The sequence below is a fragment of the Oryctolagus cuniculus genome, chromosome 8 (assembly GCF_964237555.1).
Source record: "Oryctolagus cuniculus chromosome 8, mOryCun1.1, whole genome shotgun sequence".
Taxonomy (NCBI): domain Eukaryota; kingdom Metazoa; phylum Chordata; class Mammalia; order Lagomorpha; family Leporidae; genus Oryctolagus; species Oryctolagus cuniculus.
Window position 1 is genome coordinate 139,999,977 of NC_091439.1, and position 72,089 is coordinate 140,072,065.

A 72,089-nucleotide genomic window follows, 5' to 3' on the forward strand; every position below is an offset into this window, starting at 1 on the left:
CAGCTGGGACCTGAACAGGTGGCCAAATGGAATGCCAGCATCACATGCAGTGGCATAAACTGCTGTGCTCTAAAGCTGATCTCTTTCTTCACTTGAGTGGCTATACTTGCTATCAGACTTTTCATTTTGTTGCCTGTAATTCATTGCTGTTTTATACAAATTCTACTGTGTTTCATGTTTATCTTGTACCCTAAGACCTCATTGGATTTATTGGCTTCAGGATTTTATTTTTGTAGATTCTTGAATTTGTTGTTTTATAGAGACAATCTTGTCTTTTGCAAATATAGGCAGTCAAATTTATAATTATTGCCTTAAACCTTGTCAGATAATTCCATCATCTCTGCTTTCTCATTGTTGGTATCTACTGATTGGGTTTATTCAAGTTGAGATTTGCTTCATTCTTGGTATGACAGGTGATTTTCTGAGTCTGAGTAATTATGATGAGAACCTACATCCTATTTAGCCAAACCTATTGCACCTGGTTTGGGCTGTGCTCTTCCAACAGAAGAGGTCCTGCTTTGTTCTCAAATGGGAAATAAGTCCAGGTTCCCTGCTGGCTTATAGTTGACCCCCAACAAGGAGGGACAATCCTTTTCCTTTTGGACAGGTGTGGAGATGCAGCTCTCTGCTGGTTTCTATGGATGGCTCTGGTTTTCAGCTTGTCTAGATTTGCAGTTTATACTCTGCTTTCAGAATTTGCTGGCCTGGGTAGAGGTCGGCAGTTATTGTTTAAACAGATCTATCTTGGCCAATGCTGTGGCTCACTAGACTAATCCTCCACATGTGGCGCTGGCGCCCCAGGTTCTAGTCCCGGTCGGGGTGCCAGATTCTGTCCCGGTTGCCCCTCTTCCAGGCCAGCTCTCTGCTGTGGCCAGGGAGTGCAGTGGAGGATGGCCCAAGTGCTTTGGCCCTGCACCCCATGGGAGACCAGGATAGGTACCTGGCTCCTGCCATTGGATCAGCGTGGTGCGCCAGCCGTGGTGGCCATTGGAGGGTGAAGCAACAGCAAAGGAAGACCTTTCTCTCTGTCTCTCTCTCTCTCACTTTCCACTCTGCCTGTCCAAAAATAAAATAAAGTAAAATAAAATAAAATAAAATAAAATAAACAGATCTGTCTTGTGAGGCTTCCCCTTTCCTTATCATTTGGCTTAAGAAATAAAGCTTTTGTTGGGACTTTTTTGTCTTCTTCCTGGCATTTCTGAGTTACCGGTTGTTGGGTTCCAAGTCTGACATATATTAGGCCAAAAGACAAGCTAGAGAACTTTCCACCATCTTATTTCTTGGGTCCTAGTCTCTAGCTGTTTGTTCTACTTCTCTCTACCTTTCAGTCTTTTTTCTTTTTAAGGATTTATTTGTTAATTTGAAAAACAGAGTTACAGAGAGAGGGAGTGAGAGATCTCCCATCCATTGGGTCATTCTCCAAATGGCCACAACAGCCAGGGATGGGCCAAACTGAAGCCAGGAGTCAGGAGCTTCTTCCAGGTATCCCTTGTGTGTGACAGCAACCTATGCATTTCAGCCATCCTCTGCTGTTCTCCCAGGCATATTGGAAGGAAACTGGATCAGAAGTGGAGCAGATGGGATCAGCAGGAACACAAACTAGTGCCCAGATGGGATGCCAGCATTGCAGGCAGCAGCTTAATGCACTACACCACAATGCTGACCCCTACACTTCAGACTTTTTATGTTTGTTTTCTCTATAATGTACAAACATTTTAGTTGTATTCAGTGGAAAGAAATAGGGAAAATAGTGTTTTCTATTTTTCAGGAAGTGAACATCTTCTCTACCATTTTTTGCTTTTAATATTTTGATTACCATATTTATAAAAATTGGTTTCTTTTTATGCATTTATGCATCCTCTGAGAATCATCAGATAGTCATAGAAATTATAAGCTTCCCAGAGAGATTGAACTTCCCAATGGGCTGACTGCATTCCTAACCAAACTGTGTGAGTGTGAGTGTGTGTGTGTGAGTGTGTGTGTCAAACTGGAGGGGGGTGGCAAGGTGATCAACTGCCTTCTACAATAGCTAAAGATGCAAACTTGTATTGACAATTATACTGGTGCCTAAAAAAAAAAAAGAAAAGAAAAAAAAGATAGAGAAGTCAAGTAAATCTCCAAGGGTGAGAGTCAGTGACCAGTGCTCCTTTTCCTCCATAAAATTTGGGGAAATTCTGGGTCACATAATAATCTCTTTACTGTATAACAATTACCTTCATCTTTACCAAATTGTTATATTTTCCAATTTGAATTTTTCCTTCTGATTGTGTTCAATTTGTAGTGGATAATTTGTTTTAAAAATTGTTATTTATTTGAAGGCAGAGTTACAGCAAGAGGGGGAGTGAGAGAGGAAGAGATCTTTCATCCTTTGGTTCATTCTTCAAATGTCCACAGCATTGCAGAGTGGGCCAGGCCAAAGCCATTAGGCTGAACAGTGGATACTCTCTTTAATCATTAATTTAAAATAGAAAGGTTTATTGACATATGCTATGATCAAATTCAGTAAAAGAGGAGCAATAAATATTGCTATCTATACTTTTAGTTATTCTATAAGTATTATATAACTACAATACTCAATATATACTATTGTCCAATATTACAATATATAATACTAGGAATATACTATCAGAAATTACACTAGCAATATGCAATTATTATAAATAAAAATTTTAGTAACTATATTTATTCTGAACAATAATTCAGTGATTCTATTTTTAAATTTAAAAAAATTTCCATGTACTCAAATGATTCTTTGTAACTCCAAATAGAACCACAAGCCCTGGCAGTCCTATGTTGTTTAGCACTTCATCTTCAATGCCAACTTGATTGTTACACTGTTAACAGTGCAGTAGAATTGAAGAAGACCTGACAGTCACAAAATGTTCCATAGTCATGTGAACCTTACCTTAAGGTAGGAATGTGTAGAGTAAATCATTTAAATAGAAAGACATCATTGTCAATGGCGGAATAGAGAGGGAGGGAGCACAGCGAAGGTCCACTAAGGGAAGGTTCAAAGAGGGGTGAGAATTTGTAGTTTTTAAGGATCGAGAAGCCCTTCGTGAAACTGGGGAGATAGGGTGGACATGCAAGGAGGATGCGGACACCTGAGACTCAGGACACCAGCAGGAGTGTGTACGCACCAGCGCTGGAAGCCAAGGTGAGACAGGGCACTCGCCCAGCACCATGGCACAGCTGCCACTGCCCCTCCCCCAACACACCCTGGGACGGACAATGAGACATGCACAACTGAGTGGGGGAGGAAATAGAAAATGGAACAGAGTGAGTGGTGCCTGCAGAGAGAGTGCATGATTCAGGGGTACTAATTGAGAGACTGAGTAAGCCAGTATCTCTTGGCACCTCCCCCAAGCTCCAGCGGGCGGGAAGCAGCCATTTTGTCTGTTTACATTTGGGCTTAAAGGAGAACTGTCTTTGCCTCCACGCTAACCTTCGGAGGTGGAGCCCAAAGGTGGAGTGGAGCAACAGGACACTTCTTGCTCCAGGGAGGGCAGCTCAAAGTCCTGACACCCCTCTACTCAAGTTACAAGAAAAAAAACTGAATAGCGCCTGCTGGTGGGGAAAAAGTGCAGGATGCAGAGCTGCAGTGGGCAGAGAGCAGCCATCCTGTCTGTTTACCTGCGCGCTGTGTAGAGCAGCCTGATTACACTGGATATTGGTAGAGACTCACAGCAGCCTATAGTAGAGGGAAATCAACCTGAAAAATCACCCAGATGGAATGCCAAAAAACAAAACAAAAACCCAAAAAATATAGAAGAACATATAAACTTGCCAATGGAGCAGGCTAAACCAACCATAACAGAGGCAGAAGAAGAAGAAGTTGAAAACATGCCAGAAAAAGAATTCAGAAAATTAATAATCAGAATACTTAGAAATAATGAGAAACAGTGTCAAGAGCTGAATGAAAAATAAGCCCAGGGATTAGAGATCCTAAAGAGAAGCCAGAATGAGATACTAGAACTGAAAAACTCAATTGACCATATAAAAAACACCGTGGAATCCCTCAGAAATCGAACAGATGAAATAGAAGACCGAATATCAGAATTCGAAGACAAACTTCCAGAAATAATACAGTCAGTTGAGTCGCAGGAAGAAGAAATTAAAAAATTAAAAAATACGGTTGGAGACCTACAGGATTCAATCAAGCGGTGTAATGTTCGGATAATAGGATTCCCTGAGGGGGTGGAAAGAGAGAATGGATTAGAAGGCGTCTTCAATGAAAAAATATCAGAAAACTTTAAACAAAGGCAGCTGGATAACAACACACAAATACAACACATAGCCAGGACTCTGAACAGAGTAGACCAGAAGATAAATTCACCATGACACATTGTGGCAACACTCAGTTCAGTGACACACAAAGAACAAATCCTAAAATGTGCCAGAGAAAAGTGACAAATCACATTCAGTGGTAAGTCAATCAGACTCACCCCAGACTTCTCATCGCAAACACTACAGGCAAGGAGACAATGGCATGATATATTTCAAGTTTTAAAAGACAAACAGTGCCAACCTAGAATACTATATCCTGCAAAGCTATCATTTATGAATGAAGGGGAAATAAAGATCTTCCACGACAAACAGAAACTGAAAGAATTTGTATCCACGCGTCCAACCCTACAACACTTGCTCAAAGATGTGCTGCACACAGAAATACAAAAACAAGAACTTCACTGGAAAAAAAAATTGATGTAGAGTAACCCACAAAGTTCAAAATACATAAACAGCTCATTTCAGGAATCATGAAGGGGAAAAGACAGTACTTAACAGTAATCACATTGAATGTGAATGGTCTTAATTCCACGACAAAGAGACATAGAGTAGCTGATTGGATAAAGAAAGAGAATCCATCTATATGCTGCCTTCAGGAGACACACCTCATCAGCAAAGATGCATGCAGACTGAAAGTGAAAGGATGGAAAAAGATACTCCAAGCTAATGGAAATCAAAAAAGAGCTGGTGTGGCCATTCTAATATCAGACAAAACAGACTTTAACATAAAAACTGTTTGTGATTCCAGCTTTATGACCTCTGATGATTCCTGGGTGCTCATTGCATTGTAACTGCAACTCCTTAGTGTGCCCAGAGAAGCTGTTGATATTTGTTTTGTTTAGCTTATTATTGTTGTAATGAGGAGAGTAATGACTTTCAAGTCTTTTCATTTTGGAAATGATACTTGAAAGAACTTCCACTTTGACTATGACATTGTCTAAATAAGATCAGCGTTGGAGCCTCAGGTGATTACTGACGCCATAAACAAGAGTGTCAATTGTTAAATCAACAACAGGAGTCACTGTGCATCTACTCCCCATGTAGGATCTCTGTCCTTAATGTGTTGTACTATGTGAATTAGTGGTATAACTAATACTCAAACAGTACTTTACACTTTGTGTTTCTGTGTGGGTGCAAACTGTTGAAAACCTTACTAAGTATAAACTAAATTGATCTTCTTTATATAAAGATAATTAAAAATGAATTTTGATGTGAATGGGATGGGAGAGGGAACGGAGATGGGATGGTTGCGGGTGGGAGGGAGGTTATGGGGAGAAAAAGCTGCTATAATCCAAAAGCTGTACTTTTGAAATAATATATTTATTAAATAAAAGTTAAAAAAAAGAGACAGAGAAGGGCACTATATAATGATTAAAGGATCTATCCAACAGGAAAATATTACTATTATAAATGTATACACACCTAATTACAGGGTGCCTGGCTACCTGAAAGAATTACTAAAGGATTTAAAGGGAGCCCAGGACCGGATGGCTTCACTGCCGAATTTTACCAGACATTTAGAGAACAACTAACCCCAGTTCTTCTCAAATTATTCCAAAAGATTGAAAGAGAGGGAATCCTTCCAAATTCCTTCTACGAAGCCAATATCACCTTAATTCCTAAGCCCAGAAAAGACACAACAGAGAAAGAAAACTACAGACCTATCTCCCTGATGAACATAGATGCAAAAATACTCAATAAAATCCTGGCAAACCGAATCCAACTACAAATCAGAAAGATCATTCACCCACACCAAGTGGGATTAATCCCTGGTATGCAGGGATGGTTCAATATTCGAAAGTCAATCAATGTAATACATTACATTAATAAATTGAGAAACAAAAATCATATGGTTATCTCAATAGATGCAGAGAAAGCATTTGACAAAATACAACACCCTTTCATGATGAAAACCCTAAGCAAATTGGGGTTAGAAGGAACATTCCTCAACACAATTAAGGCAGTCTATGATAAACCAAAGGCCAGAATCATATTGAATGGGGAAAAGTTGGAGGTATTTCCATTGAAAACTGGCACCAGACAGGGATGCCCACTCTCACCATTGCTATTCAATATAGTCCTAGAAGTCTTAGCCAGAGCCATCAGGCAAGAAAAAGAAATTAAAGGGATACAAATGGGAAAGGAGGAAGTTAAACTATCCCTTTTTGCAGATGACATGATACTATATATAGGGGACCCAATAAACTCCTATAAGAGACTACTGGAACTCATAGAAGAGTTTGGTAAAGTAGCAGGATACAAAGTCAACACTCAGAAATCAACAGCCTTTGTATGCACAGACAATGCCAGGGCTGAGGAAGAACTACTAAGATCAATCCCATTCATGATAGCCACAAAAACAATAAAGTACCTTGGAATAAATTTAACCAAGGAGGTCAAAGACCTCTATGATGAAAATTACAAAACACTAAAGAAAGAAATAGAAGATGACACAAAAAAATGGAAAAACCTGCCATGCTCATGGATTGGAAGAATCAATATCATCAAAATGTCCATTCTCCCAAAAGCAATTTACAAGTTCAATGCAATACCAATCAAAATACCAAAGTCATTCTTCAAAGACCTAGAAAAACGATGCTGAAATTCATATGGAGAAACAGGAGACCCAGAATAGCTAAAGCAATCCTTAACAATAAAAACAAGGCCGGAGGCATCACAATTCCAGACTTCAAGGCATACTACAGGGCAGTTATAATCAAAACAGCCTGGTACTGGTACAAAAACAGATGGATAGACCAATGGAACAGAATAGAAACACCAGAGATCAATCCAAACATCTATAACCAACTCATATTCAACAAAGGACATAAAACCAATTCCTGGAACAAGGACAGCCTCTTCAACAAATGGTGCTGGGAAAACTGGATGTCCACATGTCGCAGTATGAAGGAAGACCCCTACCTTACACCTTATACAAAAATCCACTCAACATGGATCAAAGAACTAGAGATGCACCACGACACCATGAAACTAATTGAGAGCATAGGGGAAACCCTTCAAGATATCAGAATAGGTGAAGAATTCCTGGAGAAGACCCCACAGGCACGGGTAATCAAAGATAAAATAAACAAATGGGATTACCTCAAATTGAAGAGTTTACTAACAGCAAAGCAAACAGTCAGGAAAGCGAAGAGGCAACCAACAGAATGGGAGATGTTATTCGCAAACCACACAACAGATAAAGGATTAACAACTAGAATCTACACAATGATCAAAAAACACCACAGAATCAAAACAAACAACCCAATTAAAAAATGGGCCAACGACCTTAACAGACATTTTTCAAAAGAGGAAATTCAAATGGCCAACAGGCACATGAAAAAATGCTCAGGATCCCTAGCCATCAGGGAATTGCAGATCAAAACCACAATGAAATACCACCTCACTCTGGTTAGATTGGCTTACATACAGAAATCAACCAACAACAGATGCTGGTGAGGATGTGGAGAAAAGGGGACACTAATCCACTGTTGGTGGGAATGCAAACTGGTAAAGCCACTATGGAAGACAGTCTGGAGAGTCCTCAGAAACCTGAATATAGCACTACCACAGGACCCAGCCATCCCACTCCTTGGAAGATACCCAAATGGAATTAAAGGGATGAAAAAAGCCATTTGCACCTCAATATTTGTTGCAGCTCAATTCACAATAGCTAAGACATGGAATCAACCTAAATGCCCATCAACAGATGACTGGATAAAGAAACTATGGGATATCTACTCTATGGAACACTATACAGCAGTAAAAAACAATGAAATCCGGGCATTTACAACAAAATGGAGGAAGCTGGAAAACATAATGCTGAGTGAAATAAGCCAGTCCAAAAGGGATAGATATCACATGTTCTCCCTGATCGATGGCAACTAAATGAGCACCTAAAATGATACCCATTGAAGTGAAACGGACACTATGAGAGACAATGACATGAGTAGCCCTTGTCTAGACTGTTGAGGAACAACTTACTATTTTGTTCCTTTAGTATTTTTGTTGTTGTTGTTGCTCAGTTTGCTCTACACAAGACCACTGGTTGAACTCTGCAATCAATGCACAACCATGCTTAAGCGTTTAAAAATTAACAGAAAATTGATCTCTGTGGAACATGGGAGTGGGAATAAGAGAGGGAGGAGATATATAGGATGGCACATACTCACTCAGACCTACCTCCAATGGTGGAACTGGAAATGTGCCAGGGGATTTCAACTCAACCTTACCAAGGAGGCAAGTACCAATGCCAGCACACTTGGTAAAGTGACAAATATAAATACACAACTGATCAAAAAGATAGGGTAAGTGTCAAAGAGATTACACAAATAAGACCAGTGTAAGCAAATAATGAAAGATAGAATCAAAAGGGAGAGAATGATCCTGCGGGGGAAGCAGAACACACAGCAGACTCATAGAATGGCAAATGCCCAAAACAGCACTCCTGCCTCAGAATCAACCCTTGGGACATTCAGATCTGACTAAAAGGTCCATGAGAGTCTCACAGGCATGGAAAGCCATGACACGGTGGCAAAAAACAATCTAAATGAAGGATCCTGGTGAACAACACCCCAGCAGAAGGATCAGGCCATCAAGGAGAGAGGCGCCTTTCTCTGAAGGGAGGAAGGAACCTCCACTGTGATATGGCCTTGACTAAACAAATTCAGAGTTGGTGAATTCAAGGGGCTTCCATAGCCTAGACAGCTCATAGCAAGAGTCTCAGGTGATTGCTGACATCATAAATAAGAGTGCCAACTGTTAAATCAACAACGGGAGTTACTGGGTTCATGCTCCCCACGCAGGATCTCTGTCCTTAATATGTTTAACTATGAAACTCAAAAACAACAGTACTAGTCGAACAATACCCTATACCTGGTTCGGTTGTGTGAGTGCAACCTGTTGAAATCCCTGCTTAGTATATACTAACTTGATCTTCAAGATATGAAGGTAATTGAAAATAAAACATGATGAAGGGCGGGATGGGAGAGGGAGTGGGTAAGGGGAGGGCCACGGGAGGGAGGGAGGCCGGGGGGGGAAGCCACAACAATACAAAAGATGCATTTTATATTCTACTTAAAAATATTGGTTGAACTCTGTAATTAATACACAATTACTCTTAGGTGTTTAATTAATGCTATAACTAGTACTCAAATAGTATTTTACACTTTGTGTTTCTGTGTGGGAGCAAAATGTGGAAATCTACTGAACATATGCTAAAATGATCTTCTGTATATAAAGATAATTGAAAATTAATCATGATGTGAAGGGGAAGGGGAGAAGGAGTGGGAGAGGGGAGCGTTGTGGGTGGGAGGGAAGGTACGGGGGGGGGGGGGAGGAGGCTATTGTGGTCCATAAGCTGTACTTTGGAAATATATGCTCATTAAATTAAAAAAAAGAAAGAAAAAAAGAAATAAATAGACAGTCTTCTTATGTTACAAAGGAGAAAGAACTAGAGAGGTAAAATGACTGGCCAGTGTCTCTTAGCTGTTCTAGGGCAGAAGCAAGATGAGTTGTCAGGTACCTCTCCTATATTACCTGCCTCAACCAGATGAGCCCATAATTTTAAGGACATCAAACTTAGGCACAATGCATTCACATGGACTTTTTAAGGTTACATGACAAAAATGTATCAAAGCCAAATGTAAAAATTATTGCCCACATCTTCTCTCTTCTCTATCCATTATGTAAGTTTGATTTATAATTATACATTATTCACATATCATTTACATCCAAGAATTATTTTTGCTGAATTTAACAATGAAAATACTTTTAGCCATTAAGCCATTTTATTGGAAGACACAGACACTGTTTTTTTGTTTTGTTTTGTGTTTTAATTTGAGAGGCAAAAAAAAAAAAAAAAAAACAGAGAAGAAAGATTCACCCTCTGGTTCACTGCTCAAATGTACACAATGTTCAGGGATGGCCTTGGAGCAGGGAACTCAATCATTTGAACCATCACACTGCTGCCTTCTAGGATCTGCATTGGCAGGAAGCTGCAGTCAGGGGTCAGAACTTGGAATCAAACACAGAAACTCCAGTATGTGACAATGGCATCTTAACCACAAGGCTAAATGCTGTCTTCCTGACATGCTTTCTCATCAGTCATTTGAAAATAAAAGCTAAGTCAGACCTGCAATCTAAGATTTTGGAGTCCTCGGGTATGTGTATGCAAGTTAATGCATGAAAGTTATTTAGGTGCTCAAGAGTCTAGTTTAGAGAACAGAAGAGGCCAACATCTGTGACAGGATGTCAACATTTGGGAGATGTGTTGTGCTCTATTCAGAGATTGAGAAGGACAAGTCAACAGATTGCTGTAGCACCAAGGGAGAATGCTATTCTAGAAGCTAGAGAAAAAAATTGAAAAAAAATTCACTTTTTAAAAGATTTACTTACTTATTTGAAAGGCAGAGACAGAGATACAGAGAGAGAGAGAAAAAGAGAGAGAGAGAGAAATCCAGCTCCCATCTGCTGGTTCACTCCCCAAATGGCCACTTTGACTGGGGCTGGATCAGGCCAAATCCAGTAGCTGGAACTCCATCCAGGTTTCCCGTATTTAAGGCAGGAACTCAAGAACTTGGATCATCTTCTGCTGCTTTCCAGATGCATTAGCAAGGAGCTGGATAGGAAATGTAGCACCCGAGATGCAAGATGGTGCTCATATGGGATGCCAGCATCACTGGCAACAGATTAACCTGCTGGATCACAATACTAGCTCTGAAAAATAAAGTTAGGTAAAACAATTCAAAATATCCAAGAAATGTCAAATAAAATGCTAGAGATGGCATTATGGTGCAGTGGGTTAAGGTACCACTTGGGATGCCTAAAACACATATCAGAATGCCTGGGATTGAATCCTGCCTCTGCTTCTAACCCAGCTTCCTATTAATGTGCATGGGTGGCACCAGATGATGGCCCAAGTACCTAGGGCTCTAATACCCATGTGTGAGATCTGAATGGAATTCCTGGCTCCTTGCTTCAGCCTGACCCAACTCCAGCTGTGTGGGCATTTGGCAAGTGAATCAGCAGGTGAAACACCCCTCCCAGCGCTGTGGTTTTCTGTCTCTCTCTCTCTGCCCCACTCACACCCTCTCCTTGTTCTTCCCTCCCTCCATCCCTTTATTTCCCTCCCTGTCACTCTGCCTTTCAAATAAATAAGCCTATTTTTAAAGTTAACAGGCCATTGGATTTATGATATCCATAATCATTTGACTAAAGATTTTGTATTTGATTCTTAATGAAATATGGATGCCTTTAGTTCTCTTAGTCACTTTTGTACAAGAGAGTAACAAGATAAAAACTGTTCTCCAACAAGTTTGATCTGATCACTTCACATAGGATAGACTGAGATGAGAAGAAATTGCAAGACAGAATAAAATTTTGCAGATAAGAAATGAAAATAAAACTAGGGTGATATCAGTAAGGCCAAAATGAGGAAGGAAATACAATCCATGCTTTGCAAGACATGCAAATATATGTATTATTTATAGGAAAATATAAATAAAAGCAAATATGAGAGGTTTTCAGAAAATTTGTGGAAAATTATTATTAAAAGATGTTTATTTTATGCAACAAATTTTGAAATCCTCCTTAAAAACTTTAAGCAAAATGCATATTATGCAAAATGATACATGGATTTCAAACTTCTAAAAAAATTCTTATTTATTTGAATGGCAATTATATTGGGGGTTGGGAAGGAGAAGATACAGATATTTCTTTTACTGTTTCACTCCCAAAATGTCCACAATAGCCAGGTCTGGGCCAGGGTGAAGCTGGGAACCATAATTCTATCTGAGTCTCCCTCATAAGTGGTAGTGGCTCTAGCAGTTGAACCATCTTCCTCTGCCTTCTCAGATGTACTAGCAGGAAGCTGGATTAGAAGCAGAACACCTGGGACTCTAACTGCACTCTGATATGAGATGCCAACATCACATGCTTAACCTACTGCATCACAAAAATGGCCATTCAAAATAAATTCTTGAACATTTAACAGACCTATTGCAATCCAAGTGCATAGTTACTTGCTAAGCATAAATGCTAATGCAGGTGCCAGAAGTGTTGGTATCAGGGATGTCTTGGTAAAGAAGTAGGGAACTAGGCAGGTCACTCAGAAGCCAGGCAGCAGTGTTTTAGAGTTGAAGAGAAGGTATTAGTTGGTAAATTATGTATTAACTTCCAACTGGGAGATCAGTAATTGAGCCAAGGTGGAATTAGTCATTTAAATAGGCATGTAGTCAAACCTGTAATGACAACCTATATTTCTAAACACAGAAATTATTTTAAATGAGACATACTTATCTAAATACTGTAGGTGAGACTCCAGTTGTCAAAAGTTTTTATGACCAAAGGCCAGCACTCCCTGAGGCAGCATGGAGACTGCAGGAGAAGAATGCAAAACACCTGAACCAGTCAGCCACAGACAAAAGTGTCTGCAGCTGATGCAGGACTCACAGTCTTTAGATGACAGACACATGTTTTACAACCAGAAAGAGAAAAAAACTACCTGAGAAGAAGCAGAGAGCTAGGGACAGACATAGAACCATGGGATTCTAGGGTATAACGCCTTTGGTCCTCCATGGTTACCTCCACTTAGCACACAGGCAGAGCCTAGAGCTTTGTACTACCCACACCCTCTCCTCCCATAAAGAAAAAGAGGGCTTGAACTGTGTGGTGTAGTAGTCCAAGTCTCCACCTGCAATGCCAGCATTCCATGTGGGTGCTGGTTCAAGTCCCAACTGCTCCTCTTCCTATCCAGTTCTCTGCTATAGCCTGGACAAACAGTGGAAGATGGCCCAAGTGCTTGGGCCCCTGCACCCACATGAGAGGCCCAGATGAAGCTTCTAGATCCAGGCTTCAGATTGTCCCAAATCTGCCCATTGCGGCCATTTGGGGAGTGAACCAGTGGATGGAAGATCTCTCTCCCTCTCTGCCTCTCCTTCTGTCTGTGGCTCTACCTCTTGAATAAATGAATGAAATCTTTAAAAACATAAAAAGTTGGAGGAGCCCATGGAGAAGTGGTACATCCTGGATGAGTCCCTGGAGAAGAGGGCAGAGTGAGTGCAGAGCTCACCCAGATGTGTCTGGGGACAGTTTCTCCACTACTATATTTTTTTTTTTTGACAGGCAGAGTGGACAGTGAGAGAGAGAGACAGAGAGAAAGGTCTTCCTTTGCCGTTGGTTCACCCTCCAATGGCCGCTGCGGCCGGTGCGCTACGGCCGGCGCACCGTGCTGATCCGATGGCAGGAGCCAGGAGCCAGGAGCCAGGTGCTTTTCCTGGTCTCCCATGGGGTGCAGGGCCCAAGCACCTGGGCCATCCTCCACTGCACTCCCTGGCCACAGCAGAGAGCTGGCCTGGAAGAGGGGCAACCGGGACAGAATCCGGCGCCCCGACTGGGACTAGAACCCGGTGTGCCGGCGCCGCTAGGCGGAGGATTAGCCTAGTGAGTCGCGGCACCGGCCTTCCACTACTACATTTTAATGGGGACAGCAAACACCTTAACACTCCCACAACACCCTGCAGAGGCTTAATTGCTGAATCCTTTAAGACACTAAGGATTGGGTTAGGAGCTAAACACAACAGCTTGCTGTAGAGCTGCAGCTAGGGGAACAGGCCCCACTCACAGATGGAGGGGATGGGGACAGGCCACACCCCACCAAACACAGATCAGGTCAGAAGCCTCTGACCAGCTGGGAGCTTTCTGGCCTCATCTCCTGGATCTCTTTTTTCTGACAAACTCTTCTTCCCAACCTCATTTCTGGGAGGGATGCACTGAGGAGATGACTTAGTGGCAAACCTAGGAATTCGAGTTGAGATAGTGGATAGTGCACTGTGATCCCCAAGTCTAACGTAGTCGTGGGCAATGTTAATAGAGATGGTGCAGGCAAAGGGAAATGACAGGCATGCTCTGCTGCAGAACTGTGACACAGGGGCAGGCACTACAGGCCAGGATCCCCTGAGGTTCCCCTGAGGTTCCCAGCCTTTACTTTCTCCTCAGTGACCACTCCTCAGGCCACCTCTTCTCTGTGGCCACAGACAGTTTTGAAAGCAGTATCCTGGGACGGGGCATTTAGTCATTACTGAAGGCTACTACAAGTGCAGGAAAGGAAGGATGCAGAGCATATCTATGAGTATTTAGTCCAGAGGGAGCATTTTAAAACATTATAGTCCTGTTTGCCACAAGCAGCCCTGCCATATACCCACTTCCTTGGCTTTGGCCTTGATGGTCATTTGTCTGTTAATGTCTTACTTCAGAATATACTCCCAACCATTGCTATTGGACAGCAGATGGTTGGTGAGAAAACTCTTTATAGATTTTTTAAGATCTATTTGAAAGGTAGAGTGACAGAGAGTGAGAAGGAGTGATCTTCCATCCACTGGTTCATTCTCCAGATGTCTGTGAAGTCATGGATGGGCCAGGTTGAAGGTAGGAACTCCATCCTAGTCTCCCACATGGATGGGAACTCACATACTTAGACCATTGCCTGTTGTCTAAGTGCATTAAGAGGAAGCTCAATTGGAATCAGAGGTGGGACTTAATTGCAGGTCCACTAATATGGGCTGTGGTCATCCCAAGTGACAGCTTAACCCGCTGCACCACAACACCTTCTACCTTGATTTTATTAATTTATGTATGTACTTAAATATTTATTTATTTTAAAGATAGAGATCTTCCATCCACTGCAATGATTGTGGCTGAGCTAGGCTGAGGTTGGGAGTAGAGAACTCAATCTGGTTTCCCACATGGGTGGCAGGGACCCAACTACATAAGCCATCACCTGCTGCCCCCAGGACACATTGTCAGGAAGTTGGAATTGAAAGTGTGGAGAGGACTTGAACCCAGGCACTTTAGTTTGGGTTGCAAGTGTTCTGAAGCATCTTAAGCACTGTTCCATACACCCACCCCCACCTCAGTTTTTAAAGAAAGAGAAGAAAATCCATTTCTCTTTCCTTTTGCTGTAAATAAAAGAATGGATAATATTAATTGCTTGTTCCAAGCATCATTCCTGTTGCCACAAAAGAACCAACTTTTGGATAATGCTAGTGCTGTGTGTCACAGAGCAGAGGTTAAAAGAACCCATACTCTCAGTAATATCACTCAGCCACCAAATTCATCAACCCCAGGACCACTCTGTCTGAATCTCATTCAAGCCAGTTTAAGTTGGGCTTTTAGTGATTTGAAGTCAAAATCATCTTCAGAAAAACATCATGTATTCTCTGCAAGGTGTTTGTGGGAAGGACTTTGAACTAAACTACCCATGGACAGCTAATGGACAACCAAAGAGTTGGCTTTGCAATTTTGTGTTACTACAAGCTGTCCTAACTAAAGACACAAGACTGTTGGGATTTCTTCTATTTGATCACTCTTACATTTGGTGCCTAAAAGGGGCAGAGGTAACTCAGCTTTACCATTTGGCTGTGTGGTCTCAGGGCCTCATTTTCTTCACCTACCCATGGAGATCATCACAGTTCTTGCCTTAGAGGGTTATGATCAGAATCAAAAGAAATGATATGACTTATGTATATTAGCTAGAATTTATTTAAGCTATGAGTAGCAAGCAAAAATAAATATTTAAAAGTGTGACTTAGGGGCTGATGTTGTAGTGTAGTGGGTTAAGTCACATTCTGTGACTCCAGCTTCCTATATTGGTGCCAGTTCCAGTACTAGCTTCTCTACTTCTAACCCAGCTCCCTGCTAATACAGCTGGGAAAGCATTGGAGGATGGCCAAGTGCTTGGTCTCCTGCATCCATATGGGAACCCGGATAAAGCTCCTAGCTCATGGCTTCAGCCTGGCCCAGCCCTGGCAGTTGTAGCTATTTGAGCAATGAACCAACAGATGGAAGATCCTTCTTCTCTCTCTCTCTCTTTCTCTCTTTGTAATTCTGCCTTTCAAAAAAAAAAAACCCACTTGTAGGTTAACACTTCCTTCACTCTTACATTTAAGGATCCAAACATATTTATTATAGGACAAGCATGGTTCTTCATAGTAGCAGATCCAGGCCCTTTCTTCCTTGTCACCTCATCCCTAAGGTTCCCTCATGATATAAAATGTTTCCTGCAGCTCCAGGAAACACCCACTCTCCATCCCATCCAGGAGGACAACAGAAAATAAGAAGTTCATGTTCCTACTCTTTAAGAACATTTCCTTAAGTTCAGCCTTTGGCCTAGCAGTTAAGATGTCTTGTCCCATATCAGAGTGCCCAGCTTTCATTCCTGGCTTCCATTTCCAATTCCAGCTTCCATCTAATATTCACTCAGGGAAGCAGCAGTGGTGACCCAAGTAATTGGGTCCCTGCCACCCTTTTGGGAGACCTGGATTGGGTTCCTGGCCCCTGACTTGGGCCCAGCCCAGTACTGGCTGTTGCAGATATTTGAAGAGTGAATCAGCAGATGGGAGATTTCTCCATGTCTACCTGTCTCCTTCTCTCTGCCTCTTAAATAAATAAATAAGTAAGTAAATATTTTAAAAGAACATTTCTTAGAAGTCACACACTATGACAACAGGTGTGCTCAACTGAGGAATCAAGGAATCTGTTATTGAAAAGGGGAAGGAAGGATCCAGCTTTTGCTACCCCTGCAGATGATGAGCCCTACGATGTGCAACAGAGGCAGAATCTACACAGGGCAGATGTTCTCATTAAAATTTCCACAGGGCAAGTCTTCTCCTCACCATGCACACAACAACCCTAATCTTACTTCTGTCAAAATCTCATGTTTTAGTCTCATCTAGGGTACATTTATGCTAATGGTTTTTGAGCTACTACACTGCATAGACACATAGGATCTGGGTAATTTCAGTGTGAAGTAAGGGACATGGTTGCCAAGTCACTGCACACTGGCTCATAGGATGTACTCAGTGAATCTTTGCAATTACCATCCTTGTGTTTAAACAACTAGATTATCAAGGCCATGAAAAATGCATCTTAAATTCCTCCTCTACCACTTACCAGCTGTATGATCTTGGGCAAGTCCTTAAACCTCTCTGTGTAGTAGCCCCATTTCCATGTGTTTCAGAGCTGCATTTAGCTCTTGCTTCATGCATTCCTTTATAAACTCAACATTCCTTTCTAATCTTGATTTTCCTGTCACAAGCCTTTAAGATCACAGCACTCATAAGTTATTGTCTGAATGAGACCTCTAAATGTAACTACATGAGAAAATGTTTCTCATTCTTGCTCTTTTATCTAGTGATACAAAGAACATGTTTTGATAAGTAGATGAGATTCTAATACACCAGGAGGATACTTAGACAAAAGAACAAACATCCAAGAAAATATGTGAGACAACTTAGTCTAAATGTACTCATTCTCCTTGGAGAGAGAAGGAAGCTAATGTTTTGATCATATGGCTTGGAAATCTACAAATAGCTTTTTCACAAAAGGCCAGATTCATGAAACATGAAATAGAAAAGATGGTAGACAGATAATTTAAGTTTGGTGTTGATTCCATAGTTACATGTTAATCCAAGGTAAGTATGAATAAAAATTTGATTGGATGAGTTTGCAGTCAATTCATTGATTTTTCATCATGAAAAGTTTAAAAATAGATAGATGTTTCCAATAAGAAAATTGTCTCTAGAATGAGAAAGGAAAAAAGAGAGAGATGAAGGAGAAAAATGGTATCTGTATTTGTAGGAAGCTTGGGAATCATAGCTGCTTCAGCAAAGGAGTGAGAGGCCTGTGCTTGGTGTTGCAGAGGAGGTGTGTTTCTCTTTCCCATCTCCTCAGTCAAACCAGGGACAGGAATATGAGTGCAATCAGAAAATATCTGATTGTTTTCTAAAGAGCATTTAGTCTGATATTATCAGAATTATTCATAATTCCTTTCCATGACAAATGGCTCTCTCAGGTGAAGATTGTAATCAACAATGTGGTGACATCTCCTCCTTTGGGAGATGTGACTTTCCCTACAACATATCTTGCAGGAAGTTATTCAATCATTAATCGAAGTCTAAGACTCTAAAAACATTAACAAAGTACTCACAAAAAAGAGCATCCAATAAACCAAATCTTGTGAAGCTACTCAGACTTCCAAGTACACAGCTCTGCAGGAGGGCACCCCTGTTCAAAAGAGCACATCTGATTCCCTTGTCTTAGCTCTTACATTCTGTTCCTCATCTGTTACTGTGGCCCTGGTAAATGGGGTCTCACTGTAACATGTAAGCAAGAGCAATATGAGGAAATAGAAATTTCACAAAGAACAGCCCAGAGATAGCAGAACTTATAAATCCAGAGTCTATAAAACACAAGGTTATTCAGGACCCAAGATGTTTGCAAGAAAGAAAAGGTCTGGGGAAACTACTAAGAAAGCATTACTGTTGGTGATGATGCTTTTGTGAAGAAATAACAGCAAACCTGATTCAAGTGGTTCAAATGTTAACAAAATATATTAAGTGAACTTCAAAAACTTTTCACATCTCATTGAACAGAAGCAAAAACCAAGTAAGTACATTCACAATTAAGATCACACACTGCACACACTGAAATATTTAACCATTGCACACAAGATGATGAATGATACTTGTATCTTTATCTTCATGGGGAATCAAGAGGGCAGGACTGTCTATATTTCTCAACCATCTACACTCACATAGGAGCAGGTTCTGAAGCTATGTATTAAAATTGGAAATAGGTAATCAATTATGACATACTTCTGACACCTGCACTTTCCACAGGGAAAATAACACACTCAAGCTTCCTTATGAGCACAGACGCCATCATTTACCTTCCCTCAAAATACTTATTTCCAACATATAAAACAACTGTTACTATTTGTTGCCTATTCCTCTTTTATCAAAAGTAGAAGCACTGGATTTCAAGTTTTTTTTTTCTTTTATATATTTCTATATCTATGGCTAGTGCTTGGATTCTTTGTGTTCCTACAACTTCAGTTTACAATTCTGGAATATGAGGGAATGTTAACAAATTAGCATCAAGAACCTATTTCCTAAACCACAAAGACCTGATTGGAATAATGATCACATTTGATTTTTGCTGGATTACATTCTGGAAATTTTCTCCAATGTTTTGGCTTCATGTGAATTATAAAGGTGATTTTTTAATAAAATGTGACATAATTTTCCTTTTTAAAGAATTTATTTATTTATTTGAAAGTCAGCATTACTCAGAGATAGAAGCAGAGGCAGAGAGGACTTCTATCCACTAGTTCACTCCCCAACTGGTCGCAATGTCTGGAGCTGCACCCATCTGAAGCCAACAACCAGGAGGTTCTTCTGGGTCTCTCCCATGTGTGCAGGGGCCCAAGTACCTGGGCCATCTTCCACTGCTTTCCCAGGGCATAGCAGAAAGCTGGATTGGAAGTGGAGCAGCTAGGTTTTGAACTGGCACCCATATGGGATGCTGGTGCTGCAGGTGGCAACTTTATCTGCTGTGCCACAGTGCTGCCTCCAACATAATTTTCTAAAGAGCATGAGTATTTATTTTAACTGGAGTACTTCATGGAAAACAGAATACAAAACAGAACAGGAAATCTTTCTGTGTTTAGCTAACTATTAAGAAAGGCAAAACAAGACCTGAAGACTGGAGCTGGCCTCACCTCAATAAAAGGCCTAGACTTACGCTGTTGAAGAGATGTATGAATATGTCATGTGTGAGTATGTCACACACTCTTGACACCAGACAACACTTCTCAGTGACTATGTTAAATCAAGACAAAAAAGTCATTGTGTAAATACATCTCTCTGTGTTTGTGACTCTGCTTTGATCCAGTTCCCTGTTAATAACATGGGAAAAGTAGTGGAAGATGTCTCAAGTGCTTGGTTACTGCCACCCATGTGAGAGACCTGGGAGAACCTCCTGGCTCCTGTTTCTTGGCTTTAGTTTGGCACAACACTGGCCACTGCGGCCATTGGGGAGTAAAACATTGAATAGCAGTTCTCTGTGTGTGTGTGTGTGCCTTTCTCCCTCTCTCTTCCTCTCTCTTCCTTTCTCTGTCTGTAATTGATTTTCAAGTAAATAAATGTAAAGGAACACACGAAAATGCCCATTATGTCCCTCTTGTTACTACCATAACTAACTGGTCCTCCATAAGAATTAGCTTTAGCTCTACTGCATTCTCTCTGCATCCCAAATAAGAACTATTAGGATTACCGAGGGCCGAATAAACTTCCTCAAGATAGCCAATACAGAGAAGCATCTTTCTTCCTTGAACAATAATCAGTATATGTGAAATGGGCCCAAATCCATTCAGAAACTCTCTTGAGTAGCCTCTGTGTGACATACTACACAATCATTTCTGGTCTGCAATCATATTTATTACTCAAAATATTTACTCTTTAGACAACAGCTGTCATACTGATGGTCTTTGGGAAAAGTGGCCTCATAAAAGTATTTTTTAAAATTTTTGTCATCACAGCACAATAAAAAATAATGATCATGACAAACATTGTGACTATGTGAGGGTGAAAAGTAAAATTCACAGGTGAGAACAAAATTGAAGATACATAGCAATACTGTCAATGTCAAAATTCTTAAAATTATAAAGTGGAGTGTAAAGTTCATTGGATTCATGCATGCCGAGAGATATTTTAATTTATCTTCTCATTAAAATAAAGTCACAAAACACGTATTAAAATGCAACACTTAAGATCTATGAACCAGAAAATGTGGGCAAATATCAAACATATATTTTTATCATTCAACAGATGCAAATTCTCAAATCTCTAAGCTTTTTCTCCACAGGCAGAGTCTTGCCTTCCCAGGCAATCTCACTTGCGGTCTAACTACACCAACTCCCTGGAAGAAAAAACAAACTGCTGTGTGTCCACCAAAGTGCATTTGCTTTTCAGATCTGGCACTGCTTAGCTAGGGTGGGTTTGCCCTGACTTCTGTGACAACCTTTCTCCCTTTAGAAGTATCAGAGTATCATTTCTGTCTTGTCCCCAGATACCAGCATCTATGTAGTTGACTATTAATATGTCTCCCAGAATAGAAACTGCAGTGAGAGGAAAACCTTAATGTCCCAAAGGCTTAGCCATACAGATGGCAGGTGTACCCAGAATTTTCACCCAGTCCTAAGAGAAGCTTCAGGGGCAGGATGAGACCCAGGGAATGACATCCACTAGACACTCCTGGAGCCTTGGCCACGGGGGACTTCTTGGAACATCACCCTCAGTCAGTTTTAAAAATTAGGAGAGGAAAAGGGAGGAGGGTGAGTGGAGGTGACATCACCCTGCAGTTTGCAAAGGTAAAGTCAAGCCAATGGCTGCATTTAAGGAATGCAAAATGAAGACAGGCCCAAGGATATTTTGCACTGGAGTGTCAGGGAGACGTTCTCTGATTTCCTCTTTTGTGAAACTTCACCAAATAAACATTCAAGCGCCCTGGTGATGCCTGCAGCTGCCTCAGAACTCTGCCAACAAGTTCATCATCAGGTGCCCTTCCCAATCTTTGGACCGAAAAGCTGAGTCAAAGCTGTTTCTTCTCTGATTTACAGAGTTTGTGGTACTGTATGCCGATGGGGAGAAAGGAGGGACCGGGCACCCCCAACAGACCACAGCTCCTCCATGCATGAACCCTGTACTCCGAGTCCAGATTCTCCCTGATCATCCTCCTGTCCTCACTGCACAACCTGAGGAGAGGTGGCACTACAGCCACTCGGAAGAGACGGCTCTGGTGCTAAGCTGGGGTCACTGTGCAGGGACAGGGTATGTCACCCATATTCTGGAGCCAGCCCAGCCTTCACCTGGTGGAGTCTGCAGATGCAAGGGCTCACCGTGGGGAAGTCCAAGTCCCTCCACACTCAGTTCAAGCAGGATCTAACTTTTCCACCTCCCCCTTCTCAGACACCTGGCCCTAAGCATACTGCATTTCCTGCTTCTCAAGTCTCTGGTTTCCTCTTTGCAGAGGGGAGAAAGCTGAGCCACCACACGGACATTTCTCCCAGTGCAGCTTGGAAGAGACTGTGACGTGACGATCTCACGAGATTACGTGGTTGCCCCTCCCGCGAGGGGTGCCTGGTTGGACAGCTTGCAAAGCGGGTGGGCATGGATGATGTCATAAAGCGGTAGCCAATCAGCATGCTCGCTGGCATAGTGGGTACGGGGGGAATGTTGCCAGGTGAGGGGAGTGAGGACCTGGGGCTACTGCCGATTCCCCCGCGGCCGGCACCATCACCTCCGTGTTCCTGTGCAGTCTGGTGATCTATACCGCATTCAGGTGGGATAGAACTTACTGGCTTACTGGCATTTCATTGACTTCTGGGTCTTTGCTTTCTCCATGCTCTGGAGTCATTTCTCTGTTGTGTCCTTTGTGTGCGTTCGTGTGTACTTAAAATGCGTTTGAATAATGTTTAAAGATATTACATAATTTAAATTTCTCTCGTAGATGCGTGTTTGCTAGTTAGCCTTTTGTCCTTTAATGTTTTCTGTTTGTTTCTTGCTGTGACTCATAATGATTGTCTACCTGGTAATCTTGCTAAATCCGGTTGTATTTGGCTTGGAGTTAGATTGGATTCTCTCCCTATAATGGTGTCATCCACATATATTGAGTTTTATTGCTTAAAAGTTGATATTTAAATTTATGCTTCTTTTTTGTTGTTTGATTTCCCTGACCATTCCTCCCATTTAGTGTTGAAGAGGGAGGGGAGAGAAGGCAGTCATGTCCGGGTCTGTTCCTAGGGAGAAGGCTTTCACGGATCCTGTATTAAGTAGTGTGCTGTGGTCCATTTTAGACTATCTTGATCACAAGAAGGAAGTCACTGTGTTCTCCTATTCTGCTAAAAGTTGATTTTCTTATGGTTGGATATTGAATTTTATTAAATGCTTTTTAATATTTAATCTAAATGGCCATGTAATTTCCTTATATTTTTCACCTACATGGATGATTTACAGAGTTTGAGAATGCTAAAAATTTTTCACTTTTTAATGTACCTTGCTTGATATTGATCTGTTATGCTTTCATATGTGATTAAATTCATATAATCATATTTTGCTCAGAATATATGTACCTCAGTTTATGAAAGACATTTTTGTATTTCATTTTCATTGCATACCCTGGACTCACTTGCATCATATGTGTAACACTGGCTTCCCAAAAGAGATTCAAAATATTCTGAGTATGTCCACTTGGAACAAGTTAGGGAAATTCAGTGTTTTTTCTCATAGAAGTGTATAATGTTCCGTAAGTCTGGATCCAGATTTTTGCTTGTGGGACATTTTTCTTGATTGGTTGGTTTGGAGTTTCAAAAATTGGTTCAACTTATTAAATTATATAGGAATTTTCCTATTTCATCTTATAGTTGTGTTTTTGGAAATTGGATATCAAAATGTAGCAGATTTTGAACTCTGAAGTCAATTTTTAGATAATTTTTAGTTATATAAGTGAATAAATTTCATGCATTTCATATATACTGACTTAGGAGCATAGTGGTACTTCCCACCCTACCACCTCTCCTGCTCATGCTGCCATCCTCCCTCCTGCTTAATATTGTAGTCTTTCTTTTTACAATGACACATTTTCAGTTCATTTTATATTCATGAAATTATCCTGCCACTAAGTACAAAATTCAACAAATAGTAAGAAAAAAAGCCTATTCCTCAACAGCAGATATAAGGGTTGTAGACAATAATCAGATATCAAAACATCAATTTCATTCATATGTATTACTTTTTTGTATTCTATTAATTATCACAGATCAGGGAAAACATAACATTTGTCTTTGAGGACTGGCCTTTCTCACTAAGTATAATGACTTCCAGTTGTATCCATTTTAATACAAAGGACATAATTCCATTATTTTTATGGCTGAGTAGTAGTCCATAGTGTGTATATTTAACACATTTTCAGTTGATGTACATCTAGGCTGATTCCATCTCTTAGCTATTGTGAATTGAGCTGCAATAAACATGGAGGTACAGATAACTTTCATATGCTGATTTTACTTCATTTGGGTAAATCTCAGGAGTGGGATGGCTGGGTCATATAGTAGATCGATTTTCAAATTTCTGAGGAATCTCCATACTGTTTTCCACAACAGCTGTCCTAGTTTACATTCCCACCAACAGTGTATTAGGGTAATATCCCCACATCCCCACCAGTATGTGTTGTTTTGGTTGCTGTATGAAGGGGGTCCTAACTGTGGTGAGGTGAAACCTCATGGTGGTTTCTATTTGCAGTTCCCTGATGGCTAGTGATCAGAATTATTTCTTCTTGTGTCTGTTGGCCATTTGAATTTCATCTTTTGAAAAAATGTCTGTTCAAGTCCTTTGAACCATTTCTTAACAAGATTTTTTGTTTTGTTGTTGTTGAGTTTATCAGTTACATAGTTTGGAAATATTTTCTCCCATTCTACCAGTTGCCTCTTTGGAGTCAAGTTTTTACTCATAAGAATTTCACAAAATCTTAATATCTTGGTGAGTTCTATAAGCTCTGTAAAGAATAGCACTGTTGGCTGGCGCCATGGCTCACTAGGTTAATCCTCCACCTGCAGCGCCGGCCCCTGGGGTTCTAGTCCTGGTTGGGGCACCGGTTCTGTCCCAGTTGCTCCTCTTCCAGTCCAGCTCTCTGCTGTGGCCTGGGATAGCAGTGGAGGATGGCCCAGGTCCTTGGGCCCTGCACCCCTGTGGGAGACCAGGAGGAAGCACCTGGCTCCTGGCTTCAGATCAGCACGGTGCACCCGCTGCAATGCGCCGGCCACAGCGGCCATGGGGGGTGAAGCAACAGAAAAAGGAAGACCTTTCTCTCTGTCTCTCTCTACTGTCCACTCTGCTTGTCAAAAAAATAAAATTAAATTAAATAAAAAAGAACAGCACTGTTTTAATTTCTTTTTTAACTTTTTTATAAACTTTTACTTAACAAATATAAATTTCCAAAGTACAGCTTTTAGATTACAGTGGCTTTTCCCCCCCATAACTTCCCTCCCACCCACAACCCTCCCATCTCCCGCTCCCTCTCCCATCCCATTCACATCAAGTTTCATTTTCAATTATCTTTATATACAGAAGATCAATTTAGTATATACTAAGTAAAGATTTCAACAGTTTGCACCCACACAGAAACACAAAGTGTAAAGTACTGTTTGAGTACTAGTTATGCCATTAATTCACATAGTACAGCACATTAAGGACATTGATCCTACATGGGGAGTAAGTGCACAGTGACTCCTGTTGTTGATTTAACAATTGACAGTCTTTTTTATGGCATCAGTAATCACCCAAGGCTCTTGTCATGAGTTTCCAAGGCTATGGAAGCCTTTTGAGTTCGCCAATTCAGATCTTATTTAGACAAAGTCCTAGTCAAAGTGGAAGTTCTCTCCTCCCTTCAGAGAAAGGTACCTCCTTCTTTGATGGCCCGTTCTTTCCACTGGGATCTCACTCACAGAAATCTTTCATTTAGGTCATTTTTTTTTTTTTACCACAGTGTCTTGGCTTTCCATGTCTGAAATACTCTCATGGGCTTTTTAGCCAGATCCAAATGCTTTAAGTGCTAATTCTGAGGCCAGAGTGCTGTTTAGGGCATCTGCCATTATGAGTCTGCTGTGTATCCTGCTTCCCATGTTGGATCGTTCTCTCCTTTTTAATTCGATCAGTTAGTATTAGCAGACACTAGTCTTGTTTGTGTGATCCATTTGAGTCTTAATACTATCATTATGATTTGAACTGATTATGAACTGAAACTGATCACTTGGACTAGTGAGATGGCATTGGTACATGCCACCTTGATGGGATTGAATTGGAATCCTCTGGTATGTTTCTAACTCTACCGTTTGGGGCAAGTCCGATTGAGCATGTCCCAAATTGTACCTCTCCTCCCTCTCTTATTCCCACTCTTATATTTAACAGGGATCACTTTTCAGTTAAATTTAAACACCTAAGAATAATTGTGTGTTAATTAAAGAGTTCAACCAATAGTATTAAGTAGAACAAAAAAAATACTAAAAGTGATAAAGTAAAATTGAGACATTTTAACAACAGGTTTACATAAGCAGCTTCACATCATGTAGTTTCTGGAAAACTCCCTAACATTCAAGAATGACTGACAGTGAAAAGTTAAATAGCATCTTAGTTTACTATGAAAAGGTTTAGACCTTGTATACACTCAAGAAAGATGCAAAGAATCTGAGGAGTCACTGTGTAATACTTTGAGAACTGCTTAAAAAATAGTGAAATGGAACAAACTCCAACATGCAAAATATGCATTGATTTCCTGGATAATTAAAGAAGATTATGACAAAAGAGTGCATATTCATATTGTATGATCCCATGTATTTAAAAGAGGAATACAATTTCTTAATATTTTTAAATAGTTTTTCCTTTCTTCTATGTTTCTGTAATACTTTTGTGAAACCAGCATTTTATTGATGTTTCCTATTACCCTTTTCCTGACTTTATTTAATTATTCTTCAAGCGCTTTCTTTTTAAATTCTTAAGAAGGAAACTGGGATGATTTGTTTGTGGTGTCCTAACATACGCACTTAAGGATGCAGATTTTCTCTCAGCACTGATTTTTCTGCAATCCCTTAATTTTCTCACGTTTCCAAACCCTGTGTGTGCAGGTCCTGTCTGCCCTAGTATCTCCATCCCCATGTGCCTGCAACCACATCGGGCTTCATGTCTCTCCACTCCTATGTCTAAAACCCATGTATGTTCTCCAGTTTCCATCTCTCATTTGACTGTTACCCCTGTTCACCCTTAGTATGTTGTCATTTGTAAAATCTCTGACATTCATGTCAGCTTTCAACATTCCCTATTTCTTGTGCCAGCTACATGAGACTCCATCCCCTGTGTCTCCAGCAATTAAGTGTCTCCCTGTACCATGCCAATCATCATGTCCTCCAGCCCCTCTTACATGAAGCCAAGGTCTTCCCTCAGTTGATTCCCTTCTCCAGAGTGATCTTTCTACTACCCTGGAGTAACTTCATTGCCTGTGCTTCCAGCTCATGGCAACCTTTATATACCTCTCTGCTCTTTGCTTGAACCCACTATACTACTTAGGTTTCTACAACACCTCTGACTGCAGCCGGGATTTTCTCTGTGTCCCCATGCCCAATACCCATACCCCATGCATTCCATGTGTCTGCATCTCCTGTTTTCCTCCAGGGTCTCTACCCAGTTTGAATATTTGGTTATCTGGTTAACTATAGAAGAACAAATTGATCCTATATGAGTTTTAGCCACTGTGAATAAAATTGCTATATATATTTCACATCAGTTTTTATCTACTCATGTTTTAAATATATTGAAACCTGTATGCTATATGATATGGTGATACTTATGGTTGGATTTCTGTCTGTCCCACTAGGCATTCTCACCAGTAATGAGTGAGATATACAGCTATTCTGTATTCTTCCAAAAATTTGTGTTGTCATGTTAATTTTTTAAGTAAAATCATCCTAATATATGATGTGTCCATCATTTTTCTGTTCAAATATGCTTTTCCTTAATGTACAGTGTATTTCACTTTTTCATAATTCTCTAATATTCAGAATGCTTTAGTGCTTATTTTTAATATGTGTATACATATAAACATATGTATGTTTAAGGTGTCTGTATATTCTATCAGTATTTCAATTGGGAAATTTCTTTTTGTTATTGAATTATTGAATTTTAAAAGTTTTTTTTTTAATTTGACTGGTGGAGTTATAGACAGTGAGAGAGAGAGACAGAGATAAAGGTCTTCCTTCCATGGGTTCACTCCCCAAATGGCCGCTACAGTTGGCGCTGTGCCAATCCTAAGCCAGGAGCCAGGTGCTTCCTCCTGGTCTCCCATGCGGGTGCAGGGCCCAATCACTTGGGCCATCCTCCACTGCCCTCCCGGGCCACAGCAGAGAGCTGGCCTGGAAGAGGGGCAACTGAGACAGAACCAGCGCCCCAACCGGGGCTAGAACCCGGGGTGCCAGCACCACATGTGGAGGATTAACCAAGTGAGCCACGGTGCTGGCCTCTAGTTATTTTCTTGTAGGCAGCATATGTTGGGGTTGTGGTTTTTATATGTTCAACCAAACCAAGTCTTTTGGTTGGTGAATTTAATTTAACATTCACATTCCAAGTTAGTACTGATAAATAAGAACTAATACCTGTCATTTGTTGATTGGATAATTATTCTATCTGCTCTGTTGGTGAATTAGGTGGTGTCATGTGTTTTCATGTTTACTTCTAAGGCAGGATACCCTTCAGAATTTCTTATAAGGCTGGTCTGGTGGTTGTGAATTCTCTGTTTTTGCTTATCTGGAAAATCTTTATTTGTTCTTCACTTTAAAAATATAGTTTATTTTTTAACATTTATTTAATAAATATAGATTTCCAAAGTACAGCTTTTGGATTACAGTGGCTTCCCCCCCCCAAAACCTCCCTTCCACCCACAACCCTCCCATCTCCTGCTCCCTCTCCCATCCCATTCACATCAAGTTTCATTTTCAATTATCTTTATATACAGAAGATCAATTTAGTATATACTAAGTAAAGATTTCAACACCCACACAGAAACACAAAGTGTAAAGTACTGTTTGAGTACTAGTTATGCCATTAATTCACATAGTACAGCACATTAAGGACAGAGATCCTACATGGGAAGTAAGTGCACAGTGACTCCTGTTGTTGATTTAACAATTGACAGTCTTTTTTATGGCATCAGTAATCACCCAAGGCTCTTGTCATGAGTTGTCAAGGCCATGGAAGCCTTTTGAGTTTGCCAACTCTGATCTTATAAAAATATAGTTTCACTGGAAATAATATTCTTGATTTGAAGTGTTTTTTTTTTTTTTTTAAGACTGAATATATCATATCACTCTCTTCTGGCCTGTAGGATTTTTGCTGAGGAGTTTGACATTAATCTAGTGCATTTTCCTTTATATGTAATGATGCTTTTCTCTTACTGTCTTTAGGATTTTCTCCTTGTCTTTAGCTTCTGACAATTTGGTAACAGTATGCCTTGGAGAAGACATTTTTTGGTTGAGTCTGCTTGGGGTTCTTTGAGCTTCTTGTAACTGGAGGTCCATGTCTCTTTTAAGACATGGGAAATTGTCAACTATTTCATTTAGCAGGGTCTCAACAGCTTCAGGAATACATATAATATGAATATTTACTCATTTATGGGATCCCATATTTTACATAGTTAATTCTTTTTATTTCTTTTCTGTTTATTTTTGTCTGCATTGTTTCAAAATTCTTGTTCTCAAGTTCAGAAATTCTTTTCTTCACTTTGCCTGTTCTGCTGTTAAAGCTCTCAATCAGGAACCAGTGCTGTAGTCTCATGGGTTAAACCAGGTCTGCAGTGCTGGCATCCCATATGGGTACCAGTTGGAGTCCTGGCTCCTCCACATCTTATCTAACTCTCTGCTAATGTACCTGGGCAAATAGCAGAAGATAGCACAAGTCCTTGGGCCCCTGCACTTACATAGGAGACCTGAATGAAGCTTCTGGCTCCTGGCTATGGCCCAGCCTGGCCCAGCCCTGGCCATTGCAGCCCTCTGGAGAGTAAACCAACAGATGGAAGATTCTCTCTCTACCCCCCAGCCCATAATTCTGACACTCAAATAATTAAAAAAAAATGCTCTCATTCATTTTCTTATTTCACTGATTATGATTTCATCTCCAAAATTTGTATTTTGTTCTTTTTTAAAAGATATATTTATTTGTTTGAAAGACAGAAAGGCAGAGTTACAGACAAAGAGTTACAGGCAAAGACACAAGGAGGGGGAAGGAGGGGGGAAGGAGGGGAGGGGAAGGGTAGAGGAAGGAAGAGGGGAAGGATAGGAGAAGGAGGAGAGGGAGAGGGAGAGAGAGAGGTATCTTCCATCCACTGGTTCATTCCCCAAACAGCCTCAATGGCCAAGGCTGGGCCAAGTTGAAGCAAAGAACCAGAAGCTTATGCTGGGCCTCCAACATTGGTGCTGTGGCCCAAGTATTTGAGCAATCCTCCACTGATTTCTGAGGTGCATTAGCAGAGACCTGGATTGGGACTGGAGCAACTGGGACTCAAGCTGATGCCCATATGGGAGGCCATCCCCAAAGACAGCAGCTTTACCTACTGAGCCCCAGTGATGACCTCACATCCGGTTCTTCGTAAAGAGTTCCATTCTTGTCACTCACTGATTTTCTCATTTCTGCACTATATCTGTGTGCTGTTGCATCTCATTAAGTTTCCTTACAGTCATTATTTTGAATTCTATATCTGTCACTTCATAGATTTCCTTCAGTTCAGGGTCTCCTAGAGGATTATGACACTACCTTGCTTCATGTCTCTGGGTCACTACACTGGTGTCTGCCTGTTAGGTAAAATAATCCCTTCCTTTTTATGAAGTTGATTTTATTATCAAAAGAGTTTATGGTTTGCCTGGCACTTGCCTTGTGGCTTTGGCTTTGGTTCTAGAGGAGCACAGCAGTGTAGTCTCTGAGTGATTCTTTTGTCTTCATCAAAGTCAGCTGTGTGTATAAGTGACACCGTGTTGTAGCCTGCTGCAGTTTGTAGGATAGAATTGTGGCTTTAAGATGAATAAGGGTTTATTTTTGGTCTGCAGAGTCTGGTGTCAGTCTCCCTGGTGAATGTGACAGACAGGGACTCATTCTTGGTGCTAAGGGAAACAGGAGTTGCTGCTTCCTTGTCCTACTGGCCAGTCTGAAAATGCTTGGGCTTGTTGCATCAATTTCTATGGCTCTAGGACAGTGATATGGATGGACCCTTCCTCTGGTTCTGCTGGGAGAGTCTAACTGGTTCTGTGGCCTGTAATACAAACAGCCCTTGTCCTAGGAGTAGGATATGTAAATTGAACCCTGTTCCAGTCCTACAGGGAGACTACAATGCATATAGGAGATTTTCCTCTGGAGGGTATGAGTCTAGAGAGGTGGAACACAGGTAGGCTATTCCCTGTCCCCACCAGGTAGATTCCAGTGGCATTAAGAAATTTGTAATGAATTGTTACAGTCCTGTTTTTGCATAATGGGATCATTACCCAGATCTTCCAAAGTGAAAGTGAAATTTTTGCAGGCTGCTTTAGGTGTTACTCCCCAACAGCTAAGTTGAATCCCCCTAGCAAGGACTCTACTCATGTAGAGTCCATGAGTTAGCTCTGGGGCTAATGCCCAGAAATTCCCACACTGAAGGATGTAGGAGACCTGTCCTTTGCCCTACATGTTGCTTTGACTGACTGTGGTGGTAGGAGCTGAACAGAAGCTTGCTACAATACTTTCCACTGCAGAGTGTTGTGCTCTGTGGGAGAGAGGGAGGGGAAGGAAGCAAGGTGGTTTCTGTGCTCCAAGACCAGCAGGTGCTCAGTCAGCTCTCCAGGCTAAGTAAAAGTGAGTGGGTGACTGCAGAATTCTTGTTAGCTAAAACTGAGAGCAGCGAGTGCACAGCAATTACTTCTTACTTTGACCTGGTAAGATGGGGGCTCACAGCCACAGATGGCTGTGCCATGTGTCTGGCTGCAGCAGTATCTCTGTCTTCTCTTCTCTTGTCTCATGGAGTCTTCATCTTTTTTTTTTTCACTTCTTCACTGAAAATTTCCCACCAGTTAGACCCTGGGAACCTAGTCCTTCCTTTATTCTTTTCATATCCTAGAGCAGTTTAAGTTACTGTGGCTGCACCCTATTCAGTCATCTAGGATAAGATCTGTTTCATATGTTTTTTAAAGATTTATTTGAAAGTCAGAGTTACACAGAGAGAGGAGAGGCAGAGAGAGAAAGAGAGAGAGATCCTCCATCCACTGGTTCACTCCCCAATTGGCAGCAATGGTCAGAGCTGTGCCGATCTGAAGGCAGGAGCCAGGAGCTTCTTCTGGGTCTCCCACATGGGTGCAGGGGCCCAAGGACTTGGGCCATCTTCTACTGCTTTCCCAGGCCATACCAGAGAGCTGGATTGGAAGTAGAGCAGCCAGGTCTTGAACCAGCACCCATATGGGATGCCAGTGCTTCAGGCCAGGGTGTTAACCAGCTGCACCACAGCGCCAGCCCCTGTTTTATATTTTTGGTAATAGGCATTCTAACTGAAGTAACTTTGTATCTAACTGTGGTTTTGAATTGCATTTCCCTGTTGATTAGTGATGCTGAGCATTTTTTCATGTACTTGCTGACCATTTTTTGTCTTTCTTTGACAAATGTGTTTAGATCTATTGCTATCCTAAAATTGTATTATTTGTTCATTTGTTGTCGAGTTTTAAAATTTCTTATATATTCTGATTATTAACCCCTTATTATATGTGTAGATGTATGGTTTGTACATATTGTATCCAATTTCATAGGTTGTCTCTTTGGTGCACTGATTATTTTACTTGCTGTTCAGAAGCTTCTTAATTTGATTAAATTCCATTTGACTATTAGCTTTTTTTTTTTTTTTTTTTTTTTTTTTTTTTTTTTTTTTTTTTTACTATGCACTGGTGTCTTATCCCCAAAATGCTTGCCCATTATAGTGTCCTGAAGTGCTTTCCTGTGTTATCTCCTAGTAGTTTCAGGTTTTACATTTAGGTCTTTAATCCATTTTGAATTGATTTAAAAATAATTTATTTGAGAACAGCAAGAAACTGAAAAAGAGACATAGAGAGCTCTCATCTATTGATTAACTCCACGAATGCCTACAAACATAAGACTGGGTTAGACTGAAGTCAGTAGTGGGGAATTCAATCCAGCTCTCCCACCTGGGTGGAAGGAACTCAGTACTTATCACCACGCCTCCCATCATCTGCATTAACAAGAAACATGAATCAGGATTCAGACCTGGGTATCCAACTGAGATTTTTTAAAAAACCTAGAAAGCTTTTACTTAAGGTATACAAACTTCATGTATTTCATATTTACAAATTTAGGAACATAGTGATTCTTCCCACACCATCCTCTTTCCATGCTGCACTTTCATCCTTCTTCCTCCTCCCTCTCCATCCCCATTCTTATTTTTTCAAGGATCTATTTTCAATTAACTTTATACTCACAAGATTAACCCTATCATAAGTAAAAAGTTCAAGAAATAGTATGAAAAAAAAAAACTGTTCCTCAACAACTAGGACAAGGGCTGTTAAAAAATCATTGCATCTCAAAGTGTCAATATCACATCTATAGATTACTTCTTAGGTACTCTATTATACCACAGATCAGGGAGAATATATGGTGTTTGTCTTTTGGGTACTGCCATATTTCATTAAGTATAGTGGTTTACAGTTGCATCTGTTTTATTGCAAATGACAGGATTTCATTTTTTACCACTTTGTAGTATTCTGTGGTACATCTCCCATGACTTCTGTTTTTTTTTTTTTTTTAAGATTTAATTTACTTATTTGGAAGGTAGAAGGAGAGACAGAGAGAAAGGTCCTCCCCCCATTGGTTCACTCCCCAAATGGCCACAGTGGCTGGAGATGTGCTGATCCGTAGCCAGAATTCAGTTGACTCTTCTAGGTCTCCCACATGGCTGCAAGGGCCCAAGCACTTGGGCCATCCTCTACTGCTTTCTTAGGCCATAGCAGAAAGCTAGATTAGAATAGGAGTAGCCAAGATAAGAACCAGCGCCCATATGGGATGCTGGTGCCACAGGCGGAGGACTGCACTATGGCACAAGTCCCCCATAATTTCTTTTTCCAGTCTTCAGTAGATGGACATCTGGATTGATTCCATATCTTAGCTATTGTGAATTGAGCTGCAATAAATGTGGGGGTATAGATCACTCATATGCTGTTTTCATTTTCTTCGGGTAAATTCTCAGGAGTGGAATGGCTGGGTCATATTGTAGGTCTATATTCAGATTTCTGAGGTACCTCCATGTCTTTCACAGTGGCTATACCAGATTACATTCTCACCAACAGTGGATTAGGGTACCTTTTTCACCACATCCTCCCCAGCATTTGTTACTTTTTGATTTCTGTATGAAAGCCATTCTAAGTGGGTTGAGGTAAAACAACTGAGATACTTTAATATGTAATTCCAGCATCACAACTACTATCTTAACTGCTAGGATAAATGAACATGCCTGAGTTAATTTTTTGTACACAGTGAGTGAGAAATAAGGTCTAGTTTAATTCTTCTGCATGTGGATATTCAATATTCCATGAACCATTTTTTGAGAAGACTGTCCTTTCTGCAGTGCATATTCTTAGTGCTTTTGTTGAAGGTCAATTGGCTGGAGATGTTTGAATTTACCTTTAGGCTCTCTATTCTGTTCCTAACATATATGCTATTATTTGAAAAAGTTTAGGAAATGGAATTAAAAGATAAGATTTGGGGTGGACATTGTGCCACAGCAATTAGGACATCACTATGACTCCCACATCTCATATTGGAGTGACTAGGTTTGAGTCCTGCCTTTGCTTCCAATCCCCCTTCCTGTTAATACACATACTAGGAGGCAGCGGGTGATGTCTCAAGTTCATGAGTCCCTGCCACCAACATGGGAGACCCAGATACAGTTCCTGGTTCTTGGTTATGGCCAAGCCTAGCCTCAGCTGTTGCAGGCATTTGGGGCAAGAACCAGTCAATAGAAAATCTCTGTCTGTCCCTTCTTCCCTCCCTTCCTTCCTCTCTCTCCCTCCCTTCCTCCTTCCCTACTCCCTCTACCTCTGTCTTTCAAATAAAAAGAATAAATTTATGGTTTATTTTAGCACAATTTTTTTTGAAAATTGGTAGTTAATTGTGATGTACTTTTCCACAGGTCATTTTTGTCAGCATGCAATATTTAAGAGATACAATGCATTACCTCAACACATGTATATATAATAAACTGATAAAATAATTGGCATTCCATTTTCTTATTTTTCTTTATGTTTGGAGCCTACAAGCTCCTCTGTTATAGTTCTTCAAAGAGCATATAATACATGATTGCAAGCTATGATTATAATCTCTCTGTGCTGTGGGACACTGCAACTTACTACTTCTGTGTCACTGTTATTTGGTTCCTGTTATTCAATCTTCCTCTTTGCCATTTCACCATACTTTCCCCAACTTATAGTAATCACTATATGAAGTTCAGATCATCATTTTCCAACATCCATATATGAGGGAAAATGTATGGTATTTGCCTTCTGTGTCTGACTTATTTCACATACCCTAATGAGCTCTAGTTCTATACATTTGCTACACATATCAGGATTCCATTCTTATCTGTGGCTGAACACAACTCTATTGTGTATATATACCATATTATTTATTCATCCATTGATGGACCCCTAGATTGATTCCAAATCTTGGCTGCTGCTAATAGTGCTATAGTGAATATGGGAGTGCAGGTATTTTCTCCAAATCCTGAATTCATTCACACAGGTAGGAGCTGGGTCACATAGTAGATTTGTTTTTAGTTTCCTTGAGGAACCTCCATATCATCCTCCTAATGTCTATACAAATCTTCATTCAAACCAAGAATGTATAAGGGTTCATTTTTCTCCACATCTTCACCAGACTTTTTGTTTTGTCTTGTTGGTATTGTCCATTTTAGCTAATGTAAAATATCACGTTGTACTTTTGATTTGAATTTTGCTGATGGATAATGATACAGCATTTTATACATATTTTTGTCACCTATATTTATTATTTTGAGACATGACTATTCATATCTTTTTCTCATTTCTTAATTTTTCTAAAATTACTTGAGTTCCTTCAGTATTCTGGATTTTATTTCTTTGTCAAATAAATAGCTTACAAATAGCTTGAAAATATTTTTCTACTATTTTGATTATCTCTCTACTGAATGACTGTTTCCTTTGATGTTCAAGTCAAAATCTCAGCAGTGGAGACCAGAACCAGCACTCTAACATGGGATGCAGGCATCCCAATTGGAAGCTTAACCAACTGTACCACAATGCCTGCCCCAGGGTGTATATATATTTTAAGTATTATTTTCTCTTGCCGTATTTACCTTTACATCATTATCAAATAGCCTTCTTTGTATTTTTATTATCTTTAATTTTAAATTTATTTCATCTGATGTAAGTATGACTAAACCAACTTTTATTTGAATTCACATGGAATTTTTCATCCCTTCACTTTTAGTTTATGCATGTGCTTCAAGATGAAGTGATTTTCTTTTTTTTCTTTTTGTTTTTGTTTTTAATTTTTTTTCAATTCCTTGTAAAGTCATGTACTTAATCATGCAAAAGCTCCTCATTTTGAGTTTTTTTTTTTAAGATTTTATTTATTTATTCAAAAGTCAGAGTTACACAGAGAGGGGAGAGGCAGAGAGAGAAAGAGAAAGGTCGATGAAGTGATTTTCTTGTAGGCAGTTTATTTTTATTTATCCAGTCACTCCATATTTATTAATAATAAATTTAATAATTTAATATTAATATTAATTTAATCCATTTACATTTAAGATAGTTATTGATAGGTAAGTTCTAACTGCTGCCAATCTGATACTTGCTTTCTAGGCATATTGTGCTTATTTTCTTTTTTTATTACATTCTACTTGTGTGATTCAGTGATTTTACTATAGTAATGTGTTTGGTCTTCTGCTTATTATTTTTTGCTTTTATTCTATTTTGTTATAAATTTTTGTTTTGTGCTTGCCAGAATACTTACTGAAAATATGTCTTGCTTATAAAAAGCTATTTTGAAATGATAGCAACATAACATTAATCATGAAGATACAAAGGAAAAGAAAAATTACTAATACAAAACTCTATACTTGCACTACATTCCTCTCCACGTTTTGAATTTTCGATTTCTCCTTTTTAACTTTTATGTTACTGTCTTAAGGCATTAATGTAGTTAAGCATATGTCTTTTTGATACCTATACCTAAGCACTTGAAGACAGTGGGTACAACAAATTTGGTAAAATAACATGTAAATTTTTGCTTCCACACTCACCTCTGCCTTTGACTCTATCCACTGTTACTATCATTCTACAGTCAGTTGTCTACTTTCAATTTACTTTATGCTTATAAGGTTAACCCTACACTAAGTAAAGAGTTCAACAAATAGTATGAATTCAAAAATAGAGGAATAAGGAATGACATACTGCACCAGGCTAGGAATTAATACTAAAAAAAAAGTATAGGAAGTGTACACTCAGGGAAGAACTAAAAAATCTCAGTGCAAACTCTATGGAGGAAAGAGGGATGCCACACACAGGATGTGGGCCATTTGAGTGGCTGACCAGAGCTAGTGGGGTACAAAACAGTAACAGATATGGCTATGGGCAGTTTCTCAGGGTAGGATGATAGGGCAGGTACATCTACTAACAAGGCAGGCTGTCAGTCTTGTTCAGCTGGTTCTGGTTGGCTGTCAGTTGCAGGCTTGATGTTTCTGGCTGGTACCCGAATGGATTGTTCCACATTCTCTGGAAAGACACAAGCATATCCTTGACCTTTGGTTAGCAGAGGGTGTGGTCCTTTCCATTCTCCTGTCAGGGGGTCTTTCCACCTAACCACAGTGGCTGGGGTCTGGGATGGAAAGGATCCCCAGTGTTTATAAGCTGGGCTGATCCCTTGGGAATCAAAGTAAGAAAATTGATAGTGAAAAGGACCTCAGTCAAAGCAAGCTGTGGGTCTGAGGGCATATGATTGTTTTTTTTTTTTTTTTGTCTTTGTAAGAGATCTTTAATCGTCCTATGAGTTCTTTCAATAATTGCCTGTCCCTGTGAGTTGTATGGGATACCTGTGGCAGATTGTATGTTCCAAGATTTCAGGAAGGAATTAAATTCCTGTGATCTATACCCTGGACTGTTATCAGTCTTTATGGTCCAGGGGACACCAAGGACCAGCATGGCTGATTTAACTGCCTTTATCACATTACTAGCCTTTTCTCCGGGTGGGGCTGTTGCAAATACAGCCTTTGAATAAGTATCAACCACCGCATGGACAAACTTAAGTTTACCAAAGGAGTTAATGTGGGTGATGTCCACTTGCCATAGCTTATTAGGAGCAAGGCCTCATGGGTTCACTCCTGCTTGTTGCAGTGGGCCTAACGGGGTGAGGGGTGCACAATTCTTGCAAGAGTGCACTAGGTGTTTGCACTAGGTGTTTGCTCTGGGAAAAGCAATTTTATGCTGCTTGCTGACATATGAAATCTTTGGTGTAAAATACAGGCTTGTTCTACGTGTCCAATGGAAGCCGTGTTGCAGGAGATAAGACGATCAACCTTTCTGTTGCCTTGGCAAATAAAGCCAGGTAACCCAGTATGTGATCTTATGTGTGAGATATACCACAGGTATTTTCTGTTCTCAGCTCTTTAAGTGTCGTGAACATCTGGTCAATTGGCTTATTGGTCAGGTTAAAGACTACAAAAGGGATAGTCTTTGCTACCTGTACTGAGTATTTGCTGTCCGAGAACATATTTACCAGTCCATCTTGGCTAAGGAGTAGAACCTTGACTATTGACTATTGCTCTTATTTCTCCCAACTGTACTGATCCCCCATGGGGTTCTACATGGATCTTATCTTTTTTCTGTTAAAGATTTGATCACTATTCCAAAGAGTGACTTGTTGGCATCCGTAAATGCACATGGTGCCATGAGTATAGGTTGATTAGCAGGGAAAGCTTGTTTTGGATAGTGTATTTCTAAGGTTTGTAGTGTCTGGAGTAGCCTGTCTGCTGGCAGGTGATTGTCAACCTGTCCTGGGAAATTTATCATTAAAGTTTGAAAGAGTGTGATATTCTGCATCAATGTCGACAATTCTAATTGTGATAGTGGTAGGACCACTATGTCTGGATCTGTGTTAAATATCTTACTGGTATAATATCTTAATTTAAGTCCCATCATAAGGATGGCATCTACATTGTTTACTATTTTACGACAATCACTCCAGGCTATGTGCACCCAAAAAAGTGGTCCGTGTTGTTGCCAAATAGCTCCTAAGGGGGCCTTGAGGGTAGATATGGTCATGGCACACAGAGGCACGTGAGGGTCATATCTAAAGGTTTTTAAACTATGCAACTATATGATATCTGTTAGGAATGGCCCCTGGATGGGGAATGCCAGCCTGGAATGTTCCCATCTTTTTTATATTTTTGTTAATGGCTCTCAAATCCTGTAGAAGCCTATATTTTCCCTCTTTCTTTGGTATCACAAAAGTGGGCGTGTTATGAGGGCTAGTGGAGGGTTCTATGTGTCCCTTTTCCAATTGTTCCTGTACCAATTCTTTAAGGATGCTCAGTTTGGGTTGTATTATTGGCCACTGCTCTACCCAGATGTTTCCTGTTTTTTCCCATTCAATGGGGATTAGGTCTGGCTTTTGTATGAGGTGAGCAGTGGCCCCTAGAATTGGGGGTGAATCTTACTTGTAGGTTCTCCATTAAAGCTGCTGGCTTGTGGAGATTTGTGATCCATAGTAAGGACCGCTTGCATTTGTGAGAGCACATCTCTCCCCCCCATAAGGTCATGGAAACCTCAGCAATTAGTGGAAAGATGGTTCCTGTATCTCCATTGTCATCTCGCCAAGTTACAGATGTGATGATCTGATCAGCCAATTTTAATCCTCCAACACCTTGGAGGTCAGGTCCAGGTACTGTCTTCCAATGTTGTGTTTTTCTTGCATCCCTAGCTTTTAAGACAGTAACATCTGCTCCCGTATCAATTAAACCCACAAAGGCAATGTCATCTAAATATAGGGTCAATTTTGGCCTCAGATTGAAGATGGGCATCGACCAGTTAATGGTGGTGGTGCTCCCTCTTACTTGCTGGGCTGAGGGCTGCCCCACTGGGAGTTTAAGGGCTTGGTCTTGCAATCTTTAGCCCAATGAAAGCCTTTTTTACATCTGGGACACAGTGTTTTGGGCTTGCCCCGTCTTTCAGCATTTGGGCAGTTTTGCCGTAGGTGTCCTATTTCCTGACATCCCCAACAAACTGGAAGGTCATTAGACTTCCTTGTGCTCAATTTGGTAATGGCGGCAGTTAGGGCCTGTATGGGTGTATCGGCAGGGTTTACCTCCTTTAGGCTACTATCCATTTAGAAATGTCTTCATTACGGACTGGGGTGATTGCAGCTTTTGCCTCTTCAGTAGCACGTTTCCAAGATAATTGTTTGACCAAATTGTCTTGATTGGGGCCAGGCAGTAATCTTTTCTCTACTGCCTCCAAGACTCTGGTAAGGAAATCGGGGAACCATTCACCTGGGCCTTGAACTAGATTTCTAAAGAGCTGACTGTAATCAGGAGGATTTATATTTTTTAAGGCTTTAAGTACCAAATCTCTGACCCGATCAAAATAGGCAACTACTCCAATGCGGGCCTGTTCTTGAAGATATATGTAGGTGCCACGGCTTGTAAGCATATCAAAGGTTACTGCTATTCCATAGGCAGCATCATTCCTTGCCACAGTTTCAGCCTCTTCCTGATAGGAGCCTTTCCACTGTAAGAACTGTGGTCTGGACAGACATGCTTTGAGCAGTGCAACCCAGTCAAAATGAGTTTGAAGATTTGCTGCCCATTGTGTGAGCACTTGTTCAACGTAGGGAGGGTCAGGACCTGACTCTTGAGAAGCCTTTCTTAGCATAGTAAGGTCCTTTATGGATGTTGGAATCCAGGGCCTGAATTCTGCACCCTCTCCTACATTAACAGCAAATGTGTGGGTGGGATGGGGTCTAGTGGCTGCCCTAAGAGCTTGGGGTGTCCGAGTACTTCCACAAATGTGGGGATCCTCACTGGGTGTGGATGTGATACCTCACATGAGTTATTGTCTAGAGGTCCTCTAAGTTCATCCCACGGGTATGTTTGGGGTGGCTGACTAGGCATTGCTACATTGTTTGCTACCTTGTTAGCTACCTTGTATGCTACATTGTCATTTTCACTATTGAAGCTCTCTCTCCCTAAATCATCAACTGTTGGCTGTGAGACAGGGACCTGGAGTGTCAGGCTCTTATCAGTCACAGATTCACTATGTTTGATAATCTGCATGGGATACTGAGAGGGTGGTATCTTTCCCATTTCTGAGTGCTTAAGAGTGGCACAGTATGCCAACTCTAGCCAAAGGAAAGACATGCACAGCACTGCTGCCATAACAAAGCAAATTCCTAGCACCTCAGCTGTTGATGGCATTTTGCAGGAGGTTTCCCTACGTTAGACAGATAGTGGTGTATCAGGCTGTAAGTATGTCCTGTGCTTAGTGGGGGACTTCCTTGATTTGTTAGGTCAAGGCCGTATGCCCACACGGTGTCTCTGGAGTGTCACCTCTCTCGAGTGAGGGAAGATGACTTGGTTCCAAATTCTGGGATGATCAGTCCCTTAGGTGAATTTGCCGGGTGAACCGAAAGTAAAAGGAGTAGCCGAGAAGCGATGTATGCTTCTGGGAAGTGTGTGCCTAACCTGGGGTCACTTAGACCGAGGACAAGGACAAGGAAAGGGGTGTAGGAGGGGGTTCTGTGCTCACCCTCACAGAACCGAACAGCACACGAAACACTGAGGGGCCTTCTTGCTGAAATCCTGGGGGGACCTTGCCGAGCCTGACATGCTGTCTCTAAGTCACGTTATCACACTGGATGTTGCAGTTGATTTCTCAGCAATGTTGCAGTGGGTTCATTTCTGAGAAGAGCATGGTGGGGGCACCACACAGACCCCAGGAGTTGGGTGAAAGCAGGTTTGAGGCAAGCAGCCTACAGATTCATTTATTCAGTTAGTGCAACAGCTTTTATAGCCAAGACCAACCAATCTGGTCAAGAGGTTTTCCCTGCCCCAACCAATCACGGCCTGTTGCCAGGCAGTTTCTATTGTCAGCGACCATCTTCGCATGACCTTTTCACCTCAGTGGCCATCTTGATATGACCTTTTCACCTCATTCCACCACACCAGGGGATTCTAATTCAATCCCATCAAGGTGGTATGTACCAATGCCATCTCACTAGTCAAAGTAATCAGTTTCAGTTCACAATTGATCATAATGATAGGATTTAGAGTCAAAGGGATCACATAAACAAGACTAGTGCCTGCTAATACTATCTGATAGAATTAAAAAGGAGAGAATGATCCAACATGGGAAGCAGGATACACAGCAGACTCATAAATTGGAGATGTGCTAAACAGCATTCTGGCCTCAGAATCAGCCCTTAAGGCATTCGGATCTGGCTAAAAAGCCCATGAAAGTATTTCAGGCATGGAAAGCCAAGACATTCTGGCAAAACCAAAAAAAGACCTAAATGAAAGATCTCTGTGAGATTCCAGTGAAAAAACGGGCCCTTAATCAATCTGAATTCATAGATATTGTGATTGATATTACTTTGTTTACATTTGTAGGCATAATAAATAAATTTCAATACTGAAAGTTCGAGTGGATAACTTTCAATGATTTCAAGTATTTGTCTTTATGTTTTCCAGAGTATGTGCATTTAGCTTCCAGTTGGCTTGCAACTTCTTTATTTCCTTTCTTAATCTTTTTTAAAGAAAATGCCAGAAAACATGGATTAATCAGAATTCTTAAGTGTGTCCTTCAAATGAGAATTTTGATAAAAATATGCAAAATGCTATCTAGGTAAAATATGGATTTGATTCAGATTCTCAGAGTTAAAGCCAAGCCTTAATGAAAAATACTATATGCTTGATTATGAACATTAATGTTAAGGAATAGTTAAGTGGAAATACACACAACATGTACGTGTAACAGATGGTAACAATTCATAATGCTGACTCTAACTGAGATGGACAAAAGTTACCATCATAAAAATCAGATTTCCAAGTATTAAGTGAACAACAATTCATGGAAACCATGACAGATCTGAATAATTAGCAGGCATGCTTGAGGAGAAAAATAGCAACAAACTCATTGACTATGTATGAATAACTCAGTGTCATTGAATTCTACAGTCTTTCAGTGATGGGTTTAGAACCCAAATCTTCTCTAACACATAATACAATTCCTTTAATTCTTCTGGAAAATGATCATCCAGGTTCCTTTTGTTCCAAGGTTTCAGGTGTACTGAGTTCTCAGACTATGCTTGAGTAACCATCAATGAATAAATTGAATTAGATGGTCATTGTGTCAGCTTGTCTATGTTTAAAGTGGGCAGCTGCAGACTGCAACTGGGATTCTTAGCTGAAATGTCCTAAAGCTTAAATGTAGAAGACTATACTTCTCAAAACACTGCAAAAATCTAACAGCAGCTGCCTGGACAGGCTGATAACCTACAAGGGAATTTCACAAAGTTCATGTATTTGATTACCAAAGGCATAATGGCAACTAATTTTAGATACAGGAATTCATATAAATTTTTCATCATCCAAGCCTCTGAAATTTCCTGATTTATCACTTAAGAAACACTCCACATAATTCATGATTTGGTTTCTGTTTCAGGATTTCACCTGCCATATTCCTCCCATTGTCAGTAGCAGATAATAGTGTTCTTCACTAAAGTAGCTCCTTGTTGTAGATTTTATTTAATTCGTGGTTGTGTGGTGTCTCCTACAATTCCTCCGAAGAGAAAAGTCATCTCCATTTTGGAGATGGAAGAACTTAAAATACTGACTACAGCTCTAAGATATGGAAACATTTATTCACTTTGTTTATCCTTTATATAATCAATAAGAAATTAATCTTACTGAAAATGCTTTCATGTATCACCCTTTAAAATGCCCACAGAATGCTGGAAGTTGTAGGCACAATACAGTGGTATATTGCAAAAGTATAATCTTCATAATCTGGAAGATTCCAGGATGGCTCAATTGAGAAAAGATGTACTGCTTTAGGCTAGGAGAAAATAGCAGAAAAAAGTGGAGAGATTGCATTTCTAGGGGAGAGTTGGAGACAAAACTGCAGTGGAAATTCTACAGATATAAGAGTGATGCTATGGAATAGAGCAGAAACACAGAAATGAGCACAGACAAAATATAGGATCCCACAGCCATGAGCAACTGGATATTGCCAGCCTTGGAGAGCAAGGTGAGAGCAGCCTGCATGCAGCAGCTTGTGCCTCTCATGATATTGCTGGAGGGAGAGCCTTGCAGACCACATCGTCTTTGAGTCAGTTCTGGGGCCCTAATAGGGGCAGGGTACCCCTCTAACAGTGAGGGAAAAGGGCATTTCTTTCTCCCTATCCCCCAACAAGGGCACCTGGTGGAAGGTACCATTTTGACACTGAAGTGGATGCAGCAGTACTTGTGTCTGTGAGCAGGGATGTTAACAAAGGGAAAAATCCAGGTTCCCCATAGACTTTGAGTCTGGCTGGAGGCTGAGCACCCACATGTGATTGTGAGATGTCCCCAGCCTTTCAACATATAACAGGCTCCAATGCTCAAATGCCAAGGAGGAGCACCCACAGATAGCTGGCTCTGGGAACATCTCTCCTCTCTCTGTGGATGGGAAATGAAAAATAGGTTTTTTGAAAAAATAAATAAAATCAATACACCATTGGCCCAACTAACCAAAACAAAGAGGCAGAAGACACAAATCAGTGAAATCAGAAGAGAAGAAGGAGGTGTAACAACAAACACAACAGGAATAAAAAGAATCATCAGGAATTACTACAAAGAGTTGTATACCAGCAAATTGGAAAATCTAGAAGAATTGGATAGATTCCTGGACACATACAATCTACCAAAATTGAGTCATGAGGACATAGAAAACCTAACAGACCAGTAACCAAGATTGAGATTGAATCCATAACAAAGACCTTCACAACAAGAAAGTCCAGGACCATTTGGCTTCAACGCTGAATTCTACCAGACATTTAAAGAACTACTTCCAATTCTTCTCCAGCTATTCAAAGCATTTGAAAGGGAAGGAATCCTCCCAAACTCCTTCTATGAAGCCAGCATCACTTTATTTCCTAAACCAGAAAAAGACATAGCAGAGAAGAACTACAGACCAATATCTCTGATGAACATAGACCCCAAAATTCTAAAAAAAAAAAAACTAGCCAATCAAATCCAACAACACATCAGAAAGATCATTCACCTGGACCAAGTGGAACTAAAGGATGGTATGCAAGGATGGTTCAACATTCACAAATCAATAAATGTGATTGATCACACAAACAAGAATAAAAAAAGGATTATTTGAACAGTGGCAGGAAAGCATTTGGTAAAATACAATATCATTTCATCATAAAAATCTTAAGCAAATTGTATGTATAAAGAACATTCCTCAAGACAATCAAGGCAATTTATGACAAACCCACAGCCAGCATCTTATTAGATGAAGAAAAGTTGGAAGCATTCCCACTAAGCTCTAGAAGCAAACAAGGATGCCCATTCTCACCATTCCTATTCAATATAGTCCTGAGAGTTTTAGTTTAGTTTTCATTAGGAAAGAAAAAGAAATCAAAAGGATTACAAATTGGAAAAGAGGAAGTCAAATTATCCCTATTTGCAGGTGACATGATTCTAAATATAGGGGAACCAAAAGACTCCACTAAGAGACTATTGGAACTCATTAAAGAGTTTGGGAAAGTGACAATATATAAAATTACCACACAAAAATCAATAGTCTTTGTATATGAAGACAATGCCAAGGCTGAGAAAGAAGTCTTAAGATCACTCCCATTCACAATAGTTACAAAATATTTAAATGCCTTGGAATAAATTTAACCAAGGAGATTAGCAATGGAAAAAATAGAAGAAGACACAAAAAAATGAAATTATTTTCCACATTCATGGATTGGAAGAATCAATATCATTAGAATGTCCGTTCTACCAAAATCAATTTAGACAGATTCAGTGTGATCCCAATCAAAATACCAAGGACATTCTTCTCTGATCTAGAAAAAATGATGCTAAAGTCATATGGAGTACTACAGACTCTGACTAGCTAAAGCAATCTTACACATAAAACAAAAGTAGGAAGCATCATGAAATCAGATTTCAAGACACATTACTGGGCAGTTATAATCAAAGCAACCTGGTACTGGCAAAAAAAACATATGTGTAAACCAATGGAACATAGAAACTCCAGATTAATCCATGCTTCTACTTATTTTTGACAAAGGAGCTAAAATTAATCCCTGGAGCAAGGACAGTCTCTTCATCAAATGGTGCTGGGAAACCTGGATCTCCACATGCAGAAGAATGAAACTACACTCCTATCTTACACCTTATACAAAAATCCACTCAAAGTGGATCAGAGACCTAAATCTATGACCCAATCCCATCAAATTATTATAGAAACAACTTGGATAAATTTTGCAAGACATTAGCATAGGCAAAGACTTTTTGAAAAAGACCTCAGAAGCACAGGCAATCAAATACAAAATTGACAATGGGATTACTTCAATCTGAGAAGCTTCACATTTCAAAAGAAGCACTCAGCAGTGTGAAGAGGCAACTGACAGAATTGGAGAAAACATTTGCAAACTAGTCAACTGATAAAGGAAAGGGTTAATACCTATCCTCTGTAAAGAGCTTAAGAAATTCAACAACAACAAAACAAAGAATCCAGTTAAGAAATAGGAAAAAAACTTGAGCAGGCATTTTTCAAGAGAGAAAATTCAAATGGCCAACAGACACTTGAAAAAATGCTCAGGATCACTATTCATCAGGGAAATGCAAATCAAAACCATAATGAGGTTTCATATCACACCAGTTAGAAAGGCTGTCACACAGAAATCAACAAATGACAAATGCTGGTGAGGATGTGGGGGAAAAGGTACCCTGGTCTACTTTTGGTGAGAATGTAAATTGGAAAAGCCATTTTGGAAGACAGTATGGAGATATCTCAGAAATCTGAATATAGACCTACTATATGACCCAGCCATCCTACTTGTGGGAATTTACCCAACAAAAAGAAATCAGCATATTAAAGTGTTATCTTTATCTCCATGTTCATTGCAGCTCAGTTCACAATAGCTAAGATATGGAATCAAACCAAATGTCCATTAACTGTTGACTGGATAAAGAAATCATTGTATATATACAACTATGCAATGTTATGCAGCTATTTAAAAAATCAAATTCTGTCTTTTGCAACAAAAGGGATGCAACTGGAAACGATTCTACTTAATGAAACAAGCCAATCCCAAAAAGAGAGATACCATATGTTTTCCCTGATCTAACAATAGAGTACCTAAAATGTAATGTATTGTAATGAAGTGGACATTGTAAGATTTCATGATTATTTACAGCCCTTATTTCTTCCATTGTGGAATTTTTTTTTTTTGGTCCCCATACTGTTTGTTGAACTCTTTTACTTAGTGTAGGGTTAACTTTATGATAAGTAAACTGGAAGTAAATCTTTGTAAAACTAAGAGTGGGAATCAGAAAGGGAGGAGGAAGAAGATTTGGAGCATGGGTGGGAGGGAAAGTGGTGTTGGAGCATCACTATGTTCCTAAACCTGTATATATGAACTCCATGAAACTTGCATAAGTTAAATAAAATTTAAAAATATAAAAAATTAAAGAAAACCCAAAATAAATAAATATTTAATATATATAAATATTTTATAGAGTATGATATTTACATATTTTTTCATTGTTTAATATTAATATGGGATAGTTATTTTGCTGTATATAGTGGATGAATATTTAGCAAAATTGTATTGACTTTGACTTCTAGTAGGCATCCTTGACACTTTTTCCCTGAACCCTAAACAACCCTTAAAGTTATGCCTCATAAATATTCCTCAAATACACCATTTATTTCTGTTTCTACCCATTACTATTAGTGCAAAATTATTTTCCCTATAAATACTAGAAAACTCCAAATTAATTTCTGGTGATGTGAAAAATGACTTTTCTAGCAAATAGGCTAAAAGGGAGGGGGACTTAGAATTGAATGTAAATCACAATTTGTAAGACATTGTTGTGTATCACAAAAGAGATAAATTTTTCCTAAGACATGTAAGAAACACTAGCATAAACTCTTTTCAAATGCCCATATATTAATATCAATACCTCTGTTAAATCAATTTAACAGTAATTTGGTATTGGGTCATATGTTCTAAAGATAAAAGAGGCCAGCGCTGTGGCATAGCAGTTAAAGTCCTGGCCTGAAGCGCTGACATCCCATATGGGTGCCGGTTCTAGACAGGGCTGCTCCTCTTCTGATCCAGCTCTCTGTTAAGGCCTGGGAAAGCAATAGAATATGACCCAAGTTCTTGGGCCCCTGAACCCATGTGGGAGACCTGGAGGAAGCTCCTGGCTCCTGCCTTCAGATCAGCACAGCTCTGGCCATTGCGGCCATCTGAGGAGTGAACCAGCGATGGAAGACCTCACTTTCTGTCTCTACCTCTCTCTGTAACTCTTTCAAATAAATAAAATAAATCTTAAAAAAAAAAAGATAAAAGAAAATCTGACTACTTCTGCAAATTGCTTACTTCACAAATGATGGTCTGACCCCAACAAAACTGTATGACTCTATCCCCCAAAGCTTCTAGGTTTATTTTCCTGACATGTTGTTTCTGAAATGTTCATGGTTCTGCAAGCTGCTTTCTATCGTGGTGCGCTGCCACAGCACACCGGCCGCGGCGGCCATTGGAGGGTGAACCAATGGCAAAGGAAGACCTTTCTCTCTGTCTCTCTCTCTCACTGTCCACTCTGCCTGTCAAAAAAAAAAAAAAAAAAAGAGTGGAAAGCCAAACTTTGCCTCAATGTGACTGTTGTCTTTCTTCCATGATCTTTAACATGTTTAGGGAGGTACCAACACAATTCAGCAACACCTTCAATGCCAGGGACCAGTGCTCTTCACTTAGTATTTCTGATTACTAAGATTACTTTTATGAGTAAGGGATGCTCAGGGACGTGGTGAAGCATTATTTTCATGTGTATCTGAGGGTATTTCCAGAAGTGACTAACATTTTGATCAGTATGAGTGAAGATTCACCATCATCATTGTTGGCCAGTGTTTTCCAAACCACAGAAGGTCCACATGGAACAAAATGGTGGAGGGAAAGCCAATTCTATCTCATTACTCTTGTGCTGAGGCATCCCTCTTCTGTCCACTGACAGCAGAGTTCCTGATGCTTGGGCCTTGGTAATCTAGGATCCTTTTCAATAGATGCTTTCATCCAGGATCTCAGGCCTTCACCTGGAACTGGTAGTTATATCACTAGTTTCCTAGTTCTCAGCTTGCAATGACCATTTTTTGCCACAATAATCACTTGAGCCAATTTCTTTTTCTTTTTTTTTTTTTTTACAGGCAGAGTGGACAGTGAGAGAGAGAGACAGAAAGAAAGGTCTTCCTTTTTGCCGTTGGCTCACCCTCCAATGGCCGCCGCGGTCAGCGCACTGCGGCTGGCGCACCGTGCTGATCTGATGGCAGGAGCCAGGTGCTTCTCCTGGTCTCCCATGGGGTGCAGGGCCCAAGCACTTGGGCCATCCTCCACTGCACTCCCGGGCCACAGCAGAGAGCTGGCCTGGAAGAGGGGCAACCAGGACAGAATCCGGCGCCCCAACCAGGACTAGAACCTGGTGTGCCGGCACTGCAATGTGGAGGGTTAGCCTAGTGAGCCGCGGCACCGGCCTGAGCCAATTTCTGCAATAAATCTCTGTAAAATATATACTTACATATTGATACATTCTATTGGCTGTTTCTCTGGGGAACCCTGGCTAATACAGTAATAATTTGCACATCTGAGAATACTTATTTTTATCCTTCAAGGCCACTATGTCTGTGATTATGAGGAATTACTATAATTGAATTGACTGTGAATATGAATTATAGTAATAAAAATAATGGCTAATAATTTTTGAACATTTAATATATGGCACATTTTGTTCTAGGGACTTCTCATGTATACTATCATTAAATTTTCTCAATGACCCTGTAAGGCAAAAACTATAATTTTTTATGTTTTGAAAAAGAAACTGAGGCCCAGGGAGTTTAAGTAGCATGTGAAGGTCACAAATGCTTTTCTTTTATCTCCAAAGAGAAAATATTGTGCATAATGCATTTGAGCATGGGGTTGAGAGGCTTACGGATCTGGCATTATGCCTTATCCCTCTAAATGCAGCCACAGTCATTTGACATTTGTTTTTAACAAATGGTGGAGAAATATAAATGTAAAGAAGAATATAGCTCTTTTTTATCTACTCTGAAAACATTTTGACTCTCTGCAAGTTTCGGTAGTAATTAATGGATAGATACCGACACATGGCTGAGTGGATGAAGACCTTTAGCTTTGTCATTTTCTGCCACTGGATAACACAAAAAATGCCTAAACAAGTTAAAAGACTTGTCTAGGAGTCACAAAACATTTGTAATAGTAAATAATTACCAGACTTTAATCCTAAACACTGAAGATTACAAGGGGATTCTACACTTTACACACATGATGCAGACTAATTTGATTTCTTATTCTTTTGTCTTTTTCTATGTATTCTATATAATTTTAAAAATTTCCCTTCATTGTTTTAAATTAGTTTTTTAATTCTTTTTAATTTTCATTAATACAAAGAACAGATTTCATATATTTCAGCGGTAACGATTCTAGTGAGATAACCATACTTCACTCTTTTCCTTCTCTCCATCAACCAATATTCCTCCTTCCCTACTTTTTTCCTTTAATCTTTGCAAAAGCATCATTTCAATCCATTGTATAATCACAGATTTAATGCACCACTAACAATAGTAAATTTTTTTTTTTTTGACAGGCAGAGTGGACAGTGAGAGAGAGAGAGACAGAGAGAAAGGTCTTCCTTTGCCGTTGGTTCACCCTCCAATGGCCGCCGCGGCCGGCGCACCGCGCTGATCCCATGGCAGGAGCCAGGAGCCAGGTGCTTTTCCTGGTCTCCCATGGGGTGCAGGGCCCAAGCACCTGGGCCATCCTCCACTGCACTCCCTGGCCACAGCAGAGGGCTGGCCTGGAAGAGGGGCAACCGGGACAGAATCCGGCGCCCCGACCGGGACTAGAACCCGGTGTGCCGGCGCCGCTAGGCGGAGGATTAGCCTAGTGAGCCGCGGCGCCGGCCTACTAACAATAGTAAATTAAAGGTAGAAAGACCATAGTCTCACAGAAGTATGAATGAGGGTTAAAACATCAAATCACAAGATGTCCATTTCATCTTTTTGCTTTATAATATCTATCACATATTAGAGAAAACATATAATATTTGTCAATGTGGTACTGGCTGATTTCACTAAACATAGTTGTTTCCAGTTGCATCCATTTCTTTGCAAAAGACAGGATTTCATTATTTTTTAAGGCTGAGTAGTATTCAATTGTGTATATATACTAAAAATATTTTTTGAAGATTTATTTGTTTATTTGAATTATAGAGAGTGAGGGAAAGACAAAGAGAGAGAGAGAGAGAGAGAGAGAGAGAGGGAGAGACAAAGAGAAAGAGAATCTTCCTTCTGGTTCACTCCTCAAATGGCCACAGCAGCCAGGGCTGGGTGAGACTGGAGCCAGGAGCTTCTTCCATGTCTCCTATATGGGTTCTGAAGCCCAAGAACACAGGGCATTTTCCATTGTTTTCCCACGTGCATTGACAAGGAGCTGGATCAGATGTGGAGCATCCAGGACTCAAATGGCTTCCCACATGGGATGCCAGCACTGCAGATGCCAGCTTAACCTGCTGCAGCATAGCTCTGGCCCCCACATTTTCTTCATTGAGTCATCAATTGATGGACATTTGGGTTGAATCCATGTGTTAGCCATTCATGAATTGATCTGCAATGAACATGAGGGTTCATTCATATTGTGATTTCATTTCATTTGGGTAAATTCCCAGGAGATGGATGACTGGGTTGTATGGTAGATCTACTTTCAGGTATCTGAGGAATCTCCCTATTGTCTTCCATAATGATTGTGCTAGTTTACATTACCACCAACAGTGTATTAAGGTAACATTTTCCCTACATCCTCACCAGCATTTATTATTTTTATGATTTTTGGATGATTACCATTGTACCTGGGTGAGGAAAAACATTATGCCTTATGTGGTTTTTATTCAAATTTCCCTGATGGCTACTGATCCTGAGCATTTTTTCATTTGTCTATTGGCCCTTTATATTTCATCATTTGAAAAAAATTCCTGCTCATGTCCTTTACCCATTTCTTAACTGGATTGTTTTGTTTAGTTGCTGTTGAGTTTCTTGAGCTCTTTATAGATTCTGGATATTAATTGTCAGTTTCATAGTTCACAAATATTTTCTCTCATTCTGTTGGTTGCCTCTTCACTGTGTTGCATTTTTATTTTATAGTGCAAAAGCATCTTAGCTTGATGTAATCCCATTTTCTATTTGGGCTTTGATTGCCTGTGCTTATGGGGTCTTTTCCAAGAGTTCTTTGCCTATGTCAGTGTCATGAAGATTTTCCTCATTGTTTTCCTCTAGTAATTTGATGGCATTAGGTCATAGATGTAGATCTTTGATTCATTTTGAGTTGATGTTTGTGTAAGGTGTAAGGTAAGTATCTTATTTCATATTTCTGCATGTGATTCAAGTTCCCCAGCACTGTTTGTTGAAGTGACAATCCTTTCTCCAGGGATTGATTTTAGCTCCTTTGTCAGATAGTTAGCTCCTTTGTCAAAGTTGGGTGTAGATGCATGAATTAATTTCTGAGGTTTCTATTCTGTTCTATTGGACTGCATGTCTATTTTTTCCCAGCACCAAGCTATTCAATTGTAACTGTCCAGTGGTATGTCTTGAAATCTGGTATTGTGATTCCTCTGACTTTGTTTTTGTTGTTTAAGATGCATTATCTGTTCCAGCATTTTTGTGTTTCCATGTGAATTTTCACATCATCTTTTTCTAGATCTGAGAATATCATTGGTATTTTTATTGGGATTGCATTGTAATCTGTAAATTGCTTTGGGTAGAATGGACATTTTGAGTATCTTAATTCTTCCAACTCACAAACATAGTTTTTTTTTTTATATATTTTTGTGCCTTCTCTTATTTCTTTCTTTAATATTTTATAATTTTGATTGTAGAGATCTTTCAGACCTTTGATTAAATTTATTCCAAGGTGTTAAAAGTTTTTGTAGCTATTGTGAGTTGTACTGAACTTACAAGTTGTTTCTCAGCCATGGCATTATCTGAGTATAATAAGGCTACTGATTTTTTATGTTGCTTTTATATCCTGCAACTATACCAAACTCATGAGGCCCAATATTCTTGAGTGGAATCTTTTGGTTCCTTTATATAAGATCATGCCATCTACAAACAGGGATAATTTGATTTCCTCCTTTCCAAATTGTATATTATTGATTTCTTTTTTCTTTCTTTTTTTTTTCCTAATGGCTCTGGTTAAAACTTTCAGGACTATATTGACTAGCACTTGTGAAAGTGGGCATCCTTGTCTGGTTCTGGACCCCACTGCTTCCAACTTTTCCTCATTCAGTACAGTTCTGGCTGCAGATTTGTCATCTATTTCCTTGATTGTGTTGAGGAATGAATGCTCCTTCTATATCCAATTTGCTTAAGGTTTTTATAATAAGATGTTGTATTTTATCAAATGCTTTCTTTGCATGTATTGAGATAATCATGGTTTTTATTATTCAGTTTTTTAATGGTATATATCATATTTATTAATTTGCATATGTTGAAACATCCTTGCATTCCAGAGATAAATACTTGGTCCAGGTGGATAATCATTCTAATGTGTTGTAGGATTTGATTAGCTAATATTTTATGGATAATTTTTGCATCTGTATTCATCGGGGATATTTGTCTATAGTTCTCTTTCTTTGTTATATCTTTTTCTTGTTTTGGACTTAAGATGATGCTGGCCTCATAGTAGGAATTTGGGAGGATTCCCTCCCTTTTAATTGTTGTGAAAGTTTCAGAATTAGAATTAGTTCTTCTTTAAACATTTTGTGGAATTCAACAGTAAAGCCATCTGGCTTTGGGCTTTTCTTTGTTGGGAGGGTCTTTGTTACTGATTCAGTCTCCATCTTGCTTATTGGCCTATTTATGCTTTATATGTCTTCATGACTCAATTTTGATAGATTGCATGCTTCAAGAAATCTATGCATTTTTTGTAGATTTTCTGATTTGCTGGCATATAGCTGTTTGCAGTAATTCCTAATGATTCTTTTTATTTCTGTGGTCTCTGTTGTAACATCTCTTTTTTTTTTTAAAGATTTATTTATTTATTTGAAGGTCAGAATTACAGAGAGGAGAGGCAGAGAGAGAGAGAGAGAGGTGCTCCATGTGATGGTTCACTCCCCAGCTGGCTGCAATGGGCAGAGCTGCACCGATCTGAAGCCAAGAGCCATGTTGGATTGTTCTCTCCCTTTTAATTTTCTCAATTATTATTAGCAGACACTTGATCTTATTCATGTGATCCTTTTGACATTTAATCCTATCTTCATGATCAGTTATGAACTTAAACTGATCACTTTAACTAGTAAGATGGTATTGGTACCTGCCAACTTAATGGGATTTGGAGTCCCCTGGCAAGCTTTTAGCTTTACCCTTAGGGGTAAGTCCAAGGGAACATGTGCCAAACTGTACATCTCCTCCCTCTCTTATTCCCACTCTTATTTTTAACAGGGATCAATTTTCAATTGCATTTAAACACCTAAGAATAATTCTGTGTTAAGTACAGAGTTCAACCAATAGTATTAAGTAGAAAAAGAAAACACTAAAAATAAAATAGTAACCAGTTCCTGGACAGCCAGGACAAGGGCTGATCAAGTCATTGTTTCTCTTAGTGTCAGTTTCTATTCTATAGGTTTCCTTTTATGTACTCAGTTAGTTGTCACAAATCAGGGAGAACATATGGTAATTGTCCCTTTGGGACTGGCTTATTTCACTCAGCATGATGTTTTCCAGATTCCTCCATTGTGGGGAGCAACTCGGACTAGACTAAGTTACTGGAATTAAGACTTATTCTATGCATCTGCTCTCCCACAATATGGTGCTGGGAGAGGAGTAAACAACTTTTACACAGCTGCCTCCAGTTCGACCAGTAACCTGCAGGAGCTGATCCTGCTCCTGATTGGAGGACAGCAGCGTACTCGGCGTGTGGGTAGCAGAGTTGGGATGGGTGGAAGAGAACTATAAAGGAGGAGAGAGACAACATGCACCAGGAACATCTAAGGGGAACATCCGAATAACATCTGAGCAGCCCCCGAGAGAGCCGGCTGGCAGTGGGCCACTCCCTCACGGAAGTGGGGAAAGTGGTAGGGGGGGCCGCCCTTCCACAGAGGTGGAAGGATTGGCAGCCAACCCGGGAAGGACCAGCAGCAAACCCGGGAAGGGCCGAGCAGACAAAAGAACAGCGCAGGGTTTAGTGTCATTCCTCCATGAAGAGGGGGAGCGACACTCCATTTTGTTCTAAATGACATGATTTCATTTCTTTTACCACTGTGTAGTATTCCATAGAGTACAAATCCCATTATTTCTTTATTGAGTCTTCTGTTGATGGGCATTTAGGTTGATTCCATGTCTTAGCTATTGTGAATTGAGCTGCAATAAACATGGAGGTGCATATAGCTCTTTTATTTGCCAATTTAATTTCCCATGGGTAAATTCCAAGGAGTGAGATGGGTCATATGGTAGGGCTATATTCAGATTTATGAGGTATCTCCAAACTGTCTTCCATAGTGGCTTTACCAGTTTGCATTCCCACTAACAGTGGGTTAGTGTCCCTTTTTCCCCACAATAGCTTTAGCTATTCAATGTCTTCTGTGCCTCCATATGCATTCAGGCATCCTTTTTTTTCCAGATTTGAAAAGAATGTCTTTGGTATTTTGACTGGTATTGCATTGAAATTGTAAATTGCATTTGGAGGAATGGACATTTTAATGACATTGATTCTTCCAATCCATGAACACGGAAGATTTTTCCAGTTTTTGGCATCTTTTTCTATTTCTTTCTTTAAAATTTTGTAATTCTCATCGTAGAGATTTTTGACATCCTTGTCTAAGTTTATTCCAAGGTATTTGATTTTTTTGTAGCCATGGTAAATAGGATTGAGCTTAGAAGTTCTTTCTCAGCCGGGGCATTGTCTGTGTATACAAAGGCTGTTGATTTTTGTGTATTGATTTTATATCCTGCTACTTTACCAAATTTTTCTATGAGTTTCAATAGTCTCTTTAGTGGAACTCTTTGGATTCCTTAAATAAAGAATCATTTACTGCAGACTGATAATTTGACTTCTTCCTTTCCAATTTGTATCACTTTGATATCTTTTTCTTGACACATCTCTGGCTAAAACCTCCAGCAATATATTGTATAGCAATGATGAGAACAAGCATCCCTGTTTGGTACTGGATCTTAGTGGAATTGCTTCCAATTTTTCCCCCATTCAGTATATTTCTTGCCATGGGTTTGTCATAAATTGCTTTGATTTTGTTCAGGAATGTTCCTTCTATACCCAATTTACTTAGAATTTTCATCATGAAAGAGTGTTGTATTTTTGAAATCCTTTCTCTGCATCTATTAAGATAACCATATGGTTTTTCTTCTGTAGTCTGTTAATGTGGTGTATCATAATGATTGATTTGCTAACGTTGAACCATTCCTGCATACCAGGGATAAATCCCATTTGGTCTGGGTGGATGATCTTTCTGATGTGTTGTTGCATTCTATTGGCCAGAATTTTATTGAGGATTTTTGTGTCTATGTTCATCAGAGAAATTGGTCTGTAATTCTCTTTCTCTGCTGAATCTTTTTTAGGTTTAGGAATTAAGGTGATACTGACTTTGTAGAAAGAAGTTGGGAGGATTCCCTCTTTTTCGATTGTTCTGAATAGTTTGAGAAGAATTGGAGTCAGTTCTTCTTTAAATGTCTGGTAGAATTCAGCAGTGGGCTTTTCTTTGTTGGGAAGGACTTTATTACTGATTCAATTTCTGACTCATTTATGGGTCTGAGGTTTTCTACGTCTTCATGGTTCAATTAGGTAGCTTATATGTATCCAGGAATCTATTCATTTCTGCTAGATTTTCCAGTTTGTTGGCATACAACTCTTTGTAGTAATTTTTGATGACTCTTTTTATTTCTGTGGTGTCTGTTGTTACATTCCCTTTTTCATCTAATTTTATTGATTTGTGTCATCTCTCTCCTTTTTATGGTTATTTGGGCCAATGGGGTGTCAATTTTGTTTATTTTTTCAAAAAAAAGCAGCTCTTTGCTGATCTTTTGTAATGTTTTTGGATTCAATTCTGTTGATTTCTTCTCTAATTTTAATTATTTTTCTTCTATTAGTTTTGGGTTTGGTCTGGTTTGCTGTAGTTTTTCTAGATCCTTGAGATGCACTGAAAGCTCATTTATTTGGTGCCTTTCCAATTTCTTGATGTAGGCACCTATTGCTATAAACTTTCCTCTCAACACTGCTTTTTCTGTATCTCATAAGTTTTGATATGTTGTGTTGTTATCTGCATTTTCTTCCAGAAAATTTTTGATTTCTCTTTTGGTTTCTTCTATGACCCACTGTTCATTCAGGAGCCTGTTGTTCAGTCTCTATGTGTTTGCATATGCTCTAGAGTTTCCCGAGTTGCTGATTTTCAGCTACAAAAAGAATGAAGTTCTAACATTTGCATCAAAATGGATGCAAGCTGGAGAATATACTGGTGAGTGAAATAAGCCTGAGACAGAAAGACGTATATCACATATTGTCCCTTATGTGTGGGGGCTAAAATTTAAAAATTAAAACAAAAACAAAAAAGAAATGCCTGTATCAATATTGCTGCAAATATAATTTTGTCAAACTTTACATGTTTGACAAACCAATGACTAAGAATGATATACTACAATTTCAATGATCTGTCATTATTTTAATATTTAATGGATATTGTTTTATTTGATTATTTATAGCCTTCATATTCCTGTTGAACTATGATTTTTTTAGTTGTTGAACTCTTTATTTTGTGGAGCATTAAGCCTTTGATTGTAATGTAAATTTAAATGTCATATCAAAAATTAAAAAAGAAAAGAAGGAAGGAAAAAACAGAAAGGGAGGAGAAAGGTAGAGAAATATTGCAGTCTTTGAATTGTGTCTACAAACTACACTGAATAGGAATTGTATTGTAGTAATTACCATGCATTTTCCATGAATTGAGAATCCAATGTATCAATAAAGTCCTCATAAAACAAAGCAAAGCAAGCAACAATAAAATAAACCGCATTTTGACTGCAGACCAATTTGTTCATTGGGTGAGCATTACTTCTTTGCTCGGGAACTGCAGATCTTCCCTGGGAAGCAGAATTGGTGCAACAATTGGAGAAGCAACCTCAAACTCCAGTGTTGAGTCAAAGAAAACAGCTCAAAGTAAGTAAACTGCACATAAGTCTTCTGTAGGGAAAGCCCCTCCCCCTACAAACAGCTAGCCACTAACAATGCCAGGAAAAGTGCTCCCTTTACTGGTAGAGTAAATAAGCTTCATCACATACAGGCCCAGATCCTGGTACTTTTGGAGATTCATCATTTGCAGAAATCAACCACGCTTTTCATCTGGAAGCTGACTATCCAAAGGCTGATGAGGGAGATTGCCCAGATCTCAAGACTAATTTGAAGTTCCAGAATACAGTCATCAGTGCACTTCAGGAGGCTAGTGAGTCACACCTAGTGGACTTCTTGGAAAATACTAATTTGCATGCCATTTACACTGAGAGTCATTATCATGTTGGAAGTCATCCAGTTGGTCACTATGCATGGGGAGAGAAAGCTTTAGTGGAGGCAGTTTTTGTGGCATTTTATAGTGAATTCTATAAAATACTTTGGTTTAACTTGTGACTTTTTGTAAGAAATTTCTTAAAATGTATTGCATTTGCACTGTAAATTGTCATTACATCTTGCAGTATGAATATAAAAAATGTTCACAGATCTCAGGGATGTGAATCCTGTTGCTCAGGAGTTACATTCCTAATATGCAGAAAAGATGGGTGTTATTTCTTGCTTTCTTGATGCATGCTGTTGTGTGTTAATGACTTGTGTAGCTATTAATGTACTAGGATTGATTAAAAATGTATTCATGACATTTTCAATCAAACTGGTTATGGCTTGATCCAAATGTTTAGTGACCAGGGATATTAAGTCTGACCATACATCATGGTGCTAGAACATGGACTTTTACAATGGTGAAGATCCAAGTCACAACTAAGTGTATCTTACAGTTCCCTTAAAGAAAAAGTAAATCTGGCTGCTATAGAATACACTATGTGCATTTATATATTGTAGTGTCAACATTTTAAATTAATCTTCTACATTCATAAGTGGTGGAGAGTCTTGTCATAGACACGTACCATTTACATCTGGTTTTCTAACTAGACTGCATTTGTCTTCATTGTAGTAAAATGCCTTGTGCAATATACCTTGCATAACTCCTCATCCTACCAAAAGTTAACTAACCCTCCAGCTGGTAATGAAAACAGTAACTGGAAGATTCCATTTGTAAGTGTTTTAGAATAAAATACAATTTATTCTCACCAGAATTCTGTTGTTAATATTATCATCTAGTTGGTGTAGCTTTTTGTGTTGTGGTTGATCTCAAAACTGAGATTTAGTTTCTCTTCTACCAAGAGGGAACAATGCAGATGTTCTTTTTTTCTTGTGAAATTTATAGTGCAACTCTTAGTATAAGCCTGCTGTGGAGGCTTATATTAAGCAAGCAGCACACACCTCCAGTTTATGGAACCTTTGCCAATTAAGATGATGGCTGGTTAGGTTATATCTGGTTATTGTCCTAGGAAAATCACTTTCCTAGAGATAGCCTTCCAAGTGATTTTAAAACTTATCTTTCTATTGAAGTTTTTAGGTCAATTTTGTGTGATGACTGAATTTACAAATAATCTTTTTTATCAAAAAATAATGTACTTAACTACAAATATATATAACAATTTGTCAGTTACAAATAAAATGTTTAAAAAATAAAGCAAAGATTTGGGTGGGAATTTTGGTACAGGAGTTAATCCACTGCTTGTGATGCCTGCATCAAAAAGAGCCTGGTTTGAGTTTTTGCTGCTCTACACTTTTGATTCATCTTCTTGCTAATGTGCCTGGGAGGCAATGTACGATGGCCAATATGGTTTGATGGCTACCACCCTTTAGGAGACCTAAAAGGGGTTCCTGGATTCTGTCTTTAGCATGGCCTCGCCTTAAATTTTGTGGGCATTTGAGAACTAAAACAGTGGATGAAAGGTATCTTCCTCTGTCCCTCCTTTTTTCTGTCACTATGCCTTTAAAATAAGGAAATATTCCAAAGTCAAAGGTTTTAATGTGGGCTTCAAATAAATAAGATCAAACAATATATTGTGTACAGAAGAAGAAAGCTTTAACAGATGCAAAGAGCTGAAAATTTAAGTGATGAAACAAAGATATACCAAAATGTAACAGAGAAGAGAGTTATAGTGGTTGGCCATTTCAACAATGGACAGAAAAATTTTAAAATAAACAGTGTCACTAAAGATAAACAGGGACATCCTTTAGTAATAGAAGTGTCAAACAATTTAGATAAGATAGCAAATATACATATATATTTCTCCTACAGACATGCTCAACATTATAGGAAAAAGAGACAAAGGGATCAGCAGAATCAGCAATAGAACTTGGATTTGCCAGTATCCTTCTTTTAGTGATGGATGGCATAACTATGAAGAAGACTGAAAAGGATATGGAAGATTTGAATATAATAAAGCAACAAAGTTAATTGATACACACCACACTAATCAAGAGAATATGCCTTTCATTTAGATGTGCATGATGTGTTTTCCACAGAAAACAACTTGCTACATCATAAAGTCACCTGAATAAACTTAAAAGGACTGAAATCATTTAAGATATTTTCTCCGACCACAATTAGGAGTATTTGTCTAGTTGTTAAGATAATGTTTGACATATCCAAATCAAAATCAGGGCACCTGAGTTCAAGTCTTGGCTCGGCTCCCATTACAGCTTCCTGCTAATATGCATCCTAGTAGGGAAAAGGTGATGGCTGATGTAATTGAATCATTGCCACCCATATGGAAAACTTGGATTGAATTTCTGGCTCCATTTTGCCTAGATGAACTCCAACAGTGGTGAATATTTTGGAAGCAAACCACAACTGACAATCTCTCATTCTCCCTCTCACTCTTGCTCTTGCTCTCTCTCTTTAAAAGATAAATTCTAAAAGCCAAAACCAAAAGGCTACTTGAGAAGTTGAAAAATAGGTGAAAAATAAGCAGTGCATTCTGAAAAAAAAAAAAAAAAACAGGAAGTAATGTTATGGAAAGAACCTCAAGGGAAATTAAAAAATATTAGGAAAGGATTGACAATTAAAATACGGTATACAAGAACCCATGTGATTAAAAGAGTGGTTGATGGAAATTATGAGCTATAAAAATCTGTTTTATGAAGAAATACATAAAATCAATAAGGCAGACTTCCCATTTAAAAAACTATAAAAAGCTGGGAAAACTAAACTCAAAAAAAAGCATCCTAAAGAAATAGACTACAGTGCAAAAGGACCATTTGTTGTTGAGACTTGGGGCTGGGTCAGCACATGGGAGCTGACCCCTCTGTCCATCAGTGTGCCCCCTACTTTAAACCCAACCACTACTCCCGAGTTCTTTAATGGATTCCATTGAAAACTACAACATCTGCTCCTTCCCTTGATGAATGATGGATGCTGATATAACAGCTATATTGTCCCTAGTGCTAATTTGCTGTCTGCATTGAGCTCATGGAAGTGAAAAGCTTGCTGTCATCACCCACCTGATCTTGTCTACACATCTACTAGCTTGGCTTGCTGGGTGAGGAAATGTGCAGGTTGTAGACCACGCTGCAGTTGTAAGCAGTGACACTGGATATCATAGATGCAGGCAGGACATTTGAGAGAATGGGGTTATGGAATTAGCAGGGAATATGGGATACTGGCACTGCACATAGCTTTACCTGCGCTGGCAGCACAGGGCCTGGGATCCCCTGGTGACCTTATTCCCAAACTCCCCTGTCCTCATGGTCCTCAACTCCAGCTGGCAGCAGCGCACCCCGGGGTGCAGCGTGAGGCTGGAACTGATGGGCACCACAGAAGGCCACCCGTAGCTGGCCACTGGGCTTGGAGTCCAGGTGGCCATCATAGTCACCAGCCTGCTCAGAAATTGGGGATTCCCGCTGACTCCAGGTGCCGTGGGACCCACCCCACATACATCCATCACACACACCCTGAGTCCCATAAACAATCAGTAAATTGTAAGTCAGGTGAAGATTATTGCAAGCTCTGGAGTTACAAGATCTGAACAGGATTTTGGACAATGCAGGCAGCGGAGCTCCCAGGAGATGGGATCCTGAGGGCGGGTCAGCGGCCCCTGCTATCAGGAAGGCCAAACTCCCAGTAAGGCAGCTTCGGACCTTAGGCCAAGCCCCGCCCCTCAGTCTCCTCACCCCGTGCAACCCCAAGGGGACCACCCTCAGGCTAGGATTGGATACGTGTTTCGTGACGTCATGCCTGCGCATTATCCGGACAAGCTGTTTAATCTAGCGCACCAGGGCGACATGGAGACCCTCTGGGGATTCTCTTTCCATTGCTGCTGAATTCAGCTTCCTGGTTCTGCTCCTGAGAGAGCCCGGGTCAGCTCAGACGCTTCTACTCTGAACTTCCCTCACCGCAGGGCCCTGAGTGGATGCCTGGAGTCCTTGGAAGCTGGAAAGAGGTGAGTGTGTGAGGTTCCCTGGCCCACAGGAGGTGAGGTGGGCCAGCAGCTGGGACCCTGGTGTGCTGCCTGCCTGAATCCTGGGCCTCACCTTTCCAGATTGTGTGGTGAGAAGGGAGAATCTGAACTTCACGCATGACCTAATTTCTTTGAGTTGGGCAATGGGGTCTCAAGTCTATAGCTCAGCTTTCCCTAGGGGTCTGAATCAGTTTTCTTGTTGAGCAGACTCAATATGCTAGAAAGAAATGGTATATTTACCACACACTTTTGGTCCAGGGATGAGGGGCAGTGTGTGATGGACTTTGCTGGTGGAGGCTTGGGATGGCACAGACACCACGTGGACGGATGGAGTGTGGGAGAGGCCTATCTCAAGTGGCTTCCATAGCAGACTGCTGGGGAGAGACCATTATCACATGAACGATTTACTCTGAGATGAAGAAGTGCTGGAGATCCATTACACAATGATGTGTTTGCGTGTGTATCGCTACTGAACTGTGCATGTAGATGTTAAAGATGGTAAGTTAGTATGTGCTTTTATCATAATTATAAATTGGGGGTTATTTTGCTTGTGAGATGCTATATCCAAATCCTCTTGTACCTTACCCTAAAAATGGCCCTGCCTGTGGTCTTAAGTCACTCTGAGATTGCATTGAGCATAGCTGTTATCGGGTCACTCCCAGGCGGATGTGTGGCAGTCCATGACTGGTGTGTCCAGAAATATCGAGAAACATTGCTGCTTTCTAGCATTTTTAGTGCTTTAAATACTTTAATCAGGTGGAATCTTATAGTATTTTTCTTTGTTTGTTTGGCTTATTTTCTTATAATATCCTCAAATTTCATCCATGTCAAGGAATTTTTTCTTTCCAATGGATACATTAAATCCCACTGTGTGTATGGACTACATTTTCTTCACAAATTCATCTTTAGAGTGGCAACCCTTGCAAATGTTGACTGCAGTGAGTTATGCTATGATGAATAATACTCAATGAAAATTTTGACACATTAGAAGGAGAATCAGACAGCAATGAAATAAGTAGAAGGAAATATCAAAATCTGATTTCCAAGAAAAGATAGGACTACCAGAAATAAAATCAATATGAAACAGCAGATGTGAACAACAGTGTAGATCAACTTTTCTAACAATAGTATAAGAAGCATCCTACTTGGCAGCATCAGGACACATGTTCTTTAAAAAAACAGTTTTATTTATCTAGTTATTTGAAAGGCAGAATTACAGAGAGAGAGGAAGAGACAAAGAGATAGATCTTCCATCTACTGGTTCACTCCCCCAAAAGACCACAACAGTTGGGGGTAGGCCAGGCCAAATCCAGGAGATTGAAGCTTCTTCTGAGACTCTAACATGGGTTTAGGGGCTAAGCACTTGGCCATCTTCTGCTGATTTCCCAGGTGCATTAGCAGGAAGCTGGATCAGAATTGGCAGTGGCTTAACCCCTTACACCACAACACCAGTCCCAGAAGACATATTCTTAACTATTCTTCAGGTGAGATCACCAGTTAGTTCAGAAAATGTCTCAGCTAGTTTTAGAAAATTGAAAGCATACCAAGCACATTTCCCAAGTGAAATGGAATAAAAGTATAAATCAACACCAGAAATAAAAAAATTGAAAAATCTCACATGTTATTTTCAGGGCTTTTTCAATTGTATATTTTTTTCTTTGAGAACCAGGGAGATTGTCCATTGGCTAATTTACTCCCCAAATATGCACAATAGCTGGGGCCAGGCCAGGCAAAATCTGGGAACAAGGAATTCAGAGAGAGAGAGTGAGAGATGGCTACCAGCTTGCCCAATGATTCACTCTCCAATTGCCTGTAATGGGGAGAAGCCAGGACCAGAACCGTAATCTTGGACTCCCTTACAGGTAGAAGGAATCTAATTAATTGTGTTATCTCCAATGCTTTCCAGGGCTTGCCTTTGGGTGAAATTGGAATCCAGATGCACAGCCAGGTATCAAACCCGGGGTCTCCACCGTGGGGAGTAGGTGTCTTAATCATTTGGCCAAAAAATGAAAGCTACAAGATGCTTCAAAAACTCCAAAAATAGTGACCAGCATTGTGGCATATTAGGTAAAGCTGCCTGGGATGCCAGCATCCCAATATAGGCATTGGTTTGAGTCCCAGCTGCTCCACTTCTGATCCAGCTTTCTGCTAATGCACCTGGAAAGGCAGCAGATAATGGCTCAAATACTTGGGCCACTGCACTCACATGGGAGACCTGGAAGAAGCTCCTGGCTCTTTATTTGGACTGGTCCAGCTCTGGCCATTGTGGCTATTTGGAGACTGAACCAGTGGATGGAAGATCTATTTTTTCCTCTCTATTTATAACTCTGTCTTTCAAATAAATGAATAAATAAATATTTTTATAAACCTCTAAAAATGGAATTAAAAGACATTATTTTGGTAGAAACATCTTTGAAAGCTCTGCATAATTTTTCATAATATATATTTTTCATAAACTTTTTGAAGAATTTCATTATAATATGCTGTTTCAAGGTGAATATATCAACCTTGTGAATTTTAAAAGAATGGTTATATACATATCTTTTATATCATGGTTGTATTTAAAATGTTTTATTACCCTATAATCACATAGGCATTTCTAGTTTAAATCTTAATATTTAAAGATTAACATTTAAATAGTTATTCCATAGCCTCTTGGATTGTTACTTAAATATTAAATATTTTCATTAAAATGAAAATTGCACATTGTCATTAGCCCAGAAATAAATATTTCTATACTATAATGAAAGTATATTGTGTGCCCTTAAAACAAATGTTGTTCTATGTAATTTTAAAACTGAAAGCTATTTTTAACACATTTGCATTTCCTGAGTGTGGTCATCTATGCCTTATCCAAATCTATTATCTAAGTGTGTCTTGTGAATCTTCTGGTACATCACATCCTGAACACATGATCATGTATCTTTACATTGTTGCTAAAATGGCCTTTTTAAAAAAGATTAATTTTTTATTTATTTGAAGCGCAGAGTTACAGAGAGAAAGGGAGGACAGAGAAGGAGAGGAATAGGGAGAGGGAAAGGGGGAGGGAGAGGGAGGAAGGAGAGAGAGAGAGAGAGAGAGAGAGAGAGAGAGAGAGGCCTTTCATCTGCTGGTTCACTCCCCAAATGTCCGCAATGGCCAAGGCTGAGCCAAGCCAAAGCCAGGAGCCAGGAGTTTCATCTGGGTCGCCCATATGGGTACAGGAGCCTAAGCAGTTGGGCTGTCCTCCACTAATTTCCCAGACACATTATCAGGGCACTGGATTGGAAGTGGAGCAGCTGGGACTTGAACCAGCACCCTCATGAGATGCCAGCACTATGGTCAGTGGTTTAACCTACTACACCATAGCCCTTAAAGCAGCCACTATGAAGTATATTTTTCATGTCATAACAACTGCTTATTGAGTGGATTGCAATTTAATGAAGGCAAAGGTTCACATTCTAGTATAACCCATGCCATTTGTGGATTGGCTCTGAGTTTGCCATTTATCAGTCTGTCTCCTTCCCATTAAATATGTTTTTATTTTATCACATGACTTTAACACTCATCATTTGCCATGTTGGTTCATAGCTCATATTTTTCTCATGTTCCCCTGTCTAGAATAACCTTCTCACAATATCTCTGTGCTTGGTCCATTTGTCAAAATATGACATTACTTTTGCAGCATTTTCTGAGCTGTCCAGACTTATATACCAGTTCCTCCTCTATGCCCTTACTTTAAGTTATTCACTTCATTTGTAGAATTGGCAAATTATACTTTGCTGTTCTTACTTGTTTATATCTATCTATTTTATATATATATATATATATATATATATATATATATATATATATAACTTAAATATAGGGCAGAATCCACCCTCTAAATTTTTTGACATTTCTTAGGATCTGCCTTAATGAGTGGAGGACATACAAATAAATGTTTTCTGAAGTTCTTTTCTCTTTTTTTTCAAATATTTCTTTATTTGAAAGCAAAAGTTAGAGAGACAGAAAAGTCTTCCATTTCCTGGTTCACAGCTGGGTCTGGGCCAGGGTGAAGCCAGTAGCCTGGAACTCTATCCATGTCTCCCACATGGGTGGCCAGGGTCCAAGTATTTTAGTCATTATATGCTAATTTCTCTGGTGTATTAACAGGGAGTGAGTGTAATACTGGTGTATTAGCAAGAAGCTGGATCAGAAGCAGAGCAGCTGAGATTTGAATCACCACTTCCATATGGAATGCTAGCATCAGAAGCTGTATGTTGACACATAGGACCACAATACTGGCCCCATTTGCCTTATTAAAATGAAAAGGAAGTTATGCAACTGAACACCTAAAAGGAAACCTGTAGAAGTGAAACTGACACTGTGAGAAACAATGACTTGATTAGCCCTTGTCCTGACTGTCGAGGAACAGCTTACTATTTTATTGTTTTTAATATTTTCTTTTTCTACTTAATACTATTTGTTGAACTCTTTAATTAACACACAATTATTCTTAGGTGTTTAAATTCAACTGAAAATTGATCCCTGTTAAAAATAAGAGTGGGAATGGGAAAGGGAGGAGATGTACAGTTCAGCGCATGCTCAGTCAGACTTACCCCTAATCGCAAAGCTGGAAACATGCCAAGGGACTCCAAATCCCATTAAGTTGGCAGATACCAATGCCATATTACTAGTTAAAATGATCAATTTAAGTTCATAATTGATCATGAAGATAGTATTAACTGTCAAAGGGATTACATAAATAAGATCAGTGTCTGCTAATAGTAATTGATAGAATTAAAAAGGAGAGAACGATCCAACATGGGAAGCAGGATACACAGCAGACTCATAGAATGGCAAATGCCCTAAAAGCACTCTGCCTCAGAATCAGCCCTTAAGGCATTCGGATCTGGCTAAAAAGCCCATGAGAGTTTCTCAGGCATGGAAAACCAAGACACTGTGGCAAAAAAGGACTTAAATGATCAATCTCTGTGAGTGAGATCCTCGAAGAAAGAATGAGCCATCAAAGAAGGAGGTACCTTTCTCTGAAGGGTGGAGAGAACTTCTGCTTATTATTGCCTTGTCTAAATACAGTTGGAGTTTCTGAACTCAAGAGACTTCCATAGCCTTGGCAGCTCATGACAAGAGCCTCGGGTGATTACTGATATCATAAATAAGTGTGTCAATTGTTAAACCAACAACAGGAGTCACTGTGCACTTACTCCCCATGTAGGATCTCTGTCCTTAATGTGTTGTACTATGAGAATTGACTGTAGGACTAGTCTTCAAATAGTACTTTATACTTTGTGTGTCTGTGTGGGTACAAACTGTTGAAATCTTTACTTAGTATATACTAAGTTGATCTTCTATATATAAAGATAATTAAAAATGAATCTTACTGAAGAATGGGATGGGAGAGGGAGTAGGAGATGGGATGGTTTGCGGGTGGGAGGGTGGTTATGGGGGGGGACTGCTATAATCCAAAAGTTGTACAAATGAAGTTTATGTTTATTAAATAAAAGTTTTCTAAAAAAAGAAAAGAAAGTTACTATAATACTACTTGGAATATTGCTCCACACAAGATAAATTTATTAAACCTAGAAATCAATCACTAAAACATTTTTCATTTTTTTATAAGAAAATTTTGTCACATATTTATGTCTCTAGCTGATGTAGGAAGGCATTTAGGACAAGATTGATCAGGACTGTGATCATTGAATCTCCTTCCTTTTTTAGACAAGTTATAAGCTATAATCATTGGTGGTTCTCTACAGTGTAGATTATTGTTTTAGGTACTCTTCCTCTCTCTCACTGTTTTTCCAGAAGAGAAATCTAGGGTTTTAGAAGCTGAATCCCAAGACAAAAGAAAGATTTCCTAAACCAGTACTAGATTTTGGTTGACCTTTAACCCAGACCTTTAACTGATATCACCATGGGTAAATGCTAAACTCTTTGCACCTCATTTTTTTTTTTTTTTTTGTAAATTCCTGATGATACTGTCTCCAAATTAATCTAAGGTATAAATAATGTGATGTAAGGTATTTAGTCCCTTAACTTGGTTCCTATAAGGTACTCAACAATATTAGTTCTGTATCCAGTTCCCCTGTTTCTGTGCTTGGTGAATTAAAAGGTGGTAAAAAATAAATAGAGGCCGGCACCGCAGCTCACTAGGCTAATCCTCCACCTGTGGCACTGGCACCCCGAGTTCTAGTCCCAGTTGCTCTGGTTCTGTCCCAGTTGCTCCTCTTCAAGTCCAGCTCTCTGCTGTGGCCCGGGAGGGCAGTGGAGGATGGCCCAAGTGCTTGTGCCCTGCACCCGCATGGGAGACCAGGAGGAAGCACCTGGCTCCTGGATTCAGATAGGTGCAGTGCGCTGGCCGCAATGTGTCAGCCGTAGCGGCCATTTTGGGGGTGAACCAATGGAAAAGGAAGATCTTTCTCTCTGTCTCTCTCTCTCTGTCTAACTCTGCCTGTCAAAAAAAAAATTTGAAAAGAACTATTGGGACTGGCACTATGGTGTAGCAGGTAAAGCCACTGTCAGTAGTGCCAGCATTGCATAAGTGTGCTGGTTTGAATTCAGGCTTCTGCACTTCCTACCCATTTCTCTGCTATGGCTTGGTAAAGCAGAGGAAGATGGCCCAAGTACTTGGGCCCCTGCACACATGTAGGAGACCTGGAATATACTCCTGGCTTCAGAATGGCTGAGCTCCAGCCATTGCAGCCATTTGGGGAGTGAATTGATGGAAGACCTCTCTCTATCCCTCTCTCTCTTTTGGCCTCCACATCTCTGTAACTCTGTCTTTCAAACAAATGAATAAAATTTTTTTAAAGATTTATTTTTTTTATTTCTTTGAAAGACAGAGCTACAGAGAGGTAGAGACAGAGAGAGAGGTCTTCCATCTGCTGGTTCACTCCCTAGATGGCCACAATGGCCAGAGCTGTGCTGATCCAGAGCCAGGAGCTTCCTCCGGGTCTCCCATGGGGTGCAGGGGCCCAAGGACTTGGACCATCTTCTACTGCTTTCTCAGGCCTAGCAGGGAGCTGGATGGGAAAGGAGCAGCCGGGACTAGAACTGGCACCCATATGGGATGCTGGGGCTTCATGCCAGGGCTTTAGCAAGCTGCACCACAGCGCTGGCCCCAGTAAAAATGTTTAAAAAAATTATAAACACCAATAAAACACAAATAAAAGTTGTATTCTCAAATTTGGATGTTAAACTATGCCTTCTACACCTCTGCTAAAGATATATTCTATTCATCGTCATTTATTATTTGAGAGAAATTTCCAGGGACAAAGCAAATTAGACTTCCCCAGAAGAATGCAGTTAATGAAGGAGCAAAGGTTTTGGGATCAGTTAGCAGAAGTCGGTGTTACTCAAGATTTTCCTTCAGGAAAGGAAGAGCACCAACTGATCCTTGAGATTTTGAGGTGAGAAGGAAGAGAAGGAGGGATGTAAACAGAAGCAAACGCCCTCTGAAGCCCTCGGGGAGAGCCAGAGGTCCCAGCCTGGACTCCATTTCCCAGAGTCCTCAGGTGTCCCGACGCGTTCCTGCCCTTGCGCCTCGGAGGAAGCTCATTCAGTGACCGGAGTCAGGACCAGGAGGCTGCTGCGATCCTCTCCACACTTGCACTGCCTCGCTCGGCACTGCAACCCCAGGCAGTTTGCGAGCACACACCCAGAGCCTGCCACCCGCTGTGGCTGTGCCTCTTCATCTGCTGCCTGTGGGTCCCACATGCTGGGGACCTTTTCTGCCCCACACTCTGCTCCTCGTGTGCCCTGAAGAAGGAGGACGTACTCCCTGGACTTTCTGTGGCAAGTATGGAGAATAGGAAGGGGCCGGGATGTGTGTGGGGGGGGAGGGGTGGGTGCTAGGGCGGCTGGCGGCTCCCAGGTGTGGCTCACTTGCTCCTCAGTGATCCTGGCGGCTTTTCCCTGCAGTCAGGGCTGGAATCCGGGCTGTCCTGCCTCCCAGTGCTGCTTGCAGCCTCCCAGCGTAGGAACAGTGGCATGCTACCTCGCCCAAACTTCCCATAACGTGCTTTACTTAGTGGTTACAAGGGGAAGGTTATCGGATGGGGGGGAGCTGCACCAGCAGGACAGGTAAGAGCACAGCCAGACTCCCATTCTCTAAATATTTAAATAAAGCCGGTTCTCACTTTGAGTGGATCAGAGAATGCCATCTGAGCGGGCCTCCTGCTGTATCCAGAGGCCATTCCAGCAGGGCTGGGCTTGGTGGCCTTCAGCTGGGAGCCTGAGGGGGCAGGGGGTTGGAGAAGGAGGATCAGACTAGAATCTGCTCCACAGCCCCCATCCTGCACCTCGTTGGCTCAGTGGGGTCCCCGCGGACACAACTGGCAGCCGGGACCCTAAGTGTTCAGCTTAGTTTTTCCAAGCGGGAGCAGCATGAAGGGTGTGCTGTAGCTTTGTGGCTTTATCTCTCTTCCTTGTTTAGTTGACAGGCTTTTTTATTTTCTTTTTTTTTTTTCTTTTTAGTTTTTATTTATTTGACAGGCAGAGTTAGACAGTGAGAGAGAGAGACAGAGAGAAAGGTCTACCTTCCATTGGTTCACCCCCAAAATGGCCACTATGGCCGGTGCTGCGCTGATGCGAAGCCAGAATCCAGGTGCTTCCTCTTGGTCTCCCATGCAGGTGCAGGGCCCAAACACCTGGGCCATCCTCCATTGCCCTCCTGGGCCACAGCAGAGAGCTGGACTGGAAGAGGAGCAAAGGGGATGCCAGCACTGCAGGCAGAGGATTAACCAAGTGAGCCACAGTGCCGGCCCTGACAGATTTTTTCAGTCTTGAATTTGAGGCCATGGAATCATAGCTGTTGATTTATGTTGCTGCTTGTTGATGTCTGTCTTCAGCCCTTCCTTCTTCTGTTAGCAAGGATGCCAACAGCTACTACTGTTAGGAAAGGAGTTGCTGACTAGTGCCTCCTCACACAGGGCACCACAATGTTAGGAAAAGAGGTGCAGAATAGAGAGGAAGCAGTGTATGAATTTATGGCCAGAACGAATTTATTCAGAGAAAATGAATTTGTAGAGGTGGGTGACCAACTGCCCACATGCACATTGATGGAATGCCTGGCAGAATGCTGTGCTTTTTGGATTTTAGGAGGGTTAAGGATGGGGGCAGCAGGTGGAGGGGAATTCCTGGAACTGTGTGGGGCTTTGGGAACCTGGAGTAGAATGTAGGGTGGGGTGTGAAGGCAATAGGGTGTGAGACCCAATTGAGATTCAAGGACAAGGAATACATTCCAATGTTTATCTTTTGGGTAATGAGCTAGAATGGCTGAGGCTTATATCCTTGTTCCATCAATTATCTGCCACTGATCCCTTTGCAAGGTGAGCTAAAGTTAACACAATCTACTGTGTGGTCAACTGGAGCTATTTTTATCTGGATTTGCATAAAGTGGAGGACTATAAAAAATAAATACAGAAAAGTAACACTTTTTCTCTGCCCAGTTCTTTACAGTCACCCAATGATCCACCAAGCTGATTATCTTACAGTCCATATT

General features: G+C 40.2%; 1 long non-coding RNA gene across 1 annotated transcript; it reads left to right on the forward strand.

Annotated features, from left to right (window-relative positions):
- The first annotated feature begins 21,526 nt into the window (after positions 1–21,526).
- Positions 21,527–59,231, forward strand: LOC138843422 (uncharacterized). Its single transcript, XR_011378125.1, has 3 exons — positions 21,527–22,464; positions 58,095–58,226; positions 58,351–59,231. It is a non-coding gene; the product is annotated as an uncharacterized lncRNA (long non-coding RNA).
- The last annotated feature ends 12,858 nt before the right edge of the window (positions 59,232–72,089 follow it).